Source organism: Alosa sapidissima, chromosome 19 (genome assembly GCF_018492685.1).
Source record: "Alosa sapidissima isolate fAloSap1 chromosome 19, fAloSap1.pri, whole genome shotgun sequence".
Lineage (NCBI taxonomy): Eukaryota > Metazoa > Chordata > Actinopteri > Clupeiformes > Clupeidae > Alosa > Alosa sapidissima.
In genome coordinates, this window is record NC_055975.1 from 8,572,838 (window position 1) to 8,643,126 (window position 70,289).

The window sequence follows — 70,289 nt, forward strand, 5'->3', positions numbered from 1 at the left end:
ACCTTGTAACATCCACATAGTTCTGCCAAACTTATGCTAACAGTTCGCTAGCTTGTAAACAAATCCATGTGCTTTATCATTACCTTTTCACACAGTTTGAAATAGCATAATGTGCAATTTCTCCAGCAGAGGGGGAAATCCTGCCAAGTTTCCCTTTAACGTGAGAATATCCTCACTAAGAGTGGAGCTTGAAAATATGTTGTGGGACAGGGAGTGATTCGCAAATGGTAGAAGCGCCTGTTTTCCCTGTAGCACACACACACACACACACACACACAATAGGTGCGTTCGTAAATTGCCACTCCGACGTTTTCACTGGGTGAGATGTTTGTCCCATGAGTATGAACCGTATGAACCGGTATGAATGCACCTGGTGTGAGAAGCCCCTGGCTGCACCTTGCAGATCGGCTGGGCCCAATGTGGACATGATTAACGTACATGATTAACGGGACATGATTAACGTGGGCAGTAGTTCAAGGAGGATACGCTTTTATAGAGTTAAGCATTCTTCCTTGAGAAAAAATTAACTCCGAGTCCGGGTAAATAGACGGACACAGAGAGGTTAAAGGGTAATGACGAGCTGGTTTTGAGCTGAGCTCAACGTTGCGCTCCGCCCCACATTGAGCCCAGCCCTGATCTGCAAGCTGCAGCCAGGGGTACTTGCCTGGTGTCCTGCGTCGACAGTCTGGTGCATTGTGGGTAATGTAATGCAAGCCAATCGGTAAGCAAGCCTTCCTTGGCGCGACCTGCAAAGGAAGTCAGTCAGCAACAAAATAACGTGATGCTGAAAACAATGAATATACGCGAGTCTGTAAAACATTGATCGAGCAATTGTTAACGCTTTTATTTGTGTTTAACCTTACGGCATGCTTACGATAACAATAACATAACAGTTCTGTGGGTCTGCAACTCAATGTTTGATGATCCATCGAAGTTATCTAATTTCGGCTATTAGCTAAAGATATCTGGCTAACGTCAACTGGTCTGTGGTTGGTTAAAATGACTTTTTCACGGGAGATCAAACGTAAGAAACTAATTCTTGTTGAGCTGACAACAATACGTGTATAATTATTTTGTTATCATAGCAGTTATTTCATGATCACTGCAACAGTTTGTTACGTAGTAACACCAACGTTAGCGTTACTAGCGTTTATACGTCTGCCTTTCTTACCTGCCTTGTCTGACATGCCCAACGTTACTTTGCAATACAAATGTTGTAATACAGATGTTGCGTGACCTCCGATATTTTCATACAAGTTACGCAGTGATTCATCATCGAAAAGGTCATACCTGTCTAACAAATGAATCTATTTGGCTGGTTAAATATATCAGTATTTGTACATCTTTTCCTGTAAAGATTTACAGAAGGCCAAAAACAAAGCGCAGAGTAACCACAATTTGAGGGAAGAGGCCAGTCTTTGCAATCAGCTTGGAGAATTATTGGCCAGAAATGGTGAGTGTGCTGTGTTGCACTTAGTATTTTCACTATCTTGCATTAATGAGTATGCTGGTTAGATTTGGCTTATTCAAGTTGGCACGGATAACTGTTTTTAACAGGAGATTACAAAACTGCTATTGAGGAACATAGACGAGAGCTGGCCCTCTCTGAGGCTCTGGGAGACGTTATTGGCTCAGCAGTGGCTAATCGGAAGATTGGAGAATGTTTTGCTGAGATGGGAAACACTGATTTGGCTCTCAAGGTGAGTGAATAACCCACCAATTTGACACAGAACAGACCAGACAGTAATATGTCTTATTCATGTAATTCTGAGACTCTGCACTTGTTGCAGCATCAAAGGCGGCACCTGAAACTGGCATGCTCTGTCAATGATGCAGTAGAGGAACAGAGAGCCCTGGCCACCATTGGCCGGACCTACCTCTTTCGTTACGAATCGGACCAATCACAGGACAGCTTGGGCCAAGCGGAAGAGGCATTCAGAAAGAGTCTGACCATAGTAGACGATCGCCTAGAAGGTTAGTCAAGCATTCAAGAAGAGCCTGACTTTAGTGGAAAATGTTCTAGATGTTTCATGTGGATGTGAGTGGGATTGGGAGCTCCACTGACTACCTTTAGCCGCCCGTATCAAATTCAATGGTGCCCCACACACTAGTGCGTCACCTCACACAGGGGTCCTATCCTGGGGGTCCCCTCATACAGCTCACACATTGAGCATGGCTCCGATGGCCTCATGACAAGCCGTCCAACTTCTGACACCATATGTAGCTTAGGGAGAGAACAGTGACCCCTCCCTAAGGTCTCCTCTGCACTGCACTGTACAGCTTAAATGTTATTCTATTGCTGTAAGTTGCTGTGGATGAAAGTGTCTGCCAAATGAATAAATGTAAATGTAAAGTATAGATTGAGAATTGTGAAGTGAAGATTATATTCTCTTGGCTTGTTATAATAATCATATCACAGTTTTGCTCAGCCTTAAAGGCACTTTGGTCTGTCACATGTACTGTACACTCATGTTAAGTTTCAATGTAACCTCTGTGGTGTGTATGTGTGTGTGGCCCCTTTAGGTGTGTTGCCAGCACGGGAGCTGAGTGAAATGAAGGCGCGTCTCTTCCACAACCTGGGCTGCGTTTACGACCACCTGAAGGATCCGCAGCGCTGCAGCGAGTACATCCGCCGCAGCGTCTTCATCGCAGAGTGAGTGTCTGACCACCAGCCAACCTGTGAGCCAGAGCCAAGAAAGAAACCCCTTATTTAGCCTGTAATGCTCTGTGCTGTGTATTGTGGAACTACTCTGAAGATGTAAAGATTGTTTACTGTACAGAGCAGCAGAAGCAGTTATCTGCAAGGCCTTCATTAGAGGTCTGAGGTCTTCCGTTGTGTCATTGATCTGAGTTCTTGACATTTTATTGTGTAGGAAGAACAATTTCTTGGAGGATCTGCAGAGAGCAAACTCCCTGATGGGAAGGATCCATTTTCGCAATAGCCAGCACTCCCGTGCCATGCGCTGTCTGGAGCAGGCCAAGGAATGTGCGCGCAAGATGAAGGACAAGTTTGGAGAGAGCGAGTGTTTCTGTAGTATTGCAGAGGTAGTCCTCTTTGACCCATCCTTCTATCTTGATCTTTGTCCGTTTATCCATTCAATGCACACAATGAATAGGACCTCTGGAAAATGACATTATAGTTTGAATCTAAATTTACTTTAAGGGGGTGTATTAAGCATACCTCTCTGTAGAGCGGCTCAAAGAGATGTCAGTATTTCATAATTGGATGAAACCACTCCACACATTTCCTAATGTCCCCTCAATGGACCTCACAATAGTGTAAAGAAAATGAGTTGATACCCATAGCTGACATTGATAGTGCTTGATTTTTAGCTTTGTTCTGTCTTCTGTGTGTCACTTTCTACTAGTGGATACTGGTAAAATGCCAGACAATAGATTTGATTCTGCATCTCAACTTCATGTGCTGAGTCATGGTTTCTTTCTCTATCCAGATCCAACTTTCTTTAGGGGACTTTGTGGCTGCTCGCCGCTCGCTGAAAAAGGCCTTTACCTTGGGGTCACAACATGCTGCTGATCGGGAAGCTGTGAAGAAGGCTCTAAAACAGGGTGAGCTCTATGGGACTTAAAGGGGTGGTTCAGGATTTTGGACATAGGACCTCATTTCCAAGTTAGCAAGTGTAATATTTATCAGTGGAGACCGCTTTCAACACGTTTCATCCAGTCCTTCTAATTGCAGAGTTCACAGGTACTAGGCTAGCGCAAGTCATCAGTATGTGTTAGCCTGCCATTAAAAACAGTCTTACCCACTCCAAAGTACACCCGAGGCAAATTCCAGACAATCGATGTAAATATCTGTGTTGATCGAATAGTGTTAGAAATACAACTACCCTTGCATCGCGTTCCAATAGTTATACTTTGGTATAAGTTGGTAGTAGGCATTTAAGCAATGCAGCGGCGGACTGATATTACCAAGGGTACTACTAGGTATCCCTCTGTTTACTTTTCGGCGCAGTACTACTAACCGGAGCAAGTATAATTTCGCCACTGCTAAGAAACTTTAACAACAAAGCCACAGAGCTGCAAAAGGCTTGGCCAGCAGCCAGGCCAATGGACTCTCTGCTGAATTACAGAAGCTTAGCAGGTGTGAGCTTAGTTAGTACTTTGATGGGAGACTTCCTGGGAAAAGTAAGTTGCTGCTTGCTGCTCAGATCCCAATGCTCCAGTACAGTGGGCACAGGGACACTTATTACAAAGAGTGGCGGTTCCTCTGTTCCCAATTCCCAACCTGGTTCATTCAATATGATGTAATCAGCCAATTCGTTCATTCCCTCTCCACTTCAGGCTGGTGTGTTGTGACTGTTCTGGCACATTATGGCCCCCGTGCATCACATTGGTGGTGGTTAGCGAGTTCCCTTTCACTGTAAATCGCTTTGGATGCCTTGATAAGTGCTGCATAAATGCAATGTGTTGGTGTTGCTTCCAAATTCCCCAGGTCCTCACTTCTAATTATTGAGTGTGTTTTGCTGCAACTGACCAGTTTTGGTTCCCTTTGCAGCCATTCGAGGTGTCCACCTGGAGGAGGCCGTAGCTGAGCTGAAGGACGGGCAGACCCATGAGGCCATGGGGCTGGCTGAACAACTGGGAGATTTGTACTCCAAACTGGGTTGCTTTAACAAAGCGCTGGACTCCTACCTCACGCAGGTAAGCAAGCGCATCATAAGCCTCATGCTACTTTATGTTTCTGATTGGCAATATTTTTATACTGATAGACTATCTAGCTTTTCATCTGCATTTGTCCTCCTCTCAGCTTTCCTGTGGTAAGACTCTGGGTAAATCTCCTCGGGAGCTGGCGGTGATTCACGTCTCTCTGGCTGTTACCTACACGGATCTGCGGCAGCACCACAAGGCCATTGAGCACTACAGGCAGGAGCTGGCACTGAGACAGGGCAACCCCAAAGAGGTGAGGGTCCCCCATCACCTAATGATGGAACATTGTCTCAGTTCTTTATCTAATATGCTTTCCCTTTTTTTTCTGTGATTGTGTTGTGGCACTCATAATCTGTAATTCATGCTCTAACTGTTGACCTTTGCAATGGCATATTTTGGTTAATATCACGATCACATAAATATGCCCCCCCCATGCATTAGGAGTGTAAGACATGGTTGAACATAGCGGGGTGTCAGGAGGAGGCAGAGGCTGCTGTGGATGAGCTGGACATCAGCTACGCGTCTGCTCTGCGCTGCGCTGAGAAAGAAGGGATGTCTTTGAGGTCACTACAGGTGAGTGACCACACCCTGGGCCATTGAGGTTGCACAGCTGACAGAACTTCACTTCCTATAATAATAATCATTCAGATGCTATATTTTAAGCAGACTAGTTTTATGGTTATAATAAAATGGACATGGATCAGACACTAGTTTCTGCACTGTGCAAATTGATCAATTAACTTTGCTGATCCCGGCCTTAGTTCGCCAAGCGTTCGTATAGCTGGACAATATTGTAAAGGTGTCTGGTCTCTCGGTCCCCCATCAGAAACGTGTACTGCGCCAGTGGCTAGCTGTCCAACAACGCTTCGGCTCGCAGCACTCCAGTGACACGCGCCGCAGGCTGGACGATCTCTGCGCCGCCACAGGACTGAATCCTGATGCCAGCGACGGAGAGGAGGAAGAGGAGGAGGGCGAGGAGAACAGCGAGCCTCTGGAGGACAGTGACATCCAGTTCTCAGACTCTGGTGTGAACATAGCCCTGTCCTTGGCTCCACTGTGGATAGCTGTTCTTTAAAAATGGGATTTGTCCTGGTTGACTGTCAGCATGGTCAATTTACGTCAAAGAGTGTGTGTGTGTGTGTGTGTGTTTACGTCAAAGAGAGTGTGTGTGTGTGTGTGTGTGTGTGTGTGTGTGTGTGTTTCCCCCTGTGGCTCTCTTACGCAATGGAAACTGACTGTACCCCACTACCTGAAATAGGGGAGCAGTTCCACCACTTCCTGTTTGACAGTGGGACTGCATGAAGGGTAGCCATCCTCGGGTTGGCTACCCTTCTATTGTTAGGATTACTAGCTTACAACTTATGCACATAACCAATACAGTAAACACATTTAGATGTAGCATGTTATGTGTGTCGTGATGTTAAATACACCATTGTGTTGCCGGTAGGCCTTTCCGGACAAAATGTAACAAACATCTCAGGAAACAAACTACAAATGGCAAAACTGTGCAAATAACAAACAACATATCAACTCATAGCTTATCATGTTGTGATCTATGCTTTCATATGTGTGGAACAATGATGAATGAATGTTGAATGAATGTTGCGGATTCCGCTTGTCAGTTCATTGATGTGGATGTCTTACAATGTCTTTTATCGACTTGTACATTTCATTTGAAATAATAATTTACATAACTGACCTTCACATCTTTACTTTACTTACATATTTGGGTGTGTTCTTTCAGATGATGAAGAATATGACAAAATGTTGTCTGGGCGGAGGAAGCTTGGCCGGGTAAGAGCACCGTCTCATTCTCAGACTCTTCTGGGTGTCCATTCTCTCTTTGGTTAACACATACTGCTATCATGAGTCTGAGCATGAGGCTGGTTTGTAGCATGCTCAATCTCCACCGTTGAGAAACCTCAAAATAGACCACAGTTGAATGGGGTTGGGGTGGGGAGTTAGGGGTGCACCCTGGTGCAAAATAATTGAAACAAATTTGCACCCGTGAAAATGCTGTAAAAACTGATCTCTCTTCCTTTCTCCATGTTCTTGTGTGTGTGTCACTGTCTTATGAGAATGGCTTTTGCCACCCTGGAGTAAAGATGCATTATTGCTGGGCAGTGCTTTCCACTTAAGACTACAATTTCTCTTGCATTTTTGTTGAAATGGACCCTGTCTCCTTCTCGTTTCATTTCATTTGCACAAAGGTGTAGGATCAATGGCGCTGGTGAGATCTAGCCTGACCATAGTCAAGATGCACTGAAATAGATATAGGTACATGCAATGAAATAGATATAGGAGCAAATGCACAAGGCCCTTTTGCAGACACCATTGAGAAACATCACAGTAGACTGCAGTAGGATGGGTGGGTATGTGAAGGGAGCAGTAGATGGCCGGCTCTGATGCAGCCCCTCTCTCTCTCTGTGTGTCCTCACAGTGGAACCGGCGGAATGAGAAGGGGGAGACGTGTCTGCACAGGGCCTGCATTGACGGGAATCTACGACAGGTGCAGCTCCTGCTAGAACAGGTGAGTGGGCTAGTGGGGGTCAGAAGATGCTGTGAGTGGTCTCACCTCTTATGCTAGATAGATAGATACTTTAGGAAAATTGTAGGCATCCAGTAGCTTATACAACCATAACACAACAAACACACATAGATCTCACATACATAAAAATCACAGAAATGTACAAATTTAACAAAGGTCGGGTATGGACTGACCATGTGATGCATTGATCATGGTAAGGTGCTATGGTAGAGTGTGTGTAATTGTGGTAGTATTCCCTTAAGGGCCTTTCAAACCAAGAACGATAGCTATGACGATTGCTATACGATAACGACAAAAAAGTATGGCTATAGTTAATGTGTCGACGTCTGTCCACACATAAACGATAACAACACAAACAACGATATCGTCGGGTATTTCCGTTATCGTAATAGTTATCGCTCTTGGTCTGAACGGCCTTTTACGCATGTAGTTTTAGGCAACTTATGCTTGTATTCTTAGTAAAAAGTGTTTGGAGAAAAGGGGATGAGCTGTTCCTTAACATGTCCACTTGATTTGTATGTCCTTTTTATCCCATGGCTTTTTCATTTCTCTTAGGGGCACCCTGTCAATCCCAGAGACTACTGCGGATGGACTCCTCTTCACGAGGCTGCCAACCATGGCCATGAAGGTAGAGCCAAGAAAAACAAAATGGTCTATTCTATTTAGTTTTTTTGGGCTTTTGCTGTTAATTGCTATAGGACAGTAGAAGTTGACAGGAAATGGGAGTAGGATGGGGTAAGTACCGTTGGTCGGAATCAAACCCAGCTCTTCCAGTGACCCAGTGCCCCCCACTCAAAAGTTTAAAGTTTAGTTAGCACATAGACACTAGACCACTGAAGCCTTCTCTTGTGTCCATCCTCTCCCAGAGATCGTGGCTGTGATGCTGGAGCGTGGGGCCAACATCAACGACCCCGGCGGCCCCATGTGTGACGGGGTCACCCCGCTGCACGATGCCCTGAGCTGCGGGCACTTCGCTGTGGCCCGTCTGCTGGTGGAGAGAGGGGCCTCTGTGAACATGCGCAATGCCAAGGTTGGCTATCACACAGTATGCAGATCTGCACTCTGCTTTTTTTCTCTGGTTATAACACAGACCAGCTGAAAAAGCATGGTGATAAATGAGGTGTGATAAAACACACAATTCTTAACACATTCTTGATGGAAGTTCATATAATTCAACAGAGCTGTAACAAGTACATGCTAAACACATCTTAAGTGTATAGCCACACATTTCAGGGCGTGCCTGTTGTTATAAGCATCCAACTTTGTTGCTCTGAGCGTGACCTAAACATACATAATGTCCCCTGAAAGCGTGGGTCATCTCACCACTCACCCTGGGTCATTGCTTTAGGTTGCTTAAGACTCCCATCAGACCATGGCAATGGGTCCATCCATAAGTCTTTGTCTTGCTAATATCAGGCTATGTTAGTATGTTCATTTTTGCCCAAATGCACACAATTCTTTAGCCATGTAGACTTACACACAGACAGACAGACAGACACACACACACACTTTCATACATTCTTTCATTTGCTTCTGAAGAAGAAGGGGAAAAGGCTCTTATAATAGCTTGTCTTTTTATTGATTATTTATTAATCTTGACCTAATGAGTAAACCGAAAAAATAAGGAAGATGAGAAGTTGCAAAACCTTGTATAACTATAGGCTATATAAATAAAGACTGATTGGTTTATTGTAAAAAGAAGAATCTGTAGCTATCAAAAATGGATGTGTTTGTGTTCAGGGGGACACAGCGCTGGACAGCCTTCGTCAGTGGTTTAAGACGTACAGTCGGGAGCTGGACTCTGACGCCAGGCAGGAGTGTGCTGTTACTGAGAAACTGCTGAGGAGAGCCATGGCAGGAGGAGGTGAGGGTGTGGGTCGCTCTGTCACCACAACACCACGACACACACCTCCACTTTAGTTCTCACCCTAAAAGTACATTTGTGTGTCAAGTATGAGTTTAACTCATGAGGCTATGAGTTCAATACATTTATTAGTTCTGTGTTAATTTATGCCATGTTTTGGGTATATAACTGGAATAGAAAGGATAGGACGGCTCTCCCTATTCACTTTTTTTAAGAGTTTGGGCCAGATGCCCTTCTTCAGCGTGTGTGGCCCACCCACAAACACAGCTGTGCTTAACTACAGATGTTCATACCTAACAAAACAGGTATAGCTCAACAGGGGGAGCTCCAATTACACTGTATGTTACAGAAATGTTTCATACAAACAAAACAAACGAGTATTACTAAAAAATGGAACAGTATCTTATGCTCCCTCTCTCTCTCTCTCTCTCTCTCTCTCTCTCTCTCTCTCTCTCTCTCTCTCTCTCTCTCTCTCTCTCTCTCTCTCTCTCCCCCTCTCTGTATCCTTCCTGCTCGCACCGTCCAGTTCCGACTGCTGCAGTCACTCCAAAGCCCCAGGCTCTTCTGTTGAACAGTCAGCTGTTTGATGCTGAGAACTCTGAGCCGCTCATGTCCTCCCAGCGGTCCCCGCCCCGGCCCGTCAGCTCTCAGGAGAGTCCTGCTGCCCCGCGCAGTACCCAGCGGAGACCACCGGCCAGCACGGGCCGCCGCCACCGAGGGACGGAGGACGCCATCCTGTTCGGGGTACTGAAGCCTGATCTCACTTTCACTGACCATTGTCAGTTATTCTCAGTCCTTACATTTTCATTAAGCCTAAGAAGAAAAACCCTTCTTTATTCACTTAGAGTAGAAGAGGTCCATGGCAATTGAGTCCACTATTTTCTTTACTTTTGCTTATGACTTACTGATGGAAAACAGCGGAATGTTTTTTTTTTAACCACAATGGTTTTCAGTGAGTGTGTGTTTTATCCCATTTCATTTCATAAAAGGTTTTTGATATGGAGTTACTTGTGACTGTACAGTCTTTTATGATTCTCCAGAGTACTAATAGCCTTAGACTGTTCTGGCACTCCAAGTATCTGTATCATTCAAAAAACTACTTTCAGAAGCTAACATGTCTGGGCCACTTTTTAGACCCTTGGTCATTTACAAACAGGGCAGTTTTACTCTGCCCGGCTTTGTGTAACTCCTAGAACCATCACAGCACACCATGGAGAGCAGAGTGGACTGTTTTAGCAGCGCTTCTGGTTTTAAAGGGCAAGCGGGAATAATTTGGCCGCATACAACCACAGGCCCTATGCTTCCAGGAGAGAGGAAAAAAAGAGTCAGCAGAAAATCTCTCTTTGGATGAGTGGTTTGCTGCTAAGCCAGTGCCCACATGTAGCTGATTTAGAGGCTATATTGATCAGGAGTGTGTGTGAGAAGAACTGCTTGGGGAGCTTGGAGGTTTCCACTGGTCTAAAATGAGCTATTTGAGTGTCTCTTTTCTGTGTGTGTGTGTGATTTTTTTTCCAGTTGGAGAGCAGTTGCTCGGATCAGAGTGACTCCGATGACCCCATCAGCCCCCTGCGGCCCATCCGACCCAGACTACGTTTCCCAGCAGCCCCGTCGGCCCCAGACACTCCTCCTCAACAGGAGGCTGTGTCAGCGCACATGTCCAGGGAGCCGACGGCGGCGGCCATGTCCACATCCGCGTCCACTGCCCCATCTAGGACAGAGGAGTACCGGCTGGCCATGAAGAGCCTGGGCAGTGCCACCACCCGCCTCTTCTCCCAGAGCCTGTCCGAGCCCGCGTTCAGCAGCACGCCGGCCAGCGACCGGACAGCCCTGGTCCCCGAGGAGGAGTACTTGGCCGACGACTGGCTGGAGGACGACCTGGGCGAGATGCAGCCCAAGAAGAAGAGGAAGATGGCGTCTGAGCTGGAGGGCAGGAGAGAGAACGGCGAGCCTCTAAGCCGTACTTCGGCCTCGGCCTCTGTCTCCCACACAGCCTCTTACTCCGCCTTCGCCTCGGCCTCATCTGAGACATCCTCATCCAGGGGTACGCAACGCTGACTTACAGCTTGTCTGATGACGTTAATATAGCCAATCATTAAGTGGCGTGAATGCGGTGCTATTGACCGGACTGATCAACTACCGAGTTGAATTGAACATAGCCTCATGCAGACGCACACACACACGGAGAGAGAGAGAGAGAGAGAGAGAGAGAGAACCACTTTGCGCTTACGCAAATAGGCTACGCTACCATGGCAAACTTTTACATCTGGAAAGAGCTCCTTGGTAACTATCCTGCTAGCTCAGGTCACGTCAACACTTGATCCCAGAAAGATTGTCTTCGACATGTTCGTTTTTTGAACATTTATTGTATCTAATGACATAGAAAACATAATGATTTGCATACACATACCGCACTATGCACAACTTTTATTCACTAGCGACTATAGCCTAAAACCGTCAGGTTGAAGGGGGGCTAATTACTCCATAGAATTACTCTCACGTATTTTCTTAAAGTGACAGGCACTCAATTACACCTACTCATACACACCACATTAAAGATATGCCTAAGTGTTATAGGTTAAACGTCAATATGAGGCATTCAAATTACTAAATATGTTTAGCTACTAGTAATTACTAGTAAAATGCTATACTTTAAAAAAAAATGCATTATTAAATAAATACACTCTATATGAATTCAAAAATATATGATAGAAACATATCACATAAGCTATCATTTTCAGTGTGTGTTTGTGTGTGTGGAGAGAGTCAAGTGATCCCACTACAGTATATATTACTGATGACGTCAGGGTGGTGGGGGCCCCAAAATCAAACACTTTTTTTAAAAAAGTATCGAAGTATTGAAATCGCAATTCTTGACTTGGTATCAGAATCGACCCCCCTCCCCCCCAAATTGTGTAAATCCCCCCTACATGAATAACCTAAGGGGGGAATTCCCCCCCATTTTGAAAAATGAATTTTAAGCCCTGTCAAATACAAACTCACACTCACACTCACACTCACTCTCACTGCAGTGTTCTTGTTAGACCATGTTCACACAGTTTCCCACACATACACACGTACACATAGACACCCACTCAGCCGCAGAGAGATGTGAAACTTTGTTGAAGCTGAGAACAGCCTTGTTTGTAGCCCTATTGAGGGACGTTTTCTTATTAATTGGGGGGCAGCTGTGGCCCACTGGTTAGCACTCTGGACTTGTAACCGGAGGGTTGCGGGTTCGAGCCCCGACCAGTGGGCTGCGGCTGAAGTGCCCTTGAGCAAGGCACCTAACCCCTCACTGCTCCCCGAGCGCCGCCATTGTAGCAGGCAGCTCACTGCGCCGGGATTAGTGTGTGCTTCACCTCACTGTGTGTTCACTGTGTGCTGTTTGTGTTTCACTAATTCACTGATTGGGTTAAATGCAGAGACCAAATTTCCCTCACGGGATCAAAAAAGTATATATACTTATATTAATATAATTCACCATCTCTACCTTCAGGTGTTGGGCATATATGCAAAAGGTGACAGATCTCAAGGTGCATCTCTAATCCTGGTCAGAGAGTGTACCCCCATAGTCCACACTTGCACATTGACCCACACACGCTCACACAGAAACTAAACAGCTATCAGTGTTGCGCGGGTTGATCTAAATTGAGCGGGCGCCCGCGGTTTCGAATAGTTAGTTCGAATAGTTATCGGGTCATTTTCGGGCGGGTCAGTTAAAATGAATTTGATATATATAATATAATGAGAAGGCAAACATCAATATTTAACTCATAATAGCTTTTTAAAGATATCATTGTCTAAATTAATCGATGCAGCATGAACTTGCCACATAGGCAGGCTATCTGTGTGATAGAAGGATGAAACTGGAGACACTATAATTTAAAATAATATATACACTCCTCCGGGAAAAGCGAAGTATTGGAAGTATTTGGAATATTTCTTAAAAGTATGACAGCCACAAGACAGACACGACCAAGATGGCTTGTCACAAATACAGCATTGCCCTCCCAGCATAACTGAGTAGGCTAACTTCAAGTGCAATTCCTAGACCTCAAGCAATATATATTGCTTCATGACACAATGATTTTTTTTTTAAAGCTAGGCACAAGACCTAATGACAAGTAGATTAGCTCAGTAAAATAATGCTGATACCTTTCGTCAGCCTACCGGTATTTTAACTGCTGTGTGCGTGCGCTCTCTCTCCTGCGCAAACATTCTCTCTCCTGCATGCTAGTTGTGTGTAGTTCTACTGCATAAAATTCAACAAATAAATTAGTTTGTTTTACACATATGACCTATTGACATGCAGTTAATATAGGCTACAGTGCAGTGAACAGTCTGGAAATTATGGTAGGCCAACTTGGAGTGACACAGAGGAGAATTCTCTCACTCCTTGTAGCCTGATGGTACGCACAGTGCTTACGGCCGTACACCTGCAGGCACCGCTGATTAAGGGCATTCTGTTCCTGTTTATGTAAAGGTTTTACACAGCTCAATAAGGATACACTGCATGTAAGGCTACACTAACCAAAAGTCGGTTGTAGATCGGTTAATATTCGCGTTACGAATTGCGGTAGGGTTGATTTAAATATCGGGTGAGCATAGACCGCTTGTGACGGCTATACATGCTCAATTAGCACAACTTTTCTCACAGAATGTTGCCTTCCATTCTTAATGTTATTCAACCTCTTTCTCTACCCGTTCGGTAGCCCTAATTATGTACCCCCCCCCCCCCCCCCCCCTCTGTGTCTGCAGTACGCACCTCCTCCAATAGGGGTCTCTCGATGAAGAAGGGCCAGGCTAAGGCGAGGCAGGTGAAGATGACCCAGCTCTCTGGCATGGTGATGCTGGGCCGCAGAGAGGTCAGTAGGTCACCCAGCCCCACCATCACCCAGGACGACGACCCCATGCAGTTCACGGCTATGCACCAGCACAGTGTGCCTGTAAGGGTGAGGAACTGATGATGGCCTATCTTCCATTAGTTGTCTTGAGGCTTGTTATATACTATATCCATCTTTGAGTGTGAATTTTGTCATCAATGTCTTATTAATATCAATAGCATATTTGGCACTAGACATGGCTTGAAACAGCAGTGATGTAGTTGTATGAGCTTTATATTCAAAATGGTATATGAGCATCTTTGGCTTTGCTGCTGTTGGAGTCATGCATTCCCTCTGAGGAAAAATGCACATTCAAAACCATTAGCATTTAGAATGCCCATTTCTTTTAATTCATTTCTATCAGGTGTCATAATGGCCTAATACGCTGGAAGCGTTCATAGTTTTTGTCTGGTGTTTACCATTTTGTCTGTCTGTCTGTCTGTCTGTCTGTCTATCTGTCTTTCTGTCTATATTTCCCCTTCTGTTCTGCGTTCTATCTTATGTCAGGCCCCAGCCGTTGCTGCCCCGATGCCTGCACCTATCAGGATGAGGGTCAGAGTTCAGGACAACGTCTTTCTCATTCCAGTTCCACACAGGTTTGTCTGCCCTCACCTTCACCTGCACCCATGCTGACTGTAGAGCACACAGGAGAGAAGAACACACAATACACCATGATGCCAAATGGTGTAATAGTCCTGCACGAGAGGAGAGGAGCACATGGGCGTCTTACATGTTAAATGTTACACTTTAGAGTCTGTGAGTGTGAGCTGTAACACAATGCCCATAATGTGTGAAATTTGTTGAGTGCTTTTTTACCAAGATATAGTACTCATCAACGTGTGTGTGCGTGTGTGTGTGTGTGTGTGTGTGTGTGTGCGCGTGTGCGCGTGTGTGCGTGTGTGCGTGCGTGTGCGTGCGTGTGTGCGTTCGCTCTCAGTTCTGTCAGGATGAACTGAACTATAGTTTGCATGTGTTCACCAGAGGCTCTCCTCTCTACAGCACGGCCGACTCCTGCACCGTGTCTTGGCTGTGCGAGCAGGCAGCCCAACGCTACTACCAGACCTGTGGCCTCCTGCCACGCCTCTCGCTGCAGAAAGAGGGCGCTCTGCTTGCACCGCAGGATCCCCTCCTGGCTGTCCTGCACACCAACGAGGAGGTAAGAGGGCATGGCAGGGCAGTAGAAAATAATCAAAGAAAGAAACTTAGAACTACATTATGCACAATATATTGGTAATATGAAAGTAAAATAATCTAAAATGCCTCTATATCTAAATTGCCACTATAGGGAGGGAAAGTAATCTCATCGCCACCTACTGGTTGCGTTCCTAGTTTAGCGGAGTGGATGGGATTTTTTTTAGAAAAAAATTGATTTAACACCTCCCATTTGCTATGCACTGGGGTCACCTCTATTGCTTCTAGTGGTCATACCTTATTTTTAGGATCAGTTGAATTGTTTTGAGTTTTTTATGTAACATGGTGATGACAAACTACAGTTGCATGCGACGTCACAGGTTTGGACGCTTCATCTCTAACTGATCAAAATGGGAAATTTGCTTGACTGGCGTAACATATTTTTGTAATAACAGAGCGTGATGTAAACCGCATGGTGATTACCTATGTCAGGATACCTTGTGTTTTGCTCCTACTCACAGGAAGAGATGACAGTAAGTGTTAAGTGTCGATGCTAACGAGGCTAATAAACAAACCATGCTACCGTGAGTAACGTGGAAGGTTAATGTCACGTAACTTCTTTTGTAGTCCGTTTATGAAACCAAACGAGCAATTTAAATTTTTTAAAGAAGGCAAAATAGGGCCAGACATTTTCACAGTTAGTAGATTATTACTGTATACACACTGAAAAATATTTTTGGTGGATAACTTCGCTGATTTGGCTTCACAATATTTTTTTAAGAATAGGTCTATACATGGATTTCTATGCTACGTCACGAAAACATGCGTGCGCAACTAAGAGGCAGAAAGCACCACAGAACAGCATAGAGCAGTGCTGTCCTAGCCTGGGTGCCATTCCGAACTTAGTCCTTAACTTAGTCCTTCCTTAATGCAAATGAACGGCAAACTCTGAAATATAGTCTGAAATGAGATGTTATTATGATTGAGACAACAGGGTATACAAAAAATTCCGATTGTAGCTTACAGCAGCCGACTATTTAGGTTAAGTTTATAACGTTGTGGACGGCCACCAAGCGTCTTCTGCCCCACGGCTGCGTGCGCATTTAGTTTTGTTGGTAAACGGGAAACCCGTGTATGGGACTTAACATTGGAGCTTTTCTTCGATAGGAACACAACCATTTGGGTCACTGGTTTTCCCTTTCCCTCCCTATTGTAACTGCTGCTGCTGCTACCACTATGACTACTACTAGTCGAGTTGTAACTTGTGTCTAGTGTGCCTTTCTTGTGGTTGGATTCTGTGTGACTATATTGGAGAGACAACGTGTTCCTGTTTTTGTGTGTGTGTGTGTGTGTGTGTGTGTGTGTGTGTGTGTGTTGTGCTGTGCTGAATGGTGTGAAGGTTGTTGCCAAAGTGTGTTCCTGGGACCTGCCCCCTCTGCCTGAGCGCTACCAGAAGGCCTGCCGCAGCCTGGCTGTGGGTGAGTCACCATGGGAAACCAGTCACTCTTAAGCCCCTCATTATAGCACCTTCTCTGTGCTCTGATGAGCAGTTTGATGTACTGCAACCCTGTTACCAAATTACCAAATATCTAGGAAAGAGATGAATGTGTCTTTTTGTGACACTCACACAAATATTTTTTGATCAATGTGACTCTATATAATAGCTTTCATTTTATGTTTGTTAGTTTTGTGCTGGGACAAGTTTCTCTAAAACTTAGGTTAGGGGTATATGTCTACTACAGACAGAGAGAGACATAGAGTGTATTATGCAGAGCAAGGCTTCAGAGAATTCTGTCTCACACATCACACCTACAGATAGCATGTGAACATGATCAAAATCCCCCAAGGCTAAGAATTCGGTTTCGTTTAACATAAGGTGTGAACACTAATATTAACTTCATTCACGCCTTGCACAAGGCACACACGCAGCTGAGCTCCTCACACTTTACTTGCACTGTACCTGCCACATCGAGTTGTTCACACAAGAGCTTGCTCAAAGTACAGTTCACAATTTGTTTGAATTTGTCAAAACAGTTCCGGTTCTCTTTGTTTCATGTTTCTTGCACCAGTTTGAAGGATGTGCAAGTTAAATGTTCATTCATAGCAAATGGATGTGTCCACTGAAAAAATGAACGTTCATGCATTGCACTGACCACAGAGGTGTCAGATATCAATTTGGCATGTCAACTCTTATCACACAAAGATGGACGTTTCTTTTAACTGGTTCAGTGTTGATGGGCATTTTTGTCAATGCCTCCTTGAAGCAGTTGTTGGCAAATGGAAATGTGTGGCACATTCAGTGTTTTGTACATTATGTAACATATATATCTTCAAGAATCTAGACAGAAAAAAAGTTCTTGTATTTAATTCATTTCTATGTGTGGGTGTGTGTTTGTGTGCATGTGTGTTTGTGTGTTTGTGTGTGCACATTCCAGACGAGAGTGTGCGTGTGTTGCGTCTGTGCGAGGCGCAGGACGGCAGCTCCTCGGTGAGCGTGTGTGGACTCAGCCTGGCCTCGACGGCCCTGGCCCCCCTGCTGCGCGCCCTCAAGCTCCAGGCCAGTCTGACGGAGCTGCGGCTCGCCGCCAATCGCCTCGGTGACGGCCTCCTCCCTGAGCTGGTGGCCGCCGTGGCCACTATGCCCAGGCTCCGCCTGCTGGATGTGTCGGCCAATCTGATCACCGGAGAAGGGCTCAAGAAGGCTGCTAATTCGCTGGATGGGAAGAGTCAGCCCACCTTCCCAGTGAGTATCCAGTGGGTGGCCAGCAGGGCTCATTCACTGGCTTTACAGAAGGGTTTGGATGATCTTTTTCTTATTAAATGGGATTTGGATCACTGATTTGTTGTTTGGCATATAAGGTCAGATGTTAGCAGTTGTTTACACATATCTGTAAAAAGCCTCTTTATCTCAAGAAATACATTACACTAATTTAAAGGTCCCATTTGTGTCTGTGTTTGACTGCAACATATAAAATCAAATATAGTCTTGATTGTCTAGACAGTGGTTTATGTACCTGGCCCAGGAGGTACAAATACATCCTGTTAGTGAGGTTAATGAGGGATATCCTGAGCCTTCAGAACTCCTCTCCAACCACATCAGATAAGACGCCACATATCTTAAATATATCACTTGCTTGCACACTTAAGACTGATGGCCTGAAATATTAAGTTGAATTGAATTTCAACAATAATACCACCAACCATAATCAAGAGAGGGACAGAAAGGCACAGAGAGAAAGAAAGAGAGAAAGAGAGAGACAGAGGGAAAGAGAAAGAGAGAGACAGAGAGAGAGAACACTTAAGCGTACTACATACTCGCCGCACACGACCGGTAATGCGACAATGTGACGTCAAAATTGCGTCATTTCCTCTGTCGCACGAGAAATTTCAGCCTCGCGCAGGCAGGTTGTGCACAGATGCGCGCGACAAGCAGAATGAGCTTGAAGCCAAGATCAGGGAGCATGCGTGCCTCTATACAGACATCAACCACATTCAGGCATTTCATATAGCCTAGCCCACATCTTAAATAAACATGTTTGAATAGTCAGTTTGAGAAGAGAGGGAAATTAACCTAGGTTACCAGCGAGAGTTCGTGATTTTTAAATAGTCTGCTGGATTTCAAATAGTCTGCTGGAAGTTAAAGAAGCTACCAGAGAGAGGAAATTAAGATGAAAGACCTAGGACCCAGGGACATGCCAATAATCCAGCAAAAGGTAACAAAGATATTTATTTTTAACCAAAGGATATCGAAGACCTCTTTCCACCTCAGGAAATTACACAAACTCATCTCTCAGCACCAGCCAGCTAGCTAAAATTTCCCTCTGGATGAATAAAGTATCTATCTATCTATCTAGCTGCACACACCTTGGAAACTAGATGGGAATGATGGTAGTTGTGAATAGCAGCAACCAAAGTCTGAAGTATCATCACAGAGGGTAGTTTTTACTGCCATTGAGGCCAATGCCAATTCAGGAGAATATTGCAACTAGTGTCGCGACCACCACGTGCGAGTATAAATGGTTACGGCGCTCCCGTGACGTCACATTGTCCCGCTACAGGTCGGGAGTGGCGAGTATGTAGGTCGCTTTAAACACCAACTCTCAAACATATTTGAAGCATCAATAAACCCTCTTCCCCTCTTCCTAGCAAGCCAAGCAAGTGTAATCTCAGTGCACGTGTTAGAACCACAGATGTACTGAAAGGTACCCCCCCCCCCCCCCCCCCCCCCCCTTTCTTGTCGTAGTGCCTGGAGGAGCTGAACCTCAGTATGAACCCACTGGGCGATGGACACACCCAGGCTCTGGCCTGCCTACTGTCAGCATGCCCCCTGCTGGCCACTCTGTCCTTGCAGGGCTGCAGCCTCACCGCACGCTTCCTGCAGCAACACCGCCTCCTGCTGGCCAGCGCCCTGACCGGTAACACAGCTCTCATTCCTACGCATCCTTTTCTACTCTCATCAATGTGTTTATGTCCTTATGTTTACATGTTAGACTTTACTTTGTTGCGAGTACTAGCTATGTGTCATGTTTGCCTAGGGCTGAAACAATGCATCGATATGAATCAACCCGATTGTTACAACCCGGCTCTAAGCCGCAACATAAAGAGGGAGTCGGGACAACAGAGATAACTTTAACCAATAAAGTATTTATTTAAAAGTAACCAAAAGCAATAAATAACCATTACCAAAAGATGTCTAGGGGAAAGTAAAAGCAAAGTCCTTTTAGGCAAGTCCCTCCACTTGGCAGCCATATTGCAACGCTTTTTGGGCACTCATCGGGCATCCTATTCAGCAGAAATGCTCATGCGCAAGGCTTCACGGCACCAACCTTGCTCCAGCGGCAAGTTCACAACACATAATTGGCATGATGTCTTCACAACACACCATATGATTGGCTCAATGTATTCACCTCACACCACATGATTGGCTCAATGTATGTCGACGTTTTGCTGAGGAAGGGGTGGGATATGCGTAGACAACGGCCAACCCAACGGACAACCCAAAGGTGCCTGCAACAGAATGTGCCTAACAGAAAAGTGTCCAAATCAAGAGAGAACAACCCCTTGAATACCCACATACCTTTACCAGGTGTGCGTGATTAGCTAATTACAATACAAGCTATGCCAAGCTATTAGCTAATACAAGCTATGCCTGTTTTGCCCATGCAAAGGCCACGCCAGGCCTGAAGGGGACACAGGGGGTTGTAACACGATGCATCAACCTAATTTGCCTTATTCACCCGGCGGCAACGAGGCTACAGGGTACACTTGCCATCACACTTCAGTCCAGCACATGGTGGTAATGCGCTCTGTTTGCAAACTGCCCAAAAAAAAAAAACTCACTGAAGAAGAAGGTTACTCTGGCAGGCCCTATGGGCAGGCCAGCGAACCCTTCTTTTTCTGTGAGCTTGTTCTGTGAACCAAAATCTATAATTTCTTATCGACAACAGACCCCAATATTGCATCGAATCGCTACAAAAGTATTGAAAAGAATCGAATCGTTGGCTTAAAGAATCCATATTGTATAGAATCGTGATGAAACTTGTGATTTACACCCCTTGCCACTGCCTTAATACTCTGTATGTCCCCACAAAGAACCGTTTTGGTACCATTAGTGTTGGCCAGTCAGTGGCATCCTGATCAGCGGGTCTGTGTTAGTAATGGGGCTCTCCTGATGCAGGCACTGGGCACCTGAGGACTATGACGCTATCCCATAACTCCCTGGGCTCCACGGGCTTTGAGCTGGTGTTGAAGACGCTACCCCTCCACCTCCTCTCCCATCTCCACCTGACCGCTGTGTGCCGCGGGCCAGCTGACCAGCCAGCTCTGGAGCTCCTTGCCACGCATCTCGCTCAGGTACCTCTAACCACCTCCGTCATCTCGCTAATCACATGGCAGGCTTGAGAACCCCAAATTAGTTTTGAGGGTAGCATAGTGGCTTGCATTGCACTGGTAGCACAGTGGCTAGGGAGCTCCCTAGCATGTAGCAGCCTGAAAAGTTGAGGGTTCAATGCCCTACTGCAACCATTGTGCCCTTGAGCAGAGCACTTAGCCCTGAGTTACTCTGGACTGGCCCTTGTAGTAATTGACCTAAGTCGCTTTGGATAAAAGCATCAATCAAATGAATGAGCAAGACTATGTAAGAAGGGAGATGGGTGACATTTTTAGCTTCTCCATATCTATGTCTGTTACCACCTGCAAACTGACGAGATCAGATCACCGTTTTCATCTACTTGATCAAGTGTAGGAACCTTTGTCAGACCTTTTCAGAAGTCAAGTCTGATAATTAAATAGCGTTTCAATACCTTATATCTGCTCAAATTTGTTGAATTTGTTGTCTTCCTCTGTGTTTCTTCCATAGAACGACTGCTCACTTACCCACCTCAGTCTGGCCAGCAATGGATTGTCTGACCACAGTGTTGCCTCCCTGGCCAGGTCTGTCTAATCACTACTGGCCACTGCTCCACATGTGGTCATTTATCGTGTAATTACTTGTATCATTCTGGCTGTCTGTGATCTTTGGTGTGTCTAGTTTGCATGCATCATGTTACTTGAATGTGCTGCTGCAAGCTGCCTGCATTGACAGGATGTGGTGTGAATCGTAGGTCTATTTTGGGTTATTACTGTTATTGGGGCCTCTTGTTGTTGATGTGTAATCTACGATGAGCCTAAGGTTGGCTGTCTTGCCTTTTTTGCATTGTTCTGCTCAGATGCTTGCCTGTCTGTCCCTCACTGGTGTCCTTGGACCTGTCGGCCAACCCGGACGTGACGTCCGCTGGTCTTCACAGTCTTCTGATGGCTCTGCGGGAGGCCCGGCGGCCCCTGGTCCAGCTCAACCTCCAGGGTACAGAACACTGACCTCTTACCTGCTCCTCTAAGGCACATCTCTACTCACTCATAGCACATAGAGCACATTCTTAAAGTCACTTCACAATCTTTCTCTCTCCATCCTTCCCTCCACCTCTCTGTCTCTGTGTGTCTCTTCCCTCACTTTCAAATAGGGTGTCAGGTTGCTGGTCCCTGGAATACTATTTGCTTGGATGACCTTGCCAAAAACGTCCGGGACTTGTCTCTTTGCTCCCAGAGGCTCAACAAGCTGGACCAGCAGGCCTTGCAGCAGAGCTGGCATTTGCAGGGGAGTGGCCGAACGCTTCTCCGTCAGTCCAAGTGCATGATGAGCACGACCGGACCCATATGAACACCACCAGAAGCAAAACATGACCTTCCAGTGCTTTCCTAATAGTTTCCAGGTTGGAACACAGCCCCTCCCCTTTTATTACTGTATAAATGTAAAGTATTCCTCTTGTGTAATACAATGTTTAATTAGACACACTATTACACGTCATTGTGTTTTTGGATATGTTGTATTTAAGTGGTTTTGAATGTTTAAGAAGAAATGCTATTAAACTTTATCAAGTGTCATGATTAGCTGGGTACCTTTTTGTTGTAAATGGGGTAAACACTGGGAGCTTCACAAAGGCTCATACTGGTCAGGTTTATAGTACATAGCATAGATTCAAAGTACTAGTACTGAGAGTCCTAGGATCACTGTTTTCAAACATGGCCCTTGAGGTCCAATGTTTGGTTTACAATCTTTTTAGTTTACACTAACCAAGTCACATGCGCACACCCACCAACCAGAAGTGGCATAGTCAAGGAGGATGAAATAATGATATAAATGTCAGAAATGTGACAAAATGAATTGCAAGATTATTTGTAGCTTTTGCTATTAGGTAATTGCATTGTGCAGCCCTAATTCAAAGCTCAGTTGGGAAAACCAATATAATAGTTTTATGTCATTCATATTTTTGTTATATATGATAAAACAATAGTGGAGACAACAGATTTTCTGCAGTCATCCATGACAATTATGGTTTGACATCACCATAAAAGCTCATTCAGTCACAAAACTATGTACCGGTAAGAGCCAGAAACTATTTTCATTTTCAAGAGGAGGCGATCTCAGGAAACCACAATTAGTTTCACTACATACAGTATAATTCTGACGTGCACATTTCTATGACTTTGATGTTGAAATAAGAATCACTATACAGATGCATGTATCTGTCACCACAGTTCTGACCTTGACTAGTCTGCTTATGTGCTACACTAAGGGCCTCACTGTGCTGCTGGGAGATTGATGAGGTAGGCTTTTTTTATTCCGAAATATAGGCCATTTATTTAATGTAACATTTCTCATAATCTCTGTAAAATCATTGTACCACATTATAGCTTAATTTAATATATAAATATAAGCAAACAAAGTTTATTTGAATCCAACTTGTTTTTAAAATGCTGATGATGTCCTTAACAACTGCAGATAATGAAATACACTGGACAATAATTGTTAACAATTGAAATGGAGTCTTCCGGGGTTCCCAAGTTGTCCTCCCTTTTGTGTCTCACATGTAGATGAGTTCCTTTGGCCTGCGGGGAAAAGACAGACAGGATTTGTATTAAACTTGCCTCAACCTCTTCTGGTCATAATAAGAGTGTGCAGCTTTACTGGAACTCACTTGCAGGCCTTGACATTGACACAGATGGTCCTCACGTCATCGGTGGTGGAGAGCTCCTCTATCAGCAGAGTCCTGTATTTTTTAACAAAACCCTTACAGGCAGACTTGAGGAACCCTATTTTGTCACAAGCAGCCTTTAGTTTCCTTTGAATCTCATCCTGTGGAAGTGTCATCATTAGCAAAAGTTCACATAGGGTTATTCCACATTAATTCAACCAGGGCACACGCACTTCAAATTCTGAAAATAATACCATGTGTACCTATGTTACTTAGGAGACACTGTAAAAAAATGTTTGGCCTCCTTTTTTTTTTTTCAAAGTTCACAGGCCCATAGCTTAAGAACTAAACCATGTAGCAGGCTCAAATTTTGCATGCTGGTACATAAATAGGAATAGTATGTAGCAAAATTGTCATGTTGGGTCTGGATGATCCTGCATGGCCATAGCAGTCCCTCAAAGTTGCTCAAAATTGTATTGAAGTTTTTTGGCTGAGCTCTGTTTAGGCCTTCAGAAGACATATTTGTACCCAACATAGGCATTTGATTTTTTCCCTTATTGAGATAAGTAAAAACACTCAAAAAATGCAATAAACAGAAAGGAAACTCTACCAGTGTTTTTCAGACCTCACAAGTCTGAAAAATAATTTTGGATCTCATTTTCAGAGCACCCTAACACCTTGTGGGAATGTACAAAGATTTATATTTATTTCTTTATTCTCCATGATCCCTTTTTAAAAACACAAATTTTACTTGTCTTATGCAATTTGTCCCACCCTGAACATGGGCAAAATGCACCATTGAGTAATTTTACAGTGTCTCCTGGGTAACATAGGTACACCTGGTCATTTTTTCTGATTTTTTTTTTAGACCTAAGTGGGTGGGCCCTGGTTGAATTGACGTGGATTGACCTCAAAGTTTAACATGTAGCTTCCGCTACTGTACAGTAGATGAATTCTCACCTGTGTGGTGCCGTTAGAGATGGATTTCTTGACCTTGTTTAAGATCCACTTGCATCCCCAGCACATACCAGGTAACTGTGCCTTTTCCTCACCCTTGACCTGAAGCATGCAGACGTTGGGGGGGGGGGGTGTAACATGCTAAAACATATGAATCCATGCATTCTGTTTTGACAAGCAAACAGGCACTTCACCCTGAGTTGCTACTGGGGCAATGGCCCTTGTAATATACTGCAAGTCACTTTGTATAAAAACGTCTCCTAAATAAATAAATGTAATGATGGATATCTCACCACTTCAAAGCTGTTGTCCTCATAGTCAAGACCCTCCCAGTCATATGCCACAACTATTTCAAAAGAAGAATTTGTGTTCATGTTAACTTCCAATATACTTCACAATATACTGGCTGCTGGAAATATGTCACATCAAATTTGATGAAAGTGATGCTTTTTAAAACATTATATTTCTGACAATAAATGAAAGACTTTTGAAATGGCATGTCTATTTTGTCTCGCGGAGCTGAGATGAGAACAATGGGAACAAGGCCGTATTCTTGTTCAGCTATAATCTTGTTGTCAATCGACCATCGCCAACCGCTCGCGCATGCATTCCATACGCAAGTGCAACCAGAACGACAGAATCCTGATCCAATTAATTTATCCCCTCGAATGAATTGCTAAAATATTAAAGCGATTTTAGACTAGTTTGTAGGCCTACTGGGGCCATTTATTTTAATTAGCCTGATTTCACAGACCTATTGCAGGGACATTTTCCCTACACTTTAGAGTGCATCTGCAAACAACTGCTGGCCCGAATACAATGCCATGAATTATGATCGTCAGCTTCGCATAATGACAATATTTGTTTTATGCTATATTTTTTGATGAATGTTCCTGGGAGATCCTTAGTTGCGCGTGATGTGGAAGCGCGAAAGTTTGAGAAGACCTACTGCCTTGGAAAAAAAAAAAGAAATCTCACGAGCTGCGGTCCGCCACTGCTGCAGTGGATCAACTTTGTCAAGTTCATCTGAGAGCACAACGTTGGTCGTACATAAATTGCCCTGGCCTTGAATGAAAAGGAAGGCTAAGGAAAATAAGACTGAATTTCATTTTTTTTTTCAGTAGATGTTGTGAGCTTTTTACTTCAGACACCGCATTATCAGCAAACTGCCATGAGAACTGCTAGCTGCTCAAAATAAACTAGGAATCTATTCAGTCAGTTACAGAACAGTCAATTACAGAAATATCAGACTTGCTAGACCTACTTCAAGCTACCAAGCAACCTTTCCACAAGGTCTTTGTGAGGTGGAGGTCCATTTCTTCCAGGCCCTGGTCCCCGAGGAGGAGTACTTGGCCGACGACTGGCTGGAGGACGACCTGGGCGAGATGCAGCCCAAGAAGAAGAGGAAGATGGCGTCTGAGCTGGAGGGCAGGAGAGAGAACGGCGAGCCTCTAAGCCGTACAAACAAAACCCTTACAGGCAGGGGGGGAATTCCCCCCCCATTTTGAAAAATGAATTTTAAGCCCTGTCAAATACAAGCTCACGCTCACACTCACACTCACACTCACACTCACTGCAGTGTTCTTGTTAGACCATGTTCACACAGTTTCCCACACATACACACGTACACATAGACACCCACTCAGCCGCAGAGAGATGTGAAACTTTGTTGAAGCTGAGAACAGCCTTGTTTGTAGCCCTATTGAGGGACGTTTTCTTATTAATTGGGGGGCAGCCGTGGCCCACTGGTTAGCACTCTGGACTTGTAACCGGAGGGTTGCCGGTTCGAGCCCCGACCAGTGGGCTGCGGCTGAAGTGCCCTTGAGCAAGGCACCTAACCCCTCACTGCTCCCCGAGCGCCGCCATTGTAGCAGGCAGCTCACTGCGCCGGGATTAGTGTGTGCTTCACCTCACTGTGTGTTCACTGTGTGCTGTTTGTGTTTCACTAATTCACTGATTGGGTTAAATGCAGAGACCAAATTTCCCTCACGGGATCAAAAAAGTATATATACTTATATTAATATAATTCACCATCTCTACCTTCAGGTGTTGGGCATATATGTAAAAGGTGACAGATCTCAAGGTGCATCTCTAATCCTGGTCAGAGAGTGTACCCCCATAGTCCACACTTGCACATTGACCCACACACGCTCACACAGAAACTAAACAGCTATCAGTGTTGCGCGGGTTGATCTAAATTGAGCGGGCGCCCGCGGTTTCAAGTCATAAAAAAATAGTTATCGGGTCATTTTCGGGCGGGTCAGTTAAAATGAATTTGATATATATAATATAATGAGAAGGCAAACATCAATATTTAACTCATAATAGCTTTTTAAAGATATCATTGTCTAAATGAATCGATGCAGCATGAACTTGCCACATAGGCAGGCTATCTGTGTGATAGAAGGATGAAACTGGAGACACTATAATTTAAAATAATATATACACTCCTCCGGGAAAAGCGAAGTATTGGAAGTATTTGGAATATTTCTTAAAAGTATGACAGCCACAAGACAGACACAACCAAGATGGCTTGTCACAAATACAGCATTGCCCTCCCAGCATAACTGAGTAGGCTAACTTCAAGTGCAATTCCCAGACCTCAAGCAATATATATTGCTTCATGACACAATGATTTTTTTTTTAAAGCTAGGCACAAGACCTAATGACAAGTAGATTAGCTCAGTAAAATAATGCTGATACCTTTCGTCAGCCTACCGGTATTTTAACTGCTGTGTGCGTGCGCTCTCTCTCCTGCGCAAACATTCTCTCTCCTGCATGCTAGTTGTGTGTAGTTCTACTGCATAAAATTCAACAAATAAATTAGTTTGTTTTACACATATGACCTATTGACATGCAGTTAATATAGGCTACAGTGCAGTGAACAGTCTGGAAATTATGGTAGGCCAACTTGGAGTGACACAGAGGAGAATTCTCTCACTCCTTGTAGCCTGATGGTACGCACAGTGCTTACGGCCGTACACCTGCAGGCACCGCTGATTAAGGGCATTCTGTTCCTGTTTATGTAAAGGTTTTACACAGCTCAATAAGGATACACTGCATGTAAGGCTACACTAACCAAAAGTCGGTTGTAGATCGGTTAATATTCGTGTTACGAATTGCGGTGGGGTTGATTTAAATATCGGGTGAGCATAGACCGCTTGTGACGGCTATACATGCTCAATTAGCACAACTTTTCTCACAGAATGTTGCCTTCCATTCTTAATGTTATTCAACCTCTTTCTCTACCCGTTCGGTAGCCCTAATTATGTACCCCCCCCCCCCCCCCCCTCTGTGTCTGCAGTACGCACCTCCTCCAATAGGGGTCTCTTGATGAAGAAGGGCCAGGCTAAGGCGAGGCAGGTGAAGATGACCCAGCTCTCTGGCATGGTGATGCTGGGCCGCAGAGAGGTCAGTAGGTCACCCAGCCCCACCATCACCCAGGACGACGACCCCATGCAGTTCACGGCTATGCACCAGCACAGTGTGCCTGTAAGGGTGAGGAACTGATGATGGCCTATCTTCCATTAGTTGTCTTGAGGCTTGTTATATGCTATATCCATCTTTGAGTGTGAATTTTGTCATCAATGTCTTATTAATATCAATAGCATATTTGGCACTAGACATGGCTTGAAACAGCAGTGATGTAGTTGTATGAGCTTTATATTCAAAATGGTATATGAGCATCTTTGGCTTTGCTGCTGTTGGAGTCATGCATTCCCTCTGAGGAAAAATGCACATTCAAAACCATTAGCATTTAGAATGCCCATTTCTTTTAATTCATTTCTATCAGGTGTCATGATGGCCTAATACGCTGGAAGCGTTCATAGTTTTTGTCTGGTGTTTACCATTTTGTCTGTCTGTCTGTCTGTCTGTCTATCTGTCTTTCTGTCTATATTTCCCCTTCTGTTCTGCGTTCTATCTTATGTCAGGCCCCAGCCGTTGCTGCCCCGATGCCTGCACCTATCAGGATGAGGGTCAGAGTTCAGGACAACGTCTTTCTCATTCCAGTTCCACACAGGTTTGTCTGCCCTCACCTTCACCTGCACCCATGCTGACTGTAGAGCACACCGGAGAGAAGAACACACAATGATGCCAAATGGTGTAATAGTCCTGCACGAGAGGAGAGGAGCACATGGGCGTCTTACATGTTAAATGTTACACTTTAGAGTCTGTGAGTGTGAGTTGTGAGCTGTAACACAATGCCCATAATGTGTGAAATTTGTTGAGTGCTTTTTTACCAAGATATAGTACTCATCAACATGTATGTGCGTGCGTGCGTGCGTGTGTGCGTTCGCTCTCAGTTCTATCAGGATGAACTGAACTATAGTTTGCATGTGTTCACCAGAGGCTCTCCTCTCTACAGCACGGCCGACTCCTGCACCGTGTCTTGGCTGTGCGAGCAGGCAGCCCAACGCTACTACCAGACCTGTGGCCTCCTGCCACGCCTCTCGCTGCAGAAAGAGGGCGCTCTGCTCGCACCGCAGGATCCCCTCCTGGCTGTCCTGCACACCAACGAGGAGGTAAGAGGGCATGGCAGGGCAGTAGAAAATAATCAAAGAAAGAAACTTAGAACTACATTATGCACAATATATTGGTAATATGAAAGTAAAATAATCTAAAATGCCTCTATATCTAAATTGCCACTATAGGGAGGGAAAGTAATCTCATCGCCACCTACTGGTTGCGTTCCTAGTTTAGCGGAGTGGATGGGATTTTTTTTAGAAAAAAATTGATTTAACACCTCCCATTTGCTATGCACTGGGGTCACCTTCATTGCTTCTAGTGGTCATACCTTATTTTTAGGATCAGTTGAATTGTTTTGAGTTTTTTATGTAACATGGTGATGACAAACTACAGTTGCATGCGACGTCACAGGTTTGGACGCTTCATCTCTAACTGATCAAAATGGGGAAATTTGCTTGACTGGCGTAACATATTTTTGTAATAACAGAGCGTGATGTAAACCGCATGGTGATTACCTATGTCAGGATACCTTGTGTTTTGCTCCTACTCACAGGAAGAGATGACAGTAAGTGTTAAGTGTCGATGCTAACGAGGCTAATAAACAAACCATGCTACCGTGAGTAACGTGGAAGGTTAATGTCACGTAACTTCTTTTGTAGTCCGTTTATGAAACCAAACGAGCAATTTAAATTTTTTAAAGAAGGCAAAATAGGGCCAGACATTTTCACAGTTAGTAGATTATTACTGTATACACACTGAAAAATATTTTTGGTGGATAACTTCGCTGATTTGGCTTCACAATATTTTTTTAAGAATAGGTCTATACATGGATTTCTATGCTACGTCACGAAAACATGCGTGCGCAACTAAGAGGCAGAAAGCACCACAGAACAGCAAAGAGCAGTGCTGTCCTAGCCTGGGTGCCATTCCGAACTTAGTCCTTAACTTAGTCCTTCCTTAATGCAAATGAACGGCAAACTCTGAAATATAGTCTGAAATGAGATGTTATTATGATTGAGACAACAGGGTATACAAAAAATTCCGATTGTAGCTTACAGCAGCCGACTATTTAGGTTAAGTTTATAACGTTGTGGACGGCCACCAAGCGTCTTCTGCCCCACGGCTGCATACGCATTTAGTTTTGTTGGTAAACGGGAAACCCGTGTATGGGACTTAACATTGGAGCTTTTCTTCGATAGGAACACAACCATTTGGGTCACTGGTTTTCCCTTTCCCTCCCTATTGTAACTGCTGCTGCTACCACTATGACTACTACTAGTCGAGTTGTAACTTGTGTCTAGTGTGCCTTTCTTGTGGTTGGATTCTGTGTGACTATATTGGAGAGACAACGTGTTCCTGTTTTTGTGTGTGTGTGTGTGTGTGTGTGTTGTGCTGTGCTGAATGGTGTGAAGGTTGTTGCCAAAGTGTGTTCCTGGGACCTGCCCCCTCTGCCTGAGCGCTACCAGAAGGCCTGCCGCAGCCTGGCTGTGGGTGAGTCACCATGGGAAACCAGTCACTCTTCAGCCCCTCATTATAGCACCTTCTCTGTGCTCTGATGAGCAGTTTGATGTACTGCAACCCTGTTACCAAATTACCAAATATCTAGGAAAGAGATGAATGTGTCTTTTTGTGACACTCACACAAATATTTTTTGATCAATGTGACTCTATATAATAGCTTTCATTTTATGTTTGTTAGTTTTGTGCTGGGACAAGTTTCTCTAAAACTTAGGTTAGGGGTATATGTCTACTACAGACAGAGAGAGACATAGAGTGTATTATGCAGAGCAAGGCTTCAGAGAATTCTGTCTCACACATCACACCTACAGATAGCATGTGAACATGATCAAAATCCCCCAAGGCTAAGAATTCGGTTTCGTTTAACATAAGGTGTGAACACTAATATTAACTTCATTCACGCCTTGCACAAGGCACACACACAGCTGAGCTCCTCACACTTTACTTGCACTGTACCTGCCACATCGAGTTGTTCACACAAGAGCTTGCTCAAAGTACAGTTCACAATTTGTTTGAATTTGTCAAAACAGTTCCGGTTCTCTTTGTTTCATGTTTCTTGCGCCAGTTTGAAGGATGTGCAAGTTAAATGTTCATTCATAGCAAATGGATGTGTCCACTGAAAAAATGAACGTTCATGCATTGCACTGACCACAGAGGTGTCAGATATCAATTTGGCATGTCAACTCTTATCACACAAAGATGGACGTTTCTTTTAACTGGTTCAGTGTTGATGGGCATTTTTGTCAATGCCTCCTTGAAGCAGTTGTTGGCAAATGGAAATGTGTGGCACATTCAGTGTTTGTACATTATGTAACATATATATCTTCAAGAATCTAGACAGAAAAAAAGTTCTTGTATTTAATTCATTTCTATGTGTGGGTGTGTGTTTGTGTGCATGTGTTTGTGTGTGCACATTCCAGACGAGAGTGTGCGTGTGTTGCGTCTGTGCGAGGCGCAGGACGGCAGCTCCTCGGTGAGCGTGTGTGGACTCAGCCTGGCCTCGACGGCCCTGGCCCCCCTGCTGCACGCCCTCAAGCTCCAGGCCAGTCTGACGGAGCTGCGGCTCGCCGCCAATCGCCTCGGTGACGGCCTCCTCCCTGAGCTGGTGGCCGCCGTGGCCACTATGCCCAGGCTCCGCCTGCTGGATGTGTCGGCCAATCTGATCACCGGAGAAGGGCTCAAGAAGGCTGCTAATTCGCTGGATGGGAAGAGTCAGCCCACCTTCCCAGTGAGTATCCAGTGGGTGGCCAGCAGGGCTCATTCACTGGCTTTACAGAAGGGTTTGGATGATCTTTTTCTTATTAAATGGGATTTGGATCACTGATTTGTTGTTTGGCATATAAGGTCAGATGTTAGCAGTTGTTTACACATATCTGTAAAAAGCCTCTTTACCTCAAGAAATACATTACACTAATTTAAAGGTCCCATTTGTGTCTGTGTTTGACTGCAACATATAAAATCAAATATAGTCTTGATTGTCTAGACAGTGGTTGTGCACAGATGCGCGCGACAAGCAGAATGAGCTTGAAGCCAAGATCAGGGAGCATGCGTGCCTCTATACAGACATCAACCACATTCAGGCATTTCATATAGCCTAGCCCACATCTTAAATAAACATGTTTGAATAGTCAGTTTGAGAAGAGAGGGAAATTAACCTAGGTTACCAGCGAGAGTTCGTGATTTTTAAATAGTCTGCTGGATTTTAAATAGTCTGCTGGAAGTTAAAGAAGCTACCAGAGAGAGGAAATTAAGATGAAAGACCTAGGACCCAGGGACATGCCAATAATCCAGCAAAAGGTAACAAAGATATTTATTTTTAACCAAAGGATATCGAAGACCTCTTTCCACCTCAGGAAATTACACAAACTCATCTCTCAGCACCAGCCAGCTAGCTAAAATTTCCCTCTGGATGAATAAAGTATCTATCTATCTATCTAGCTGCACACACCTTGGAAAATAGATGGTAATGATGGTAGTTGTGAATAGCAGCAACCAAAGTCTGAAGTATCATCACAGAGGGTAGTTTTTACTGCCATTGAGGCCAATGCCAATTCAGGAGAATATTGCAACTAGTGTCGCGACCACCACGTGCGAGTATAAATGGTTACGGCGCTCCCGTGACGTCACATTGTCCCGCTACAGGTCGGGAGTGGCGAGTATGTAGGTCGCTTTAAACACCAACTCTCAAACATATTTGAAGCATCAATAAACCCTCTTCCCCTCTTCCTAGCAAGCCAAGCAAGTGTAATCTCAGTGCACGTGTTAGAACCACAGATGTACTGAAAGGTACCCCCCCCCCCCCCCTTTCTTGTCGTAGTGCCTGGAGGAGCTGAACCTCAGTATGAACCCACTGGGCGATGGACACACCCAGGCTCTGGCCTGCCTACTGTCAGCATGCCCCCTGCTGGCCACTCTGTCCTTGCAGGGCTGCAGCCTCACCGCACGCTTCCTGCAGCAACACCGCCTCCTGCTGGCCAGCGCCCTGACCGGTAACACAGCTCTCATTCCTACGCATCCTTTTCTACTCTCATCAATGTGTTTATGTCCTTATGTTTACATGTTAGACTTTACTTTGTTGCGAGTACTAGCTATGTGTCATGTTTGCCTAGGGCTGAAACAATGCATCGATATGAATCAACCCGATTGTTACAACCCGGCTCTAAGCCGCAACATAAAGAGGGAGTCGGGACAACAGAGATAACTTTAACCAATAAAGTATTTATTTAAAAGTAACCAAAAGCAATAAATAACCATTACCAAAAGATGTCTAGGGGAAAGTAAAAGCAAAGTCCTTTTAGGCAAGTCCCTCCACTTGGCAGCCATATTGCAACGCTTTTTGGGCACTCATCGGGCATCCTATTCAGCAGAAATGCTCATGCGCAAGGCTTCACGGCACCAACCTTGCTCCAGCGGCAAGTTCACAACACATAATTGGCATGATGTCTTCACAACACACCATATGATTGGCTCAATGTATTCACATCACACCACATGATTGGCTCAATGTATGTCGACGTTTTGCTGAGGAAGGGGTGGGATATGCGTAGACAACGGCCAACACAACGGACAACCCAAAGGTGCCTGCAACAGAATGTGCCTAACAGAAAAGTGCCCAAATCAAGAGAGAACAACCCCTTGAATACCCACATACCTTTACCAGGTGTGCGTGATTAACTAATTACAATATTAGCTAATACAAGCTATGCCTGTTTTGCCCATGCAAAGGCCACGCCAGGCCTGAAGGGGACACAGGGGGTTGTAACACGATGCATCAACCTAATTTGCCTTATTCACCCGGTGGCAACGAGGCTACAGGGTACACTTGCCATCACACTTCAGTCCAGCAGATGGTGGTAATGCGCTCTGTTTGCAAACTGCCCAAAAAAAAAAAAAAAACTCACTGAAGAAGAAGGTTACTCTGGCAGGCCCTATGGGCAGGCCAGCGAACCCTTCTTTTTCTGTGAGCTTGTTCTGTGAACCAAAATCTATAATTTCTTATCGACAACAGACCCCAATATTGCATCGAATCGCTACAAAAGTATTGAGAAGAATCGAATCGTTGGCTTAAAGAATCCATATTGTATAGAATCGTGATGAAACTTGTGATTTACACCCCTTGCCACTGCCTTAATACTCTATGTCCCCACAAAGAACCGTTTTGGTACCATTAGTGTTGGCCAGTCAGTGGCATCCTGATCAGCGGGTCTGTGTTAGTAATGGGGCTCTCCTGATGCAGGCACTGGGCACCTGAGGACTATGACGCTATCCCATAACTCCCTGGGCTCCACGGGCTTTGAGTTGGTGTTGAAGACGCTACCCCTCCACCTCCTCTCCCATCTCCACCTGACCGCTGTGTGCTGCGGGCCAGCTGACCAGCCAGCTCTGGAGCTCCTTGCCACGCATCTCGCTCAGGTACCTCTAACCACCTCCGTCATCTCGCTAATCACATGGCAGGCTTGAGAACCCCAAATTAGTTTTGAGGGTAGCATAGTGGCTTGCATTGCACTGGTAGCACAGTGGCTAGGGAGCTCCCTAGCATGTAGCAGCCTGAAAAGTTGAGGGTTCAATGCCCTACTGCAACCATTGTGCCCTTGAGCAGAGCACTCAGCCCTGAGTTACTCTGGACTGGCCCTTGTAGTAATTGACCTAAGTCGCTTTGGATAAAAGCATCAATCAAATGAATGAGCAAGACTATGTAAGAAGGGAGATGGGTGACATTTTTAGCTTCTCCATATCTATGTCTGTTACCACCTGCAAACTGACGAGATCAGATCACCGTTTTCATCTACTTGATCAAGTGTAGGAACCTTTGTCAGACCTTTTCAGAAGTCAAGTCTGATAATTAAATAGCGTTTCAATACCTTATATCTGCTCAAATTTGTTGAATTTGTTGTCTTCCTCTGTGTTTCTTCCATAGAACGACTGCTCACTTACCCACCTCAGTCTGGCCAGCAATGGATTGTCTGACCACAGTGTTGCCTCCCTGGCCAGGTCTGTCTAATCACTACTGGCCACTGCTCCACATGTGGTCATTTATCGTGTAATTACTTGTATCATTCTGGCTGTCTGTGATCTTTGGTGTGTCTAGTTTGCATGCATCATGTTACTTGAATGTGCTGCTGCAAGCTGCCTGCATTGACAGGATGTGGTGTGAATCGTAGGTCTATTTTGGGTTATTACTGTTATTGGGGCCTCTTGTTGTTGATGTGTAATCTACGATGAGCCTAAGGTTGGCTGTCTTGCCTTTTTTGCATTGTTCTGCTCAGATGCTTGCCTGTCTGTCCCTCACTGGTGTCCTTGGACCTGTCGGCCAACCCGGACGTGACGTCCGCTGGTCTTCACAGTCTTCTGATGGCTCTGCGGGAGGCCCGGCGGCCCCTGGTCCAGCTCAACCTCCAGGGTACAGAACACTGACCTCTTACCTGCTCCTCTAAGGCACATCTCTACTCACTCATAGCACATAGAGCACATTCTTAAAGTCACTTCACAATCTTTCTCTCTCCATCCTTCCCTCCACCTCTCTGTCTCTGTGTGTCTCTTCCCTCACTTTCAAATAGGGTGTCAGGTTGCTGGTCCCTGGAATACTATTTGCTTGGATGACCTTGCCAAAAACGTCCGGGACTTGTCTCTTTGCTCCCAGAGGCTCAACAAGCTGGACCAGCAGGCCTTGCAGCAGAGCTGGCATTTGCAGGGGAGTGGCCGAACGCTTCTCCGTCAGTCCAAGTGCATGATGAGCACGACCGGACCCATATGAACACCACCAGAAGCAAAACATGACCTTCCAGTGCTTTCCTAATAGTTTCCAGGTTGGAACACAGCCCCTCCCCTTTTATTACTGTATAAATGTAAAGTATTCCTCTTGTGTAATACAATGTTTAATTAGACACACTATTACACGTCATTGTGTTTTTGGATATGTTGTATTTAAGTGGTTTTGAATGTTTAAGAAGAAATGCTATTAAACTTTATCAAGTGTCATGATTAGCTGGGTACCTTTTTGTTGTAAATGGGGTAAACACTGGGAGCTTCACAAAGGCTCATACTGGTCAGGTTTATAGTACATAGCATAGATTCAAAGTACTAGTACTGAGAGTCCTAGGATCACTGTTTTCAAACATGGCCCTTGAGGTCCAATGTTTGGTTTACAATCTTTTTAGTTTACACTAACCAAGTCACATGCGCACACCCACCAACCAGAAGTGGCATAGTCAAGGAGGATGAAATAATGATATAAATGTCAGAAATGTGACAAAATGAATTGCAAGATTATTTGTAGCTTTTGCTATTAGGTAATTGCATTGTGCAGCCCTAATTCAAAGCTCAGTTGGGAAAACCAATATAATAGTTTTATGTCATTCATATTTTTGTTATATATGATAAAACAATAGTGGAGACAACAGATTTTCTGCAGTCATCCATGACAATTATGGTTTGACATCACCATAAAAGCTCATTCAGTCACAAAACTATGTACCGGTAAGAGCCAGAAACTATTTTCATTTTCAAGAGGAGGCGATCTCAGGAAACCACAATTAGTTTCACTACATACAGTATAATTCTGACGTGCACATTTCTATGACTTTGATGTTGAAATAAGAATCACTATACAGATGCATGTATCTGTCACCACAGTTCTGACCTTGACTAGTCTGCTTATGTGCTACACTAAGGGCCTCACTGTGCTGCTGGGAGATTGATGAGGTAGGCTTTTTTTATTCCGAAATATAGGCCATTTATTTAATGTAACATTTCTCATAATCTCTGTAAAATCATTGTACCACATTATAGCTTAATTTAATATATAAATATAAGCAAACAAAGTTTATTTGAATCCAACTTGTTTTTAAAATGCTGATGATGTCCTTAACAACTGCAGATAATGAAATACACTGGACAATAATTGTTAACAATTGAAATGGAGTCTTCCGGGGTTCCCAAGTTGTCCTCCCTTTTGTGTCTCACATGTAGATGAGTTCCTTTGGCCTGCGGGGAAAAGACAGACAGGATTTGTATTAAACTTGCCTCAACCTCTTCTGGTCATAATAAGAGTGTGCAGCTTTACTGGAACTCACTTGCAGGCCTTGACATTGACACAGATGGTCCTCACGTCATCGGTGGTGGAGAGCTCCTCTATCAGCAGAGTCCTGTATTTTTTAACAAAACCCTTACAGGCAGACTTGAGGAACCCTATTTTGTCACAAGCAGCCTTTAGTTTCCTTTGAATCTCATCCTGTGGAAGTGTCATCATTAGCAAAAGTTCACATAGGGTTATTCCACATTAATTCAACCAGGGCACACGCACTTCAAATTCTGAAAATAATACCATGTGTACCTATGTTACTTAGGAGACACTGTAAAAAAATGTTTGGCCTCCTTTTTTTTTTTTCAAAGTTCACAGGCCCATAGCTTAAGAACTAAACCATGTAGCAGGCTCAAATTTTGCATGCTGGTACATAAATAGGAATAGTATGTAGCAAAATTGTCATGTTGGGTCTGGATGATCCTGCATGGCCATAGCAGTCCCTCAAAGTTGCTCAAAATTGTATTGAAGTTTTTTGGCTGAGCTCTGTTTAGGCCTTCAGAAGACATATTTGTACCCAACATAGGCATTTGATTTTTTCCCTTATTGAGATAAGTAAAAACACTCAAAAAATGCAATAAACAGAAAGGAAACTCTACCAGTGTTTTTCAGACCTCACAAGTCTGAAAAATAATTTTGGATCTCATTTTCAGAGCACCCTAACACCTTGTGGGAATGTACAAAGATTTATATTTATTTCTTTATTCTCCATGATCCCTTTTTAAAAACACAAATTTTACTTGTCTTATGCAATTTGTCCCACCCTGAACATGGGCAAAATGCACCATTGAGTAATTTTACAGTGTCTCCTGGGTAACATAGGTACACCTGGTCATTTTTTCTGATTTTTTTTTAGACCTAAGTGGGTGGGCCCTGGTTGAATTGACGTGGATTGACCTCAAAGTTTAACATGTAGCTTCCGCTACTGTACAGTAGATGAATTCTCACCTGTGTGGTGCCGTTAGAGATGGATTTCTTGACCTTGTTTAAGATCCACTTGCATCCCCAGCACATACCAGGTAACTGTGCCTTTTCCTCACCCTTGACCTGAAGCATGCAGACGTTGGGGGGGGGGGGGTGTAACATGCTAAAACATATGAATCCATGCATTCTGTTTTGACAAGCAAACAGGCACTTCACCCTGAGTTGCTACTGGGGCAATGGCCCTTGTAATATACTGCAAGTCACTTTGTATAAAAACGTCTCCTAAATAAATAAATGTAATGATGGATATCTCACCACTTCAAAGCTGTTGTCCTCATAGTCAAGACCCTCCCAGTCATATGCCACAACTATTTCAAAAGAAGAATTTGTGTTCATGTTAACTTCCAATATACTTCACAATATACTGGCTGCTGGAAATATGTCACATCAAATTTGATGAAAGTGATGCTTTTTAAAACATTATATTTCTGACAATAAATGAAAGACTTTTGAAATGGCATGTCTATTTTGTCTCGCGGAGCTGAGATGAGAACAATGGGAACAAGGCCGTATTCTTGTTCAGCTATAATCTTGTTGTCAATCGACCATCGCCAACCGCTCGCGCATGCATTCCATACGCAAGTGCAACCAGAACGACAGAATCCTGATCCAATTAATTTATCCCCTCGAATGAATTGCTAAAATATTAAAGCGATTTTAGACTAGTTTGTAGGCCTACTGGGGCCATTTATTTTAATTAGCCTGATTTCACAGACCTATTGCAGGGACATTTTCCCTACACTTTAGAGTGCATCTGCAAACAACTGCTGGCCCGAATACAATGCCATGAATTATGATCGTCAGCTTCGCATAATGACAATATTTGTTTTATGCTATATTTTTTGATGAATGTTCCTGGGAGATCCTTAGTTGCGCGTGATGTGGAAGCGCGAAAGTTTGAGAAGACCTACTGCCTTGGAAAAAAAAAAAGAAATCTCACGAGCTGCGGTCCGCCACTGCTGCAGTGGATCAACTTTGTCAAGTTCATCTGAGAGCACAACGTTGGTCGTACATAAATTGCCCTGGCCTTGAATGAAAAGGAAGGCTAAGGAAAATAAGACTGAATTTCATTTTTTTTTTCAGTAGATGTTGTGAGCTTTTTACTTCAGACACCGCATTATCAGCAAACTGCCATGAGAACTGCTAGCTGCTCAAAATAAACTAGGAATCTATTCAGTCAGTTACAGAACAGTCAATTACAGAAATATCAGACTTGCTAGACCTACTTCAAGCTACCAAGCAACCTTTCCACAAGGTCTTTGTGAGGTGGAGGTCCATTTCTTTGCACAAAACTCTCCAGAAAGTGCCATTTAATGTTTTTTTTTTAATTTTTTTTTTTAAATCAGGACCCCACCAAGGGAGGCCCCCCCCCCCCCCCACACATAACAAATCCCAATTTAACCCATATTGGTCCTTCCTATTTCTGACCTGTAAACAAATATTTCTTGGTTTACTCACCTGAACATATGAAGACAGAACCCAGAATGACAGAGGTGATTTTCATTTTGATAGACAGGCGCAGCGGTCTTTGAAGGTGATGACTCCCCCTGACTTTTATACCTCACTGTAACCACACAGTTCACACAACACCCTGACCAAAATGTTACTTTTATGGATTGGTGTGGGTTACCTACCTCAAGTGAAAACAAGATGTCAGGTCTTGCTTCACATGTATGACCTGAGCTATTCTCACCTCTTTGCTCCAACTCATCTTTGTGCAATCGTAAAGATTCCCCCGACATACATGTCCTCACTTCCCGGCAACCTATAGCACAGATGGAGAGTCAAAATGTCTGTGCTTCTTGTGAAAGGTCAGCCTCGAAGAGATTGAAGAGATCTGTGCTAAGGAATTAATCTGAATTCACTGCAAAAAATGAAATCTAACCAAGTGTTAATAATCTTATATTAAGATCAAAAAAATGATTTGGTATTGTTTTTAATATTGTTTTAGTTTTTAGTAAACATGCGTAAAACAAACGTTCTCAAACAGAAAGCAGAAGCTAGCTTTTGTGTTTTTGAACAAAGGCATTAAATGACAGTAAGGCCCGGTGTCACTGATGTTGTTCAGCAAGCTCAAGCTACAATTGATGACTACAATTTGAATAGGCCCTACTTACCTAACATAAGAGATTATTGTCAAGACTCTATGACTACAGGTTAGAAGAATAGGCCTACTCTTCCCCTATTCTTAATGCTGTCATCATGACATCTGTCAACACCCAGTGAAAGGAAATGATCGGGGTCGAGTGGTTTGACAACCACAAAGGAAATACACACCTATACAGTTCACACATTGCAGTCAGTAAATTAGTCAGTTCAACTGGGTGCTGGAATTGCATAGCATCTCGCACATGACAACCAGGGGTGTAGTGGTAAAAAAAGAGGTGGGTAAACTATAAATTCTGTAATCAGGCAGTCCATGATGGCATGGTCACCAATAAGGCAAACCACAGTATACCGGTGTGTATCCTGAACACATCACTATAGGCTACCATTTGATGGTACCAAGTACCCTGGAAATCCAGAGTTCTCGCGAGAGCACAATTTGAATTGTGCCCGCAAGATACTCTGGCCACGAGCAATGATCCAAATTTCTTCTATCTCTCGAGCGAGAGGGAACAATCAAATCGGTGTAGGCGGGACAAAGGCGAGCTACACTGATGACTGACACTGATGAATTGTTGTGATTGGTCGTAGCGTTATCCAACTGCGTGCAGTGAGAGTTTCAAATGCATGCTTGGTGCCGTCCCTCGAATTGGGCCATTTTCATTACTCGTGGCCAGACCCTTAATATGAAAGATTCCAGGGTCTGGTTTACCAGGCTAGGTACCAAGGGTATCACTGGGCCAATCCCAAAGTCCGGACTCACAGACTCTGGTGCGCGTTCTCACAAAATTCGTAAGGGCTTAGGGCTGTCTCAATGTCGAATTTCAAAGGGTGTGAGGGTTTGAGTACACACTTACGAGCCCTTTCTGTGAGTCTGCATCGGTACAGACTTCACCAAAGGATTTACCCACAGTTCAAAGCGTTGTGACCTCTACCGCAGAGACGACAAGGAAATCCAAAAATTACAAAGGTAAACAACAGCACGACACACGACCAGCTTGTAAAACAAGAGTTTGAAAAGATGTGGAATCAGGCAGTTGTCTCCTGTGCCTTGGCCGTGTGAAAAGCAACAACCTTAAAATGAAAATTCCCAAACCAGCAAGTATCAGCAACATATTTCTTGTTAAGTGTCGCCAATGTAACATATGATCTCGTGAAGTGCTGTCCCAAACCCATTTATACCTATCTGAGCCCATGTGGCCACACACACTCACTTTCTTAGCACCTGAGATTAATTAAGTCTGAGTCTTTTGTCCTTAGTCCTCAGGGCTCACTTTGGGATTGGCGCACTGGGTGAATCACTATTCAGTTCCTACATTAAAGGTTGTATCAGCGATTGCAAACATAAATGATCACATTCATCTAATCTTTCCTAACGATCCGCTGTTCCGCTGATCCGTGTTCCAACCAATAACCGACGAGATGCGCGTTCAGGAGAGTTTCAATTGCACGGGAGGGAGGGGGAGGGAGGAGCGAGCTAGCTCTCTATTTTGTTTGAATGTCAACAGAAGTGACGTTACCCCACCATTGCTGATACAACCTTTAATCTAAGTTCATTGTTAACTCCAGAAGGAATAAATATGAATATAATTATTGAATCACAATAAAGAGAACAAATATGTCAGGATATATGTCAGAATGACACTTCAGAAATCAGTGTACATCCTTAATGTGGCAGTTTTGATACTGAATGATCTGTCAGGACTTAATATTAAGAAATTAAATAAGTGCATTGTGTTAGCTGGCCTGACAGCTGCTAAAAAGATGATTGTGCTACGATGGAAACCCCCTCAGGTGCTCAACATCAGACAGTTTTAAAAACGTCGTTATTATGACATTTTCTCCCGTCGGTGAACTCCATGACATTTGCATGATTACAAGACATAAGTTTGTCTCCTCATCTTTCCAAAAGTGTGCGCGTTGTTTCATCATGATTAGGAAACTGTGTGAGAGACAATTGGTTCATTTTATCCTAATTCTGTGTGAATTGAGCATGCACAGGCATACAACACTCTTCCTTCTGGGAGCATATTCCTTTTAAGGTGTGTTCATGACCCAATATTCCGTTTAAAACAGGCATATGCTAGGGTGGGCAAACGGTTTATTAGTAAACCGAATATGGCCTTTTTTGGTTTATTTCAATCAGAATAAGGCGTTTACAAGACACACGCATATTCGGTTTATTCCCAATAAACTGTTTTTGCATTTTGGTTCCAAGTTACATTTCCCTTATCGGTCCGCTGGATCAGATTATATTTTAATTCATATGTTGGTCTGTTTATGACTCATATGTTTGTGTGTGGCTGTTTTGTTCTGAATCTATGATCTTCTTTGTCAAAAAAGAAAGGCATTATTAAAGGGACACCAGGCAACGGTTTTGTGTTAATTAATCATCTTTGTAAGTTGGTATATGGTTAAATGATTCATTACAGGGCGAATGAAGACTCTCTCGCCTGCTTGCAAGTTCGGTGTATCCGACCCGCCGACCTTCAGTCTCACAAAGTCTCAGACATCGCGAAAAGCAGGATCAGTTTACATCCTGCATCCCCAGCACAGAGGCAGGCTAACGAAATGCTAGCGATTGTTGCAAATGTGTGTATAATGGCAGAGCCGTCAAAGAAGCAGCGAAAACCCTTGACGGAAGATGCAAAGAAAAGGAAAAGAGCTTCAGACCGAGCGAGGGCTCGCACGTACAGACGCTAGGGGGAGCTTCAGAGAGAAAAAGCATCAGGCTTGCCTGGTGTTCTTTTAAAGATAGGCATTTTCCATTGCTTCGCTGTGTTCTTTCTATTAAAACGAGAATAAATCTATTTCAAGAGGTGAAAATCACTAGATCGAAACACCTCGAGGCTTTTATGTATTTTTCCAGGGTATTAAAAGAAAAAGTTTGCGCTAGTATGAAAGATAAAGTTTATAACGTAACGGTAAATTTGCCTAATCTGTTCTGATTACATAACATTATTACTGTCAACCAGGGTGGCTTTTCTTTGGAACTTATTTGCAAACCTGAAAAAAAATCGGCAAGTAGGCTATGAGACTCTGACTGATGATTGCATTCAGGAAGTATTGCAGCATGTTGACAGCGGTTTACACCATGTTGGTTTTTTTTTTTTAAAATGAAGACTATCTATTCTCAATAATTGCTTTAATCACTGGCAAACTGCTTATCAATTTGCAAAAAAAAAACACGTTCCTTTTCTGTAAAAGTTTGGTCTGGCATAGTATTTCACGTTGTTAATTTGGTTTGTGTAGAACAGAAATTGGTTGCTATGGAAACGTGATGTCACACTTTAGTACTCTATTCTTTTTATTATTATTTCCTCCTGTTCCTTGCGCCCCACCTGTCATTCACCACTAGTGGGGCCCACCCCACACTTTGAGAACCACTGTGCTAACTGATGCCATTTGTGTTATGCCTCTGGGAATGACATCTTTAGTGGTTTCCACTTCTAATCACTGAAACGGGGAGAGTAGCCTACCTATAGCATGCCAAAATAACACAAGTGACACATGCTTCTCCAACTTTGTTGTCAGGTGCCCTCTGCAGGCATCTCATGTTTAAGTTTATTGTCACATACATAGCCTACATGATAAAGATGATCACATCAATACTAGTGATGACATTCTTCGACTTATTGCCAGCTCAACTTCTGAGTAAGATAAATCAAACTAATGCATAGAAAAATGCAAAATAGTAATTCAAGTCTGAAACGCTGAAGGAAAGATGTAAGAAGATACAAACCAATAAAAGTAGGGGTGTTGTGTAAAATCTGTAAACACAAACTGAATCTAGGGCTGTATTGACGAAGCATTTTATCTGACCACTTGGAGTACTCCTAAATTGCACTAATAGTTCATAAAAGGGTGGCATGTTCCTTTAAGTAGATGCACTGCACACTCCTCAACCACAGACTTAAAAGCCCCCTTTGTTTCTTGGTAAGAAGGGCATTTGAGTAACCTGTTATCAAGAAATGCAACAAACACACACACACACACACACACACACACACACACACACACACACACTTTCACCTCAACCATAGTGTGATTTTTTTTTGTGCTTTTGACAAAGGACTGCAGTTTGTAAGTGGGTCTGGCCAAAACAAAACCTCAGCCAGGGAAGGGGTACAAAGATATGGAAATGGTAAAAAATCAAGCAAACCACATGTGGATATAGAGATGTGTTAAGAAACAACGTAAGCTGTGTTGTTTTCAACACATTCGTTATAATAGTGTACATGGTAAGATGGTGGTGGTGTAAGGATCCTAATTACCAGGCTGATGATAATCTTTTCAGTCATATATTGACTCTTGATCAACTACTAAGTGTGGGCCTATTGTGGGCCTACTGTCACATGTCCACAGGAGCAGTTAACTATAGGGACAGGAAATGTAATCAAATGTATACCTTGTCATGTCTTGATTGATTCACTCTCACTACAACAATGGTCTCAAGTCTCATCAAAGTACTCTCAAATCAGATGACCTCCAACCATGTGATCCCAAATCAGCTGACCTCCAATCATGTGATCCATATCAATGTAACCAACCACAAACTAGGTAGCCTACCGTATTTAAGTGAGGTTCACAGAGCATTCTAGGAGCCATTCTGTAGTCAGAATCTCCCGCACCACTAAGGTGTGTAGTCATCATCCTCTGAGCTGGTATGTTCATTCTCTGATTGCTTCATATGGTTTCCTAAATGTTCCTTTAACCTGTTTTCGTGACTTTCACATTATTCATTTAGATGTACCTTCTATAATGTATTGGATGAATAGCTTGTGTCTGACAAATAAATTGTTATGCTTTGACCCGCATAGTTTTCTAGAGTTTCTTTAGATATCCCTCAAGTTGAAGATGGGCCAGGAGGAACGGCTAGGATTAGTCTCCAGGGCCGTGGGGGCTAAATCAGTGAAAGTGTAGGCATGCTACCAGGAGAACTGGCCATCGTATTGTACTGTGGTGGGTCACTGATTTTATTAGTAGTCTGGAATTAGACAGCTAACCTTAGCACACCCTGAACCCTCTGTAGCTTCGGTAAGGTGTTCTGTCCAGATGAGCATAGTGGTCCAGGCCAGCACTATAGCCTCTGACCGACTTTCACACTAGGATCATTACTCAAGTGAAGGCGCCTCCCGAATTAATCGGCCGAGGAGGGCCTCGCACACTATTCTTGGGGAAGATGCGTCTAATTAAATAGCTAGAAGGCATTCTTGTAACAGCATTGTGGGTAGGCCCACATCGGCCTACTATGGATAGTAATATTACGTTGACCGAAACTTCTCCATATCTAGCGGGGTCAGAATCATTAGGTTAACAGGGGTTCTATAATCAATTGTTATTTCCAACAGCGCGCGGACAGCTTCACGATTTCCTTCGACCACTCCCAGTTCCCTCATTGGTCCTGACGAGTGACGTCTTACAGGGGTATCTGGGTCTCCACCTGGACAATAAACTGGACTGGTCAGCCAACACTGACGCACTCTACAAGAAAGGGCAGAGCAGGCTGTACTTCCTGAGGAGGCTGCGCTCCTTCAATGTGTGCAGCAAGCTCCTCAGGATGTTCTACCAGTCTGTTGTTGCCAGCGTCCTCTTCTATGCAGTGGTATGTTGGGGAGGAAACACAAAAAAGAAGGATGCGGGGCGACTTGACCGGCTGGTAAGGAAAGCTGGCTCTGTAGTGGGAGCTGAACTGGAGTGCATCACTTCAATATCTGACAAAAGGACCCTGAACAAACATCTTGGACAATAAGTGTCATCCACTCCACAGCACTATTGTTAAGCAGAAGAGCCTCAGCTGGAGACTTCGCTCACTGCCTTGCACAACAGACAGACTAAGGAAGTCATTCATCCCCAGTGCCATTGAACTGTTCAATGCATCACTAGATAGATCACTAGAAGATAAGAGGAGAAATAGACTTCTCCGCATTGTTTGTCTGCCTCTTCACCACCTCCATGTCTTGAACTGACTGTCCACTACCATTGTCTTCTGCCTCACTGTTTGCGTGCTTTATTAGAAAGTAATCAACATCTAAATTTCACCATGTCTGTGGATGAGTCAAAAATGAACTTTTTGGACATCTTAGTAATAAGGGAAGGAAATACTCTAAAAAGTGATCTGTATTGTAAGAGCACCGATAGAAACTCTTTACTTCATGGGGAGTCATATCACCCAACGTCTCTTAAGAAAAACCTCCCCATATCACGGTTCAATAGAATCAGGAGAATTTGTAGTTCAGATGAGGACTATCGGATCCAATCTACCATACTAAAAGATCGATTCAGAACAAGGGGATACAAAGAACACTGGATCACAGAAGCCTCTAATAGATTTGATAAAATGTCCCAATCCGAGAGTCTGAGCAGGAAAAGAGCCCAGAATCAAGTGCCTAGGATTACTTGCTGTGTCCAGTTCTCGCCCATCGCCAAAGATATCGAACGGACTATTAAAAAACATTGGCATATTGTGGATACAGACCCGACACTGGGGGGGCATATTGACACTCTACTTCTTAAACGTGAACTGTACTGGATTTACACACTGGATACAATGGCACCTAAAGGTTTAAATGAAGACTTCAGTATTAGGCCTTTTCTGTAACTGATTTTGTGATGTTGTGTCTCGACTCGACGGTGTGAAGTGCTCCTTGGATATGGTTATATTTTCTAAATGTGAATGTAGTCTCCTTTATAGAAATGTATGATTAGTAACCTGTAGACTGAATAGACGCCAATATCATGTTTACTTATTATGATGGCCTAATGCGGCCTGATACACAGCCAAGTACTCTGATAGGGTGGAAGCTTGTACTTTTTAAAAAAAATTGTTTTTACAAAGTATAGTATATAAATGTTTTTCTATAAGTGCATGTTTTTTGTAGATATTATGACGTTGTGTATATATGTATATAAGTGTTTTGTAAATCTATTTAAATATATCACTCTGATGGGTCATGTGATCTTTGGTACTTGTTTAAATATGGCGACTGTCTGTCTGATATTCAAGTCTGATGAAGAGCGTTTAGCTCGAAACGTTACACACGGGTGAAAATCAATAAAAATTCCTGATGGGAGCATGTGTGCGGACAATCCACTCTTTGATAGCCTAGCACTTTTTGTCCAGCACCTGCCTTGGATGTGCGCACCAACATACTACTTTTGCGTGCTTTATTAACACATACAGTATGCACAACCCCTCCCTCCATGCCACAGCCGAGCTGTGACCACACTTATACCTTTCTTAATATAGTTATTTATATATAGATATATAGACTTCTTGCACTGTTGCACTGTTGGACTTACTCATTTGCACCATCACCATCACACTCATTCACACAGAGCACCTTACCTTACCTTATAAATACAAACTTCAGATCCACTATGAAATCCATAAAGAGATGCTCCGCACATATAACTCTGAAATATGCAAAGCAAGACAGTCTTTCTTTTCTAACATTATCAATAGAAGTTCAAATAACACTCGTATTCTATTTTCAACTGTTGATAAGTTAACAAATCCCCCCTCACAATTAGCGCCTGAACTTCTCTCAACTAATAAATGCAATGAGTTTTCATCTTTTTTTAAAGGTAAAATTGACAAAATCAGACTCAACATATCTGCTCAATTACAAATTCAACAACCTGAACTTCCAGCAACAAAAAGAGGGAAACTAAACTTGATGTCAGAGTTCAGCTTGATAGACTACGAAACACTTGAAAAAACGGTACAGAATCTCAGCCCTTCCACATGTGTCTTAGACACTCTGCCTACCAATTTCTTCAAAACTGTTTTTCACCTCATAGCGGCGGATGTCCTTCAAATTGTAAATGTATCATTGCTGTCTGGCACTTTTCCTAAGTCACTGAAAACAGCTGTTGTAAAGCCACTTCTCAAGAAGAATAACCTGGATGCCTCCATGCTAAACAATTACAGGCCCATATCCAATCTACCTTTTATTGGCAAAATTATTGAAAAAGTAGTCTTTAATCAATTAACCACCTTCCTAACATCAAATGGGTATTTTGATTACTTTCAGTCTGGTTTTCGGGCAAATCACAGCACTGAAACAGCTCTCATTAAAGTTTCCAATGACATACGCCTCAACACAGATTCAGGTAAAACATCAGTCCTAGTGCTACTGGACCTTAGTGCAGCATTTGACACTGTTGATCACAATATTTTACTACACAGACTAGAACACTGGGTTGGATTTACAGGCATAGTTATCAGCTGGCTAAAATCATATCTACAAGAAAGGAGCTTCTTTGTTGCCATCGGAAACTGTACCTCAACACCAACGTCCTTGACCTGTGGTGTTCCCCAGGGGTCGATCTTGGGGCCACTATTATTCAACCTCTATATGCTCCCACTTGGACAAATCATTCAAAATAATTTGATTTCATATCATAGCTATGCAGATGACACACAAATTTACTTAGCTCTATCACCAAACAACTATGGTCCTCTTGAATCTATGTGTCAGTGTATAGAACAAATCAACACCTGGATGTCTCAAAATTTTCTTCAGCTGAACAAAGAAAAAACTGAAGTAATTATATTTGGTAAAAATGAGGAAAGACTTAGGGTTGCCACTCTCCTTGACACAAAAGGGTTGAAGGCAAAGGATACTGTTAAAAACCTTGGTGTATTAATTGACAGTGATCTAAATTTCAACAGCCACATGAAAGCGATAACTAAATCAGCTTTTTACCACCTCAAAAATATTGTCAAACTCAGAGGGCTGATGTCAAAACATGACTTAGAAAAACTAATTCATGCATTTATCTCCAGCAGGGTTGATTACTGCAATGGACTGTTCACAGGCCTTCCTAAAAAGACTATTAAACAGCTTCAGGTGATACAAAATGCAGCAGCTAGGACTCTAACAAAAACTAAAAGAACTGACCACATTACTCCAATTCTTAAGTCCTTGCACTGGCTTCCAGTAAGTCACAGAATTGACTTTAAAGCACTATTGCTTGTTTATAAATCAGTAAATGGAGCAGGACCTAAATACTTGTCAGACATGCTTCAGCAGTACACACCTTCTCGTCCTCTCAGGTCCCAGGTGAAAAACCTGCTAGTAAAACCTACAGTTAGAACTAAACATGGTGAAGCAGCTTTTAGCTGCTATGCGGCTCAGCTGTGGAACCAACTTTCGGATGACATTAAAAAGGCCCCAACTGTAGCCAGTTTTAAATCTAGACTTAAGACCAAACTGTTCTCAGACGCTTTCTGCTAACTGTGCCGAGTTACAAATTCTGAATCTGCCTCGATAATTATTCTACTTTGTCTTTTATTACTTTTTTTACTACTTTTGCCTTTGTTTTTGCTTACTAATTATTCTTTATTTTTAAATGATTTTACCTTGTGTTTTATGTTTTCTTTTTATTATGATCTTTACCTTTTAACTATTCTTTGACTATATTGCCCTTCTATGCTTTTATTTGTTATTATCGTTTGGTTTTGTTTATGTAAAGCACATTGAATGACCTCTGTGTATGAAATGTGCTATATAAATAAACTTGACTTGACTTGACTTGACTTGACTTATGCACAGAGGACCACAGGCTCAGTCCCTGCTTCAGTCATTGCAAGTGCACCTGAATGATTAATTACCCACTATGTGGATACTGTTTTTTAGAATTGATTTAGATTAAGTTTTATTTAGTATAATTTATATTTTAGTATATTTAGTATATTCTTTATCTTCTACAGTCCTTATTGCTTAGTTGTGTTTTTTTATATTATATACTTTTAATTACTTTTTCTGCTGTTAGTGAATGTGTGTGTGTGTATGTTGTCTATATGCTACTGTGACCTTGAATTTCTCCTAGGGATCAATAAAGTATCTATCTATCTATCTATCTATCTACATGCTTATTTTTATGGTTCTTAGCAGACACTTTTGTCCAAAGCGACAAAAACACAAATATAATAGACTAAATTTAAAAAAAAAAATCAGAATACAGAATAATTGCAATAACCTTAAGCATGTACAAGGAGGTAGACAAATAATCTGTGATCTGTTCTTAAATCCACACATCTCAAATACACTTTCCCAACATACTGTAGCGTTGTTGGGTTCAGTGACTGTCCGCCGAGTTACCCAGAATGCTGTGCTGTTGTAATGTCTAAATAGTTGTGTTTTAACAGGCTCCTGTACATGTGTCATTTTGGGCGTGAGCTAAAGTTGGACATAGCAACAACTAGGTGGGGGGGGGGGCTTTACTACTAAATGACTGACAGGAGGATCTTTGCAATAACTTTAGATCAGAATATATTCTGAAAATATTATAATATTTATATTTTTAAAAAAATGACAAAAACAAAACCACCACACCAATTATGAGTTATAATAATTATTTCAACCTGATAGAGAATGATGATGAAAATAACTAACCCAGAGCAACTAGGCCTACATTGCCCATAATCCAAAGCAGGTCTGAGACCCGCAGAGAAGGTATAGTTTGAATATGAAGAAAACTGAGGCCCCATCAGAGATGAAGTGCACCACAAAGAGATCTGAGTCCTCTTTCAAACGATCTCACAATGTGTATACATAATTAACTGAGTCCCTTTTGTTTTGGTCCTCTTTCTGGTTCCCTTTTAGTGGACTGAGTTCGGTTCTTTTAAAAGGGACTACTGTATATGTGAAAATGAAAATAAATGAAATTGGATTAAAAAGGGACAATCTTAAAGGGAAAATCCAGTTTTTAAAAAGCCTCTATTTTGGGATGATATTGAATGTACATTTGTTTTAAAGAAGAACAACATTAATCGTAGTAATCTGGAGTAGGACTGGAGTTAGCCTGGCTAGCGCCACCACTTCTCAATGAGACGTGGTCTGGGAACCAAGAAAAATGCCCAGATCCGTTTATTGGGTGCCACGGATGTCTATCAAATGCGTCTGTGCATAGCTCATCATCGTCTTGCTTTCCCCCCTGTTCTGTGATTGGTTCCCTATCTCAGGCGAAAATTTGCTCCAAGGTCTCCAGGCTGCCTTAGCAGCGTGAATCAAATCGCGCACAAGGCAGCATGGGAACACCCAGGCTAGACTGGAGTGATCATTTACAACTAAATAGCATATAGCAGGGCAATCTGCGACATCAAACTAAATCTCTATTTTAAACCACTAACTAGGCAAAATCTAAATTGTACACTACTGTGGAGCGGGGCCCTGCAAACAAAGCAAAGTATTTGAAAGTGTGAAGAATGAGTGTAAAAGGACTGTTTGTGCACTCAGTGCATTCTTCTTCCGGTCTCCACCATCTTCCCTGTAAACAAACATTTTTCACCCGAGCATAAGAACATAGCATAAGGTGTAACCGGTGTCTTTCAAGGTGATGACTCCCTCCGATTTTTATATCACACTGCAACTGCACAGTTCACACAACCCCCTGTACCCCCTGACTCACTCTTGAGTGACGCTGTTAATTGGTCGCGACGTAAACCGATCAGCTCTTGCTCTCAAAACGCAGCGCTATTTTAAATTCTTGTGGTCTGTGGGCAGACTCACTCCGCTCCTGCGCCTTTAGTACTCTCTCCTCCTCCCCAACTCCACCTGTCTAGATCTGCTTAGGATAAGGGGGGGGGTTTGTTTCATTTCAGCCTGTCTCTTAATTCTCGCGGCAGCAATTTTCAGTGTATCTTGTATTTCTTCTGCAGCTTCAATTTAGCTGCTTCTCAGTTTTCGCAGCAGCATCATAAGCAGATCTAGGCCGCCACGACCAAGCATACTACCTTGTACTTACAGTACACTAATAAAATCTTGATTATTAATTCTGATATTTTCCTGTCTGAAATGTTCTTTTTTATGGCTGGGTGTGGGTACCTAAAGTGAAAACAAGATGTCAGGTCTTGCTTCACATGTATGACCTGAGCTATTCTCACCTCTTGCTCCAACTCATCTTTGTGCAATCATAAAGATTCCCCCGACATACATTTCCTCACTTCCCAGCAAACTATAGCACAGTGGAGAGTCAAAATGTCTGTGCCTCTTGTGAAAAGTCAGCCTCGAAGAGATTGAAGAGATCTGTGCTAAGGAATTAATCTGAATTGGAATAAGATTGAAATTGATCAGGAACTGTTATGGAAATATTATGGTTCAAAACTTAACAATCAAATCTGTATGATTAAGGTAAGATGAGCCTTTAATGTCTCTTAGGGAGAGAAATTTGTCTTGGGCAATCGAGACAGTGTGCTTACCCAAATTAGAAAAACACATACATTAACACCAAACTGAGACATTGAATGAACATAACATACAGGCTAACTTCACATCAACACAGACATAGCCAAACCCCCCACCCCACCCTCACACACACACACACTCACACCCACCCATACTTGTACCCGCCCACATACACACACAGCCAGCCCGCCACCCATACTCTTACAACCCACAGTTAATATTGCACATGATACTGCATAGTCTGCATTACACACTGCCCTATTCTAAACTAACACTGCATCATAACACTATTGTAATATTGCACGATATTACAATAGAGACCTGTAATTTATATTGCACACTGCCCTATTCTAAAAAACTGCACCAATGTAGACAGTTCATGATCAATAGATAGATACACCCACTTACCCACACACACACTATTGCACATGATATCACATAGTCTGCAGTGAACTCAAAGATACAGAGATCTATTCATCTGTGCGTGTTCATGGGCATGTCAAGCCCCTCATGGCTGACTCATACTGTGGTTTCTGGTTCTCACCAAAATGTTCCACTCTAGGAGCTGCAAGTCACAGTTGCACATGTAGTGTGTAGTGTAAAAGGTCCATCAGAGCTGGCACTATTAAAGAACACACACACAGTTTTTGTTTTTTATCATGATGCTTTATTTTCTCCTTGACCGTGGTGCAAAATATGATCAGATGTACAAGATGAGATAACCACATATTTCATGAAGCCTGATGCTCGACAGTGAAGTGTAGCACAGAGCAAGCGGAAGTGCAGATAGCTGAGCTCTTGTCTCGGTTCAGCCTCTGGCTCTGTCATGTCACTCAGATGAAGCCTGGTAGAGACTTTGGCCTAAATGCACAAATCAGTATGCTTAATTAGGGAGGGTTTTTTTTTTTAAATGTTTCATTGATCCTTTGCAAAGTGATAAACAATCCAGATTGATCTCAATAAGTGGTGTATGTATGACGTTGAACAATCAAAAATTAAAGCTCTTTGAAATTCATCTTTTTTTTCAAACTTCACCGTTTTGAAGAGGTTCAAATGCTGTTTAGAGAGGTTCAATCAAGCATAATTACATGTAACATGTTTCTTACCAAATTATATTTTTAAAAAATCAAAAGTTTTATTTAGCAGTAAGTCTGATCGCTAAAATAGAGGCCTTTGTCCCTATCAAGTCTGAAGATCAACACATCAGATTAACACATCAAAACATTGGTCAGTCTTTTTGCACCTTTTTAATTAAACAGGTACTTTTGAACATCCATGTGCTCCAGTGACTTCTCTCCTTACAATATAGCTATCTAGATCATTAGCTAGGAGCAATGTAAAGGCAATATGATCAACGAACAGTTTATTAACAGAAATCTTCAAGACACCCACCTGCAGGCCTTCAGATGGACACAGATGGTCCTCACATCATCTGATGTGGAAAGTTCTGCCGTCAACTGGTCAGTGTACTTTCTCACAAGCCATCGGCATGCAGATTTCAGGATGAAAGTTTTATTGCACACACTTTTCAGCTGCTCTCTGATTATGTCCTATGAAACAATGGTATCATATTAGAATCTCCAACAGCAAAGGCCATTCAAGAGGTACAGTATCTTATTCATGGTCATTAATGAGATCTTAGTCATGGAGTCCTTTGTCATGGTTGGATTCTGTGTATGTTGTAGACTCTCACCTCACCAGCCTCATCAGGGAGTGTTTTCCTCATCTTCTTTACAATCCATTTACAAGCCTTGCAAGCCCCTGGAAATGCCTCTGTTCCTGACCCAGTCTGTCAACATGAAAAGTCAATCATGTATTATTCCCTTTACATAAATGTTGTATGATTGTTTGGGTTTGCTCTTACCAAAAATAAATCATACTCCCTGTCCCAGAATCACAATTGTTGTGTAAACAATCTGATAAGATAATAGTTATATTTTGCATGAGAAATAATGTCTGATCTTAATGAAGTGTCACCTTCACCCGTTGCTCCTCAAAACCAGCTTCATGACTTGTCCAAACTGTGAACAAAATTAGTTAAGAAATCAAGTCAAGTCAACTTTATTTATAGATTTATACTTCATTGAGAAGCCTTACTCTCAAGACACTGCTAAAACATATACTTTCCCTGTATCATTTCATTATCCAAAATTATTAATTTCCAGTTTGAGTGAATGATGGCGACCGATGTTCTATGGCGATACTCTCATAATACTTTAACAAAGCACACATCCCCAATGACACAGCTAATGAATCCTAGCCGTACAGAAAAAAGACTCAAACATCTTACCTGAAGTCAGAAGAATTGAAGTAATGCACAAGAATAATGGTGTATATATGCCCGTCATCCTTTACGAATACACTTTACTGCAGGAGTTTGTGCCCTTATATAGCTGTGAATACTGCCGTATGAATATAGGCCCATAACTAATCCAATCACCATACTCCGCTCGACATCATAACATATAAATACTCAACATCCAACTCTCACATCCTCTTTCATGGAGCTCATAGCAATTGCCTTCTTAGTAGTCACATACTTGCAAGTGACCACCTATCTCTTTACATGACAGAGGGCCTTTGAATGTCTGTTAGATAATAGGCTTTATTTGTCATCCTTTTTATCACAATTACTTATTTTTGTGATTTTGTGATGCATGTAGGGTTTTGAACAAGCAGACGAGGGAGCAAAGACATCCACAGAACAATTTATGCTGTCTACTTCCTGTTAAAACCAAAGATTCTAGAGCGGAGCTCTGTTCTAGAATCTTTGGTTAAAACTCAATATCCAATTTAACTTAACTAAAAGCCCCATCTGTTAAAGGTAGCCTACGTTGTTTGACAGTTAGATTACACAAAAACTACCTGTCCAATTTTTTTAAAAAATTGAAAGTGTCTCATGAATTGAAGATGTCATTAAAATATTACGCTGATCAGGATCAAAGGGCTATTCCAGGAATTATTTTTCATTTTCTTCAACATTGTGAGAGAGGGCATTTTTTGACGTCTGCAGTCTTGGTGGCCTAAGGAATTAATCAGAATTTGAATTGGATTGGAATTAATCAAGAACCTACGTGGAAATGTTATGGGTCAAAACATTCATATTAACAATAAAATCTGTATGATTAGTACTGTAGTGAACACAAAGAGACAGAGCAAGCAGAAGTGCAGATAGCTGAGATCTTGTTTCGGTTCAGCCTCTGGCTCTGTCATGTCACTCAGATGAAGCCTGGTATACTTTGGCCTAAATGCACAAATCAGTATGCTTAATTAGGGAGGGGTTTTTTTTAGAAAATGTTTCATAATTGAAACTGTCACCCCACTGAACTTTTACCTCTGCTATTCCTGTTTGATTGTGTTTATGTAAAGCACATTGAATGACCTCTGTGTATGAAATGCACTATATAAATAAAGTTGACTTGACTTGAATTGAACTCTGGTTTAATTAAACAGATAAAATTTGTTTTATACATAACCTTGCCCCTTGTTAATGGTGGTCCTTCTAAACGAGACCAAGATGGCAAAATGTTTGTCAGTTCAACATGCTACATAAATGCTATACAGGCATCTTGGGCTTTGTGTTGTTTAGCGTTGACTATTGTGTGTGTGGTGTGTGTATTTGTGTTCTGCATCTTATGTCAGGCCCCAGCCGTTGCTGCCCCGATGCCTGCACCTGGATCATCAGGATGAGGGTCAGAGTTCAGGACAACGTCTTTCTCATTCCAGTTCCACACAGGTTTGTCTGCCCTCACCTTCACCTGCACCCATGCTGACTGTAGAGCACACAGGTGAGAAGAACACACAATACACCATGATACCAAATGGTGTAATAGTCCTGCACGAGAAGAGAGGAGAGGAGCACATGGGCGTCTTACATGTTAAATGTTACACTTTAGAGTCTGAACCATAACACAACGCCCATACCATACCTTCCTCTAACTAGATGTACTGTAGAGCGGTACAAAATATGACCGCCGCCCAGTCCTGCACAGTTTCTCCGCAAAAATAAATCTTGCATGTCAATTTGTCTCCATCTCCTCCATCCCCTACTCTTGCAACTTTTGTGTATGTAAATTAGATTGTGCATGTGTGTGTTTGCTTTTGTGTATATGTGTGCTTCTCTGTGTGTGTATTTTCACTTGTGAGTGTGTGTGTGTCTATGTCTGCTTGCCTGCATGTGTTTGTGTGTTTTATGTGTTTGTGTGTGCGTGTGTGTGTGTGTGTGTTTGCTTGCTTGTGAGTGGGTATGTGGGGGTAATGGCGTGTGTGTGTGTGTGTGTGTTTATATGTGTGTGTGTGTGCATGTGCCTGCTTGCCTACATACGTGTGTTTTTATGTGTGTGTGTGTGTTTGTGTGTGTTTATGTGTGTGTGAGTGTGTGTACGTGCATGCGTGCGTGTGTATGAGTGTGTGCATACCTGTGTGTTTATGTGTGTGTGTGTGTGTGTGTGTGCCTGCATGTGTGTGCATGCATAGTGTACAGTCACTACAGTTTTTCTCAGTCGCTTTGGTGCTTTTCTCACATCACTATTAACATTTGCACAGCAGTTAGTGCATTTCTCAAAACAATTAGTGCAAACTGCAAAACCTAGTGGATAACCTGCAAAAGCACGTCACTTGCTCAAAATGGATAGTCCATTCCTCAAAACGAAAGTATTATTTATGTCAATGAAACTGGCAGTGTCATCAAAATGAGAAGTCTTGACACCATTGTTTATGAACAAGATAGGCAAATGACTTTGTCATGTTTTCATTATGGCAGTTTATTCTCTGTGTTTTCCCATCCAAAAAAGGTCAGAACTTGGTGACACTACCTGAACATGCTCAAGACAGCACTATACAGTAGCCTACTTGTACAGCCATTTGAAAACTACAGTAAAGTTAGAAATAGCTGTAGTTAGGAGAGTGAGTACAAGACACTGAATATGTACGTTTCACATTTTTACTGTGCTCTTTGCAATTCTCAAAGTCAAAGTCAAAGTCAAAGTCAGCTTTATTGTCAATTTCTTCACATGTTCCAGACATACAAAGAGATCGAAATTACGTTTCTCACTATCCCACGGTGAAGACAAGACATATTTTACCAATTTAAGTCCACAGACAAACATAACATTCAAGTAAACAAAAAAGTAAGTAAATAAGTAAATAAGAGGGCACATATAATAATGAAAAAATAAGAGCAGCAAAATTTGGTTGAAATTGTGCATGGACAGTCAATAAAATACTAGTGCAAAGTCAGGCCAATAAAAGGCTTGGGTAGTTCTGTTTGACCTAAGTAATAAAGAAAGTGGCATAGTGGTGCAAGTTATGTAAGAGCAGCAGAAGTGTTGTGTTTTCAGGACAACAACACCAAGTTGTAAAGTGTACAAGTGTGCAAGTGGAGTAGTGCAGGCGGCCATTGTGGGTCCAATGTCCAGGATGTTATGTAGCTGAGGGTGGAGGGGGGAGAGGAGGGAGAGAGTTCAGCATCCTTACAGCTTGGTGTATGAAGCTGTTGGTGAGTCTGGTAGTGCGGGAGCGCAGGCTTCTGTACCTCTTCCCAGAGGGCAGTAGATCAAACAGATTGTGAGCGGGGTGACTTGAATCACTCACAATTTTGGTCGCCTTGCGGGTGAGGTGGGTGGTGTAAATGTCCTTCAGGGAGGGGAGTGAAGCACCAATGATCCTTCCAGCTGTGTTCACTATGCGCTGCAGGGCTTTCCTGTTGTATTCAGTGCAGCTTCCGCCCCACACAGCGATACAGCTGGAGAGGATGCTCTCAATGGTGCCTCGGTAGAATGTGGTCATGATGGCTGGTGGAGCACTTGCTCGCCTGAGTTTCCGCAGGAAGTACAGGCGGCGCTGAGCTCTCTTCGCCAGTGATGCAGTGTTGGTGAATTCTACAGCATTGTGACAGAATTTGATAACTAGTTCACCAATTTTGTATGTAATGACTCAAGCAATGAAATGAAGACTATCAGTTTTATTGGGAACGACTATTCAGCATCTATAAGTATAGTTCATTTTGACTGACATGACAAAGCAACTGAAACATGTCCAAAAGCATTTGCAATTTGTTCAGAGGAAGGAGAAATTGCTACTATGATGTGCACAAATAACTAAATGTTGTGGAGGTTGAACTAATAGTTATGAGAATTTTCATTCTGATCTGAGAAAAGCACCAAAGCGACTGAGAAAAACTGTAAATGTACACATATATTAATTTATTGTATAGTCCCCCATGAACGGAATTCCACGAAAATTGGCATGCATTCAGAGGGTCTCATTATGATCCTACACAAATTCTGTGCAGCTTTGAACCTGCGATTACAATGCCTCGTTTTTGCTTTTTAACTTGTTGGTGCTACACAACAAATGAGAGGATATGGGATGGGTTGCACTGAACAATCAGTGTTCCGGGAATCCTTGACACAAAATCAATTAAGAAAATCAGGAAGAAAAAAAAAATCTGACTAAACCTATATGACCGCTGCTTCGCTGCGCGGCAGTCATAATAACTTCATTTTTTGCGCATCTTAATTACTTATGAGCTTCATGCTAAATTTAGCATCAAGCTTGATGCATGAAATGTTGAATGCTTTGCCATCGAGATACATATAGTAGCACTTTTCACACTCTTAAAATTAATGTGTTGTCCCTATCTGGACACAGAGATGTGTTAAAAAACAACACAAGTTGTCTTGTTTTTAACACATTCCTTTTAAGAGTGCATGGTGTGTGTGTGTGTGTACTCAGTTCTGTTACAATGAAATGAACTGTAGTAATCATGTTAGCCACCACATATTACTGTAAACTTGAGCTGGTGCTGAAGACGCTACCCCTCCACCTCTCCCATCTCCACCTGACCGCTGTGTGCTCCTGGCTACACATCTCACGACCAATCTCTCTCCACTCTGTCATCTCGGTAATCACATGGTAGGCTTGAGAACCCCAAATGAGTTTTGAGGGTAGCATTGCATAGCACTGGTAGCACAGTGGTTAAGGAGCTGGGTTACCATGCAGCAGCCTGAAAAGTTGAGGGTTCAATGCCCTACTGCCACCATTGTGCCCTTGAGTAGGGCACTTAGCCCTGAGTTCTCTGTAGTCTCAAGACCATCTCTCCACTCCGTTACATATTCCATATGTACAGGGAATGACCCCCCACCTGCTAAGGACCGTGGATAGGCTTTAAGACACACCGGCTCGCCCGGACACGCCCAACCTGAACCTATAAAACACCTGTGTTGGCGTGTAATCACTGATTGTTTGATCTCCACTGTTGCGACCGTGTGGTAGTGAACTGGTGAAACTTTCTTGTGCGAGTTTTTTACAGGCCTCTTTGGCCTCTTCCTCATTCATGTCGTCTGTGGCTGTAAACAGAGCGTTGTTCTGCTGGCCCCGCCTCCACTATGGAGCGCCATCAGGGCCACAAATGCATTGGTTGTGGCATTTCTATGCCTATGGAAGATGGCCATGATAAGTGTGTGTTGTTTCTGGGCCACCAACATGCTTTCTTGGCGAGGGACGCCCCCCAGTCGTGCATGAATGGTTTTATTATGCAGTGCCAATGGCAGGACTATGGAGGCTCTGCTGGGTAAGCTGCATAGGCCCATAGCGATGCAAGCCCACCTGGCTAACACAGCGGGCATTCTGTTCGACACCTCTCAGGTCTCTTGCAAAGCAGTGCCGGTGATCCCACTCTTTTGAGAGAGCTCCAGTCAGCCTCTGTGTGCCTTGCTGCAGTGTCTAAGGAGCAGGCAGTGGCATCGGGCCGCTCCTTGGCTCACTTCTGGGTAGCTAGACGCCATCTCTAGCTGTCTCAATCTCAGCTCCAGCAGGCAGACAGAGAGCGTCTTTTGAGAGTGCCGGTGGAGCCTGGGTCCATGTTCTGCCCACAGGCAACCACCCTGTTGCAGCAGGCGCGTGACAGCCACCGCTGTGCAGAAGAGGTGTCAGGGTCTCTTGGCAGGCGCCCTAGGGCATTCACGCCTCAGCCAACACCTACCTTGGGGCATCCGTCTTGGGGGCCGACTGATCTCAGGCAGCGGCTTCAGGCATCCCAGGGGCAGGGTGGCCGCCCACAAGCTGGCCAGGGGGCCAGCGTGCTACTAGCCGTGGCCCCTCCAGGCGCTCTCGTCATTCCTGACAATCTCCGGGCCAGCCAGCCTCGCCTCTCAGCTCGATGCAGGAAGGCTTGGCTGGCCTTAGGAGTGGATCCATGGGTGCTCTCCACCATGACCCATGGGTAGCGTCTGCAGTTCAGGACCAGTCCCCGTGTGACGAGGGCACCTACGGTTACCTTGGTGAGCAGTCCCATGCACGCTCAGACCTTAAGTGCAGAGCTGTCCACCCTCCTGGACAAGAGGGCGATAAGGATAGTCAGGAATTCAGACCCCGAAGTGGTGTTCTTCTCCCGTTATTTTCTTTCTACCCAAGCACACGTTGCAAGCCCAGGTGGAGTGCAAACTCTGCCTTCGCCTCTTGGGCCTTATGGCAGCAATGGTGCAGGTAGTCCCCTTTGCCCTCCTTCACATGCGCCCAGTCCAGAGGTGCCTGTTGAGCCTTGGCCTGTGCCCCCAAGGGCTCACCCAGGCCAAGGTGACTGTGTCCCGCAGGCTTCACAGGGCCCTACACTGATGGAGAGATCCTGCCAACACCGAGGGGGAGTGCCATGGACCGGTGATTCGTCACCGGGTCGTATTTACAGACGCATCCCCAGTAGGCTGGGGCGCCGTTCTCAATGGTCAGGGCATTAATGGTCTCTGGACGGACCCTTGGCTATCACAGCACATCAATGTCTTCCCGCCCTTCACTCTTCTCCAGCCCCTCCTTCGCAGAGTACAGGTGGAGCAGGTGAGGCCAGAGTGCGAATTACCCCACCATAATTGGGGGGTACTGCTCCTTCACTTCTTCTATGACCATCATGGTCCACTACCATATCAATCCCCATTGTGATCGCCAAGTGCAACATGTGTTGTGCAACACACATACAAGGTGTAAACATGCGACAAACTGATAATCAGTTGGCTACAGAATATCTCATTGTTATTATATCCAAAAGAGAACTGTTTTGATCAACTCTCAAAAGCTAGAAGTTAAGTGCACTGAAATACCATTCTAATTACTAGTAAAAGTAATACATTTACAAGAAGCCTATTGCCTATTTCATAACATATTGATTTGGTTTATTTTTAGATTTCATAAGACCTGGATCCAACTCTCTATTATAGCCTACTGTATAAACAGAAACCAATTTTCCATTATAGTGTATGGTAGTCAGTGTCAAATCAACACAATTGCCTAGAGACAGGGCTTTGAACCAGATTTTTTTGTCAATTGGTTCGTTCTGAACAGAAACAGTATTTTAAAGGGGAACTTGGCAACTATTTCAACTTAATAAACCCGTTTAGAAATCATTTGGATGGTTAAATGACCTGTTCCGGTGAAAATGGTGACTTTCCCCGCTGCGCCTAGCGTCCCCAGGCGGAAAACCAACCTTGCAACAACAGACTACCGTCCCGGAAAGAGAAGTGAGAAACAAGAAACTCATTTTAAATCGTGTTTCTTACCTTGTAACATCCACATAGTTCTGCCAAACTTATGCTAACAGTTCGCTAGCTTGTAAACAAATCCATGTGTTTTATCATTACCTTTTCACACAGTTTGAAATAGCATAATGTGCAATTTCTCCAGCAGAGGGGGAAATCCTGCCAAGTTTCCCTTTAACGTTTCTGGTTTTGGTTCCCACCCTAAAATTGACGTTCCCGAACCGGTTAGGGACCGTTCGTTATTTATAAACGGGGCCACCGGAGGAAAATAGGGGAGGGTCATGTCTTTTTATTCTTTGTTGAGGGGAGGGTCACCTAACTTTTTTTTGTCTAGGAGGGGGGGTCACCCACCTTTTGTATTAATGAAAACAGCAAAAAATCAAAGTGGCTTTTTTGATTGTTGATTTCTGGCGCCATATAACGTTATCTTTCGTTCCAGCTATGAATCGAATGAATCGTGCTTTCACGACAACCATGTCGTTAACTTAAATAGGCCTACTGTAGGTTAACATCACTCTGAGTTCGCATTTAAGCAAGCAAAACGATGATTTGAATGCATCTGTTTCTCTGGAAGGGCAAGGGGTAACAACAGGACAACACAGAGACAGGCCAGAATGCAGGACTAATGTTATGAGAGTATTACAGTAGGCCTAATATGGGATATTCTACGGGAAAATATTAAAACGGCAAGACAGCGGGGAAAAGTTAAAATGATAGGCAAATAGGCAAAATGAAATTGTGCAAACGGCCTTTTCAAGTCATTTGAGAAGTAAGGAGTGTAGCATGCTCCCAAATTGACGCTCGTCTGAGAGTTTTGGATAATGTTCAGCTTCGGCAGCTTTACAATGACTGAGGAAGCCTAGAGACGAGTCCATAGCAACAAGTTCATGTGTTGAATTTGTTATTACCCAGTGTGCTTTGTTAAATGGTCTCAATGTTTTATTGTTTTATTTCATGTGAATACTTACTAGAGTAACTTATTTCAAGTAGCCTAGGCTAATGCAGTTGCAGGAAGTGTGCATTTAGTTTCCATGCTTATTGTGTTTCCACAACAATGTTAGTGAATAAATCTACTGAAATGGCCACCATCTTGGTGAAGTGTGATGTGTGATGTGATGTGATCAGAAAGCAGAGGGTGAGTTTAGAACGATAGCATACGTCGATGTGTTATAGCGCTATATAACGTGATCGGAAGGTATTTGACAATTGGCTGGGGAGGGTCATGTCTTTTTTGAAAACACTGCTGGAGGGTTGTTGAAATTTTTTTTGCAGGCATTGGACGGTCATGCAATTTTTGATTGAAGCACTCAAAATCCCTCCGGTGACCCCGATTATAAATAACGAACGGTCCCTTAGAACAAAAAAATATTGTTCCAGAACCGGTTAATAACGTTCCATGTCAGCTGTCGGAAAAAAATATACGTATGCTTTCAAAACGGCTATTAATAGTCACAATATTGTCTTTTAGACTCTATCCTACAGCAAACAAACACTAGGCCTCTGCTTTATACAAGCTGCACCAGTGTCTTCATATAGCCTTTAGCCTAATTACGTTAATTCAAGTGTTTCAATCATCCAGCTCTCCCTTATGGTTGGCTAGTGGTATCTCATTTCCAAGGGGAATATTCTTCACCCCTATGTCTTGCCACTCGGTTTCGAGGGACAAGGGCTAGGGGTAAGATGAAGGGATAGGGGAAGGGGAAGGGGTAAAACAGAGAATTGAGATTGGCCCTAAATAGTTTCCTGGTCAAACAAAAAAAGTATATTTTTGGTGGGTACTGTAATATTGGATTCTTGGATGCCTTCCCATTGTCTAAATGTCAAAATGAGGACTATTATGTTTATCCAAATAAATTAAAGCTGTAGCCTTAATGTTAATGCTAGGTTTTTCCAACAATGTTCGTCACGGCCTAGTAAAAAAAGAAAACAGGTGAAATGAAATCATTCAGATTTGGAGACTTAATAGGCCTTTTGATTGCCTGCTAGTGGCAAGCTCTGTCTGTCTGCACTCTCCATGCATTTATTGACAGGTGGTGACCCTCACCATTTCACTGAAGACACAAAACTTTCCCAGGAACAAAAAAAGAACCGGTATTAACCGGTTACCACTATTTTAAAAAATCGTTTCTGTTCCGGAACATAAAATAATCATAAAGTTTCTGGTTTCGTTTCTGTTCCTAGCAAAATGGCAAAAGTTTCTGTTTTTCGTTTTTGTTCCATGAACCGGTTCAAAGCCTTGCCTAGAGATATGTGAAACCTGAGCAATCTTTAATGTGATTAATAAGGAGCATACTATGAAAAAACATACTACCACAGAAGAACTACAGAGCGGTAACCTACAAGAATCCGATAACCAGAATGTAAAAACAATACTAACATTAAAAACAAATTCAAATACTAGCATGTAGCCTACTATTTAGCCTAGGCTACTTGGCTCTTTATGTTTTTCACAGGTTTCACTGATGTTATGTAGGCTTAGCTACATCAGACCCTCTTGTGCATAATATAAAAACAACACAGGATCTGTGCCAAACTAATTTCAAAAGGGCACAATAATTTATTCAAGAAAAAATGGAGAATGGACACCTAGGCTATAGACTGGAGTTCATCTCCTTGGAAATGACAATCGATTTTACCTCACCACAATGTAAAATAATAATAATAAATTATTTAAATAGAGAATTATCTTGCTAACTAACCAAGGTCCACTTTACTAGCCTCAGTGGGTAAGTAGCAGGTAGCCGGTAATTAAATGTATGAAGACATGACTATGACTATGACATGGCTATGAAAGAACAAAACACGTTAATACATGAAGGTTGTAAAATAGCACATTTTCAACAAGCTAGACGTCTGCTAGCAACTTACATTTACCCATGCACGTCAGCAGCAAACCGAATTTAGGCTACTGGAGGAATCTACCTAGTGTTTTGTCTTTCAACGCGCTTGAGAAGTTGAAGTCGTTCTCTATCTCCGTTGCTTCTAGCGCCACGGTGGTTAAAAATGGTACGGTCCATAATAGGGGTGTCTGACATCGCTTTACATTCAATTTTTCCTAGTGAAAATAGTAGTTGACTTGTATTGTAGCCAACTGTAAAGATATTTTTTCACAATATCAGAAAAATTATCTAACCCCCCCAAAACTGATATTTCTGTCTCTTTGGGGGGTACTGGGTCTTCATTGGGGGGTATAGTACCCCCCAGTACCCCCTGTAATTCGAACTATGGGTGAGGCTCGTCTTGGTGGCACCACACTGGCCCCACATGGCGTGGTTCTCAGTGATACCCACCCTGCTGGACGGTCAGCCATGGGAGCTTCCTCTCCGGAGGGACCTCCTATCCCAGGCAGACGGCAAACTGTTCCATCCCTTCCCGGCAGGGCTCCGTCTGGTGGCCTGGCCCCTGAGAGGGACAGGCTCTTGGCCTTAGGGTTGCCAGAGGCGGTGGTGCGCACCATGCAGGAGACTCGAGCACCATCGACGAGGGCTGCTTACACCTATCGCTGGCGGGTCTTCACAGCATGGTGCCAGACACGCCAGAAGGACCCGTTTTCGGCCTCACCCCGAGACATCCTGCTCTTTCTGCAGTCACAGCTAGAGGCAGGCAAATCAGCAGTCACTCTGAGGGGCATGGTGGCAGCTATCAAGGCTGTCCGCATTGGGGAGTTTGCCATCGGTGAGGACGGCTGTTCCCTGATCTCCCGTTTCCTCAGAGGAGCACGGAGGCTCACAGTGCGCAGTGCTGGCCCTCTTGTCCCACCATGGGATTTGGACCTCGTCCTTGAGGCACTGACGTTTCCGCCTTTTGAGCCCCTCACTCACACCAGCCTGAACTGGCTCTCTCTTAAGACGGCGTTCCTCTTGGCCATTACTTCTGCAAAGAGGATTAGTGAGCTCCATGCGCTGTCTGTTCATGGCGACTGTTGTGCCTTTTCCTCAGATGGGTCGACGGTGGTTCTTCGCCCCAACCTATTCTTCCTACCCAAGGTTCTGACTGACTTCCATCTGTCGCAGTCAGTGGAGCTGCAGTCTCTCCCGGCCTCAGCAGTAGACCAGCTGGCAATTTGCCCTGTCAGGACTCTGTCTGAGTACATGAGGCGTACTCAGACTCTACGGAGGTCAGACCAGCTCTTCGTTTGCTTTGATCCTGGGTGCTTGGGGCGGCCTCTGTCGAAATCCCGGCTGTCCTATTGGGTTGTGGACGCCATCCAGGAGGCCTACACTCTTTCAGGCGCACCTGCTCCCTCCAGGGTTCGGGCGCACTCGACACGTGGCATGGCTGCTTCCTGGGCCTTGTGGCGGGGAGCCTCTCTCTCCACCATCTGCGCGATGGCCACTTGGTCTTCTCGCTCCACATTCTCCAGATTCTACCGTCTGAATGTGGCAGCCAGCCCCTCCTTTGCCGAGCGTGTGCTAGGCGTGGCTCCGCAGTAAAGTTGGGAGCCCCCCTTTCCCTTGGTTGGCTTTGCGTCTTGCGGGCCAACCTGGGTGGCCCATTGTCACAGTACTGGCCCTTGCGCCAGGCGGGGCCCTGTTCTGTGTTCAGGGCATACAGTACCTGTCAACATGTAGCTTTCCAAAAACCGGATTTTTTTTTTTTCGGGGGGGGGGGGGGGGGGGGTGTCAGTGTTTATACTGGATCAGTGTTTGTATGTTTAATACGTTTCATACACGTGTTTCAACACTGCATTTCGGTTGTTGCTTTCACCTTACCATTACCTTATGTATCCATCAGCTGCCTGCCTGCAGCCTACATGTACTTCCAAAACTCCAAAGCTGCTTGCTGTCAGACTTGGTTCCGAGGACACAAGTTCAGTGTATCAACAACACTCAATAACAGTTTATGTGATGTGTTAATAAATTAAATTCCCAACAATTTCACAACAGCTAGTTCTGGAGTAGGCCATTCAACCAGCCCGCTTGCTTACGACGAGACTCAGGCTGCGCAGTCGGCACCCGCTTCCTTATTTGGGTTGCCTGACAAAACGGTTGAAATTGAAACTAAGTGATCGTGTATGTGTAGAGTGTATTTCATACACAATCTGGCAACCTGGGAGATGTCAGACTAATAGAAAAAATGCATGGATCAATGATTTTAAAATGAAGTTTGAGGGCCATGCAAATTACAGGAGTTTTCCGGGAGAAATAACAAAATGGGAGGGTGCCAGGAGATGACCTTGAAATACGGGAGAACCCGGGAAAAATGGGAATGTTGACAGGTATGGTTCACGTCTTGCGGACCCACCCGGGCTACCCATCTGCCCTCCGGCTTGGCCTTGCATCTTGCTGAGCATCGTCCCGAGCGGCATGTAAATAGTGTACTTTTCAATTTCACTTTAATTTCACTTCTAGAGCACCAAAACATTACACATGTCTCATGGCGCTTACAGAGTGTTAGGCGATCTGTAGCGTTTGTATAGTTTGTAGGTGGCACACAGACGAACTAAACCAGACATGTCAAAGTCAAGGCCCACGGGCCAGATCCGGCCCGCGAATGAATTATCTACGGCCCCCGGGATGATATTTGATTAGTATTAGAACCGGCCCACAGGCCACAGCCGCCGGGTGCTGTTTTGCGCATCAATAGTCCATTCCATTCCCCACAATGCAACGGTAGCCCACGAACTCACTGCGGTGCTGCAAGTGGGCCTCGGCTTCATTATTCATCAGTATTCAGTCAGGGCAGATGTCAACTTTCAGCTACCCCCCTCCCCAGTGTTGTGCCTGAACGCGTTCATTGAACGAAAGTCACTCGTTCATATGTATTTTGAGCGAACGTGAACTGAACGTAGGCTACTGTATTAGGCTACTACTGCCTGATGAACGTTACTGTGAACTCGTTCATTCTGGTGACAGAGCCTTCCACGCGAAAACCCGGCTAAAACACACCGTAAAAAGGCCTTAATATAGCAGCATGCAGGTCACCATTTGTCAAACTATGGGTCACGGTCCACAATGTGGACAATGGTCTGCAGAGTGAAATTATTCCCGGGCCATCGTCTGATAATTTGCTACGCAATTGGTCAAGGAGCCTCGGACAGAAAAAGAAAACAAACATTTCTGCAATTAGTAGGAAATACTTGTTAATTTGGTGTCATCAAACATAGAGGCATAGAATTAAGTCGTGGTATGAGCGTTTATTCAATGCATGCGTGTGCACGTTGGTAGCAAAGCTAAGCTTCAACCTATTGGAAGGCTAATTATGAAACGACATTTAATAGAACGACGTGGATTTATGCAACTTCCATAAAAAACAGAGCACAAACTATATAAAACACTGTTTGGCATTAAGTATTAAAGTCAGCCAAAAGCTATTAATTAGTCTTAGTTAAAGATAGTTAAAGATCTCCAGATCAGTGATTTACGCATGATCTCCCAGTAAACAAAATAAAGTCCTGGCGACGTCCCCTAAAGGTCCCCTGGCGAACGTCACCTCCTCGACATTGTGTAGGGTTCCCTTTACGTCCCGCGGACCTCTGTTCGGGAGGTCTAAAAGACGTCCACGAGACTTTGAGAGGACGTCCTGTAATGGTCACCGCGACGTTATGCGTGCAACGTTTATATTTCCGATTCCGATTGCGATGGTAAAAAAACAAAAAAACATGAAGCGCAATTTAGTATGGTAGGCTATTACATCCTGTAAGTCTCAGTGTTGCTAGGAGAGAAGGAACATGAACACACATTAACGACTTGTTCTACAACTACACAATCAACTTCACTCACCTCATTTATTCACGCATGAAATCACGTCCTCCGAATGCATTACACTAATGATGAGTAGACATTTATATCGGGCTAGGATGTGCTGCTTTCACATCTATGGTGTCATTTTCTTAATAAACTAATACGACATTTTAATGGGCATATCCTGTAGCATATTGTTCAAAACATCATCAGAGTAGGCCTAGGCTAGCCTAAGATAAATTGTTCAAACCATATTGTTTCAAAATATTAAAAACTAATAATAAATAGCCAAAAATACTAAATGAATCGCAATGCATGCTGGGAAGCAAAACTCAACATGAAATAAAGTACATGAAACATAACTAGAATGCATTGACGTTATATCCACTCGTTTTCTTGGACCTGTGATCAAACAGGGACAGCCTAATGTAAGCCTATCTTCCTGGAACATTGCAGATAAAGAAAAATGTATCGTTTTCTCTGAATGCTCTTTGTAGCCAACTTTAAGATGAAATAAATAGATTCCAGATGTTTCTATTCTATATCATTGTTTTATTAATAAACAGTAAGGCTCTGGTGAGGCAGAGAGCTTGCTCCTCGTCAGAAATCTCATCGGATATGTGCACTCTTTGCTGTTTCCACAAGGAGCTGCTGTAACATCGGGGACAGCTATGCCTGACACTTTTAAACGCGAGCATGCGTCAAATAAATTACAATGACATTTAAACAAGTCATGAAGAAGCAGTATCCTTAATTCTTCTGCAATGTAGAGCTAGATCGTTTTGCTTTACAAATTAAGTAGTCACTTCTGTTGCTAGACAACTCTAAACAAATGCTACGTGGTCTGTTTTTAACATTTCTCTAGTTTTATTGCATCGTCAGCTCCAAAAGTCGGTTCAGTCCCAATTCGGCCGTGTGTGTGTTTCTGAAAATAAAACAGATAATAAGTAGGCTACGTGACTACGTTAAATAAACCACTGCCTATTTAGAGCATGTTACATGCATCACGTAATGACAGTTATCTGAAGAAATGCGCATTGTAGGCTAAGCTAGAAGCTAACAGCGACTTTGCTAACGTTACACCAAGCATCACATCAGCTAACATGAATTTGATAAAATCCCTTCCTTAGTTTGTAACGTTATACATTAACGTTAAACTCAAAATGTTTGTGCTACATAATTCAGCATGTCTGCAGACATGCTGAATTATGTAGCACATAGGCCTACATTTTGAGTTTAACGTTAACAACCCTTTTCCCAGTTTATGAAGTTGTGCGTCTATGAGCAAATAGACGCACAACTTCATAAACTGTATGACATGTTGCCTTAGACTACGGTAGGCTAATGCAGCTACTGCTAGAGAGACTTACAGACTAGATAGATATACTTTAGTCATCCCCAGACGTGTAACGTGAAGTCGTGCATGGATGTGATGTCTCCTTCCTGCAGGCGGTAGCCAGAGCGCTCTCAACTCCGCTGCCATGTGTGAATAAACAAACGTCCCCCCAATGTCCCCGGTATAACGTTATTGTCGGGTCCTTAGAAGGTATTTGAAATGACCAAATGCAAATGTCATCCGAGGGACCTGACGGTGACGTCCCCAGAAAGTCCTGCACCGGATGTCACGCAATAACCAAACGATAACTTGCTCCGGACGTCAATAAGGTCAC

The 70,289-nt window shown here is 43.4% G+C and overlaps 5 protein-coding genes and 1 long non-coding RNA gene across 10 annotated transcripts; 3 read left to right on the plus strand and 3 right to left on the minus strand.

The window, feature by feature from the left end:
- Positions 1-691: 691 nt before the first annotated feature.
- On the plus strand, positions 692-22,513 carry tonsl (tonsoku-like, DNA repair protein). Of its 4 annotated transcripts, none has more exons than XM_042072941.1 (28): positions 692-1,024; positions 1,358-1,453; positions 1,558-1,700; positions 1,791-1,974; positions 2,524-2,653; positions 2,874-3,045; positions 3,453-3,567; positions 4,517-4,662; positions 4,769-4,921; positions 5,110-5,241; positions 5,495-5,693; positions 6,413-6,462; positions 7,109-7,198; positions 7,772-7,844; positions 8,083-8,246; positions 8,957-9,080; positions 9,607-9,824; positions 10,596-11,121; positions 13,839-14,026; positions 14,471-14,559; positions 14,945-15,119; positions 16,494-16,572; positions 17,530-17,837; positions 19,338-19,509; positions 20,772-20,947; positions 21,453-21,526; positions 21,802-21,935; positions 22,093-22,513. In XM_042072941.1, exons 1-28 carry the CDS (start codon positions 1,000-1,002, stop codon positions 22,287-22,289), a joined length of 4,332 nt encoding a protein of 1,443 aa, XP_041928875.1. In that variant the 5' UTR covers positions 692-999; the 3' UTR covers positions 22,290-22,513. The 4 variants fall into 4 exon arrangements, with proteins under 4 accessions (XP_041928875.1, XP_041928874.1, XP_041928876.1 ...); XM_042072940.1 differs by having other exon boundaries at positions 693-1,024; positions 13,839-14,032; XM_042072942.1 differs by having other exon boundaries at positions 693-1,024; positions 13,839-14,032; positions 14,963-15,119.
- An 830-nt stretch (positions 22,514-23,343) lies between these two features.
- On the minus strand, positions 23,344-24,935 carry LOC121693595 (antimicrobial peptide NK-lysin-like). Its single transcript, XM_042073137.1, has 4 exons — positions 24,855-24,935; positions 24,565-24,663; positions 23,608-23,765; positions 23,344-23,518 (listed from the first exon to the last, which is right to left on the minus strand). The coding sequence occupies exons 1-4, from the start codon at positions 24,933-24,935 to the stop codon at positions 23,494-23,496; spliced, it is 363 nt and encodes a 120-aa protein (XP_041929071.1). The 3' UTR covers positions 23,344-23,493.
- Positions 24,936-25,478: 543 nt separating this feature from the next.
- On the plus strand, positions 25,479-36,023 carry LOC121693596 (tonsoku-like protein). Its single transcript, XM_042073138.1, has 12 exons — positions 25,479-25,494; positions 25,855-26,019; positions 27,866-28,053; positions 28,494-28,582; positions 28,928-29,084; positions 30,441-30,519; positions 31,466-31,773; positions 32,863-33,034; positions 34,282-34,457; positions 34,963-35,036; positions 35,312-35,445; positions 35,603-36,023. Exons 1-12 carry the CDS (start codon positions 25,479-25,481, stop codon positions 35,797-35,799), a joined length of 1,755 nt encoding a protein of 584 aa, XP_041929072.1. The 3' UTR covers positions 35,800-36,023.
- Positions 36,024-36,853: 830 nt separating this feature from the next.
- LOC121692972 (antimicrobial peptide NK-lysin-like) lies at positions 36,854-39,860 on the minus strand. Of its 2 annotated transcripts, XM_042072077.1 has the most exons (6): positions 39,803-39,860; positions 39,568-39,673; positions 38,365-38,417; positions 38,074-38,172; positions 37,118-37,275; positions 36,854-37,028 (listed from the first exon to the last, which is right to left on the minus strand). In XM_042072077.1, the coding sequence occupies exons 2-6, from the start codon at positions 39,611-39,613 to the stop codon at positions 37,004-37,006; spliced, it is 381 nt and encodes a 126-aa protein (XP_041928011.1). In that variant the 5' UTR covers positions 39,614-39,673; positions 39,803-39,860; the 3' UTR covers positions 36,854-37,003. The 2 variants fall into 2 exon arrangements, with proteins under 2 accessions (XP_041928011.1, XP_041928010.1); XM_042072076.1 differs by lacking the exon at positions 39,803-39,860 and having other exon boundaries at positions 39,568-39,686.
- Positions 39,861-40,158: 298 nt separating this feature from the next.
- On the plus strand, positions 40,159-59,663 carry LOC121692976. The gene is made up of 3 exons (XR_006025387.1): positions 40,159-40,171; positions 48,252-48,255; positions 59,484-59,663. It is a non-coding gene; the product is annotated as an uncharacterized LOC121692976 (long non-coding RNA).
- Positions 53,046-54,817, minus strand: LOC121692971 (antimicrobial peptide NK-lysin-like). The gene is made up of 5 exons (XM_042072075.1): positions 54,700-54,817; positions 54,387-54,430; positions 54,103-54,198; positions 53,802-53,959; positions 53,046-53,270 (listed from the first exon to the last, which is right to left on the minus strand). The coding sequence occupies exons 1-5, from the start codon at positions 54,755-54,757 to the stop codon at positions 53,243-53,245; spliced, it is 384 nt and encodes a 127-aa protein (XP_041928009.1). The 5' UTR covers positions 54,758-54,817; the 3' UTR covers positions 53,046-53,242.
- Positions 59,664-70,289: the final 10,626 nt, after the last annotated feature.

Bases quoted from the DNA above. Each gene is read 5' to 3' on its own strand.
- LOC121693596 (XM_042073138.1), top strand. The intron at 26,020-27,865 runs GTACAAACAAAA...CTGTGTCTGCAG, and splicing joins GAACGGCGAGCCTCTAAGCC to TACGCACCTCCTCCAATAGG. The intron at 35,446-35,602 runs GTACAGAACACT...ACTTTCAAATAG, and splicing joins GGTCCAGCTCAACCTCCAGG to GGTGTCAGGTTGCTGGTCCC.
- LOC121692971 (XM_042072075.1), bottom strand. From the start codon at position 54,757: ATGACGGGCATATATACACCATTATTCTTGTGCATTACTTCAATTCTT. The intron at 54,431-54,699 runs GTAAGATGTTTG...TTTTGTTCACAG, and splicing joins TTCAATTCTTCTGACTTCAG to TTTGGACAAGTCATGAAGCT. The intron at 53,960-54,102 runs GTGAGAGTCTAC...ATTGTTTCATAG, and splicing joins TCCCTGATGAGGCTGGTGAG to GACATAATCAGAGAGCAGCT.
- LOC121692972 (XM_042072077.1), bottom strand. From the start codon at position 39,613: ATGAAAATCACCTCTGTCATTCTGGGTTCTGTCTTCATATGTTCAG. The intron at 38,418-39,567 runs GTGAGTAAACCA...CTTTTGAAATAG, and splicing joins TTCTGTCTTCATATGTTCAG to TTGTGGCATATGACTGGGAG. The intron at 38,173-38,364 runs GTGAGATATCCA...TGCATGCTTCAG, and splicing joins AGGACAACAGCTTTGAAGTG to GTCAAGGGTGAGGAAAAGGC.
- tonsl (XM_042072940.1), top strand. From the start codon at position 1,000: ATGACTTTTTCACGGGAGATCAAAC. The intron at 4,922-5,109 runs GTGAGGGTCCCC...CCCATGCATTAG, and splicing joins GACAGGGCAACCCCAAAGAG to GAGTGTAAGACATGGTTGAA. The intron at 7,845-8,082 runs GTAGAGCCAAGA...ATCCTCTCCCAG, and splicing joins TGCCAACCATGGCCATGAAG to AGATCGTGGCTGTGATGCTG.
- LOC121693595 (XM_042073137.1), bottom strand. From the start codon at position 24,935: ATGAACACAAATTCTTCTTTTGAAATAGTTGTGGCATATGACTGGGAG. The intron at 24,664-24,854 runs GTGAGATATCCA...TGCATGCTTCAG, and splicing joins AGGACAACAGCTTTGAAGTG to GTCAAGGGTGAGGAAAAGGC. The intron at 23,766-24,564 runs GTGAGAATTCAT...ACACTTCCACAG, and splicing joins TCTCTAACGGCACCACACAG to GATGAGATTCAAAGGAAACT.